This window comes from Vipera ursinii (assembly GCF_947247035.1).
Source record: "Vipera ursinii genome assembly, chromosome: 6".
Taxonomy (NCBI): Eukaryota; Metazoa; Chordata; class Lepidosauria; order Squamata; family Viperidae; genus Vipera; species Vipera ursinii.
This window is the reverse complement of record NC_139515.1, coordinates 13,783,586-13,855,674: the sequence shown is the minus strand read 5'-3', so window position 1 is coordinate 13,855,674 and position 72,089 is coordinate 13,783,586. Positions and strand designations below refer to the sequence as shown.

Genomic DNA, 72,089 nt, shown 5'->3' with positions numbered 1-72,089 from the left:
TAATGTTATGAGAAACTCCATTTGATTGAGGGAAGTGTTAATAAAATCAGAAAATATTGACAAGACAACCTTTAGAGGCCTTTTAAAAGCCGGAGTAACAGGCAAATAGTGGCACAAACTGATTCAAGGATTCTGGTAACTGTAAATTCCTTGTTTCTTACACTTCTGCATTATTCTTGCTGCTAGGGTTATAAGAGACATTTAAAAACTGCCTTATAAAGCAGAAGTGTCATTAACTCTGCTTGTTCCATAACCAGGCTCAAGGTTGACTCAGCCTTCCATCCTTCCGAGGTAGGTAAAATGAGGACCCAGATTGTTGGCGGCAATAAGCTGACTTTGTAATAATGCCATTTCAGGGGGGGCCCTAATAAGCAGGCATATACATGGAATGAAGGCTATTGCTAAGCACATTGGTTTGTGCTTTAGATCAGTGTTTTTCAACCTTTTTTGGGCAAAGGCACACTTGTTTCATGAAAAAAATCACGAGGCACTCCACCATTAGAAAATGTTAAAAAATTTAACTCTGTGCCTATATTGACTATATATAAAGTAATTCTCTTGAATAGGAATCAAATAAACACAAAGAAAGTATTTTATAATTACTTTTCAATTTTTCCCACGGCACACCAGGCAACATCTCGCGGCACACTAGTGTGCCGCGGAACAGTGGTTGAAAAACACTGCTTTAGATTGTAAGCCGCCCTGAGTCTTCGGAGAAGGGCGGGATATAAATGGGATTAAAAAATAATAATAAAAAATAACAGAATTGGAAAGGACTTTGGAGGTCTCCTAGTCCAGCCCCTTGCTCAAGCATTTCATACCATTTCAGACAAATTGTTGTCCAGTCTCTTCTTTAAAACCTCCAGCACTGGAGCACCCACAACTTCTGGAGGCAAGTTGTTCCACTGATGAATTGTTCTAATTGTTAGGAAATTTCTCCTTATTTCTAGGTTGGTTTTTTCCCCTTGATTAGTTTCCATTCTTTGCTTCTTGTCCTGCCTTCTGGTGCTTTGGAGAATAGCTTGACTCTCCCCCCCTTCTTCTTTGTGGCAACCCCTTAGATATTGAAACACGGCTATCACCTGTAGTCCTTCCCTTCATTAAACTGGACATACCCAATTCCGTGATCTTTGGGAGAAAACATCTAGTGATTGAATATGCAGAACCAACTGATGCAAAGCCCAGTGAATTTTAATGAGGAATCTTTCCTTTTTAGACACCTTAATCAAGATTTGCTCCTTGACTTATTGACATATCTTGCAGGGATAATAATAAGACTCTTGTTGCTCACCTGGCTTTCTAAAGAGCATTCTGTGTTCTTCATTCCCAGCACTTTCTCCCAAGATATAAACCCCAGGCATCTAATAATGATCAGTCAAGGCCACTCTAGTCATAGGAATACATGTCCTTGAAAGGAGAAGTGTGGAATACGTTTCTTCAATATTGGTTATTTTATGAAACCAGGGACCTTTGGAAAATCTCCATATTACTGTATCTAAGTGGAGGAGCCATTTCATAGATAGAATGTTTCTAAATTAAGTTAGCTCATCATACCTTTTAACCTAGGTTTACTTTTGTTTTTCTCTATTATTATTGTTTGCAGTAACGTCACCATCCTTTTGCATGTCAGTCCTGGATAAATCAGACTGGAAACTGACTAGGTGAGATAATTCTACTTTATTGTACGGATGTGTTAACAGAAACTTACAAGTATAAACTTCAGATTTTCCACCACCACTTTTAACTGTCTGATCAATAAGAGTAAGTCCTTCCTAAGTTTCTTCCTCTGGCTGGTCGGTCCTTGGGGGCACCCCCTTCTCTTGTCTGAGAGTTTCCTGAGCAGCATCTATTTCCTTTGTCCCTCAGGCTCATCCACACATTCCATTACAACTTGGTACTCAGTGTAGGTCAAATAAAATAGGGGTCTGCAACCTTGACAACTTTAAGACTTGTGGACTTCAGCTCTCAGAATTCCTCAGCCAGCTATGCTATGCTGGCTGAGGAATTCTGGGAGCTGAAGTCCACAAGTCTTAAAGTTGTCAAGGTTGCAGACCCCTGGCCTATACGACCAAAATATGAAAGGAAAGGCAAGCTCCTCCCACTGTTGGGATTCTCTCCTCCAGAGAGAGAGAGCAGAGAAGAAGCCGGGTTTCCGGGCCTTTTGTGAGATCAGCTCCGCCCACAGGCAGCATAGCTGGCTGAGGAATTCTGGGAGCTGAAGTCCACAAGTCTTAAAGTTGTCAACGTTGCAGACCCCTGAAATAAAAGATATATTCAGCAGGAAAGCTGAACATTTTCTCCACATTTTACAGCTTTTGCTGAAGTGTGCTTGTTTTATTTATTTATTTGACTTGATGGCCAAGGATCAAAGCATATGAAAGGAAAGTGAAATGCTCATATAAAAAGAGCCAGTGAATAACAAATAAAAGGTGCAAAAACAGGACAATCAACTTAAAAGGAGTAGCAACATATTGAAGTGCCTACACAGTTGCACATCTAATAGCAACAGCAATTGCAAATCATTTAGTGACCCTTCTGGAGTGGTCTGGTAGTCTGGCAGTAAATCTTCTCCTCTTGATCTAGCATGGCTTATAAGTTAAGAGAGGCATTCTTTCAGTTCACCACGTATCAAAAGAGCTGGTGGAGAACTGTTGCTATTCCCTCCTTAGGGCACGGACTGTTGCACAGGAAAATTAGGAATTCTCCTTCTAATAGGGACATTGCCAGGATATTAAGAGATATATATTTCTTTTGAGAGCAGGCATCAGAATTTCATTTTTTTAAATTTGTGCCAGTGTGTTCACAGAGAAAAGTGACAATAAAGGTTCCCTTATCTCATCTTGTCTCACCTCACCTCACCTCACCTTATATCTTATCTTTTACTGTTAACAATTCCTCCCAGCTTGGTGTTATTGTCATGTTTGCTGTGTTCCTCTTCTATTCCCTCATCTAGAGCATTTATGAAGATGTTGAAGAGTACTGGGCCTAAGCAGAACCTTGAGGTAGCCCACTGCATGCTTCCCTCCATGCAGATGCAGTTCCATTGAGTGCAGTCGCCAGCTGCGAATCCATCTGGTGGTGGTACTCTCTGTCCCCCATTATTCTATTTTACCAGGATATAGGCTTTGGTCCACTTTATCTAATGCCTCGCTGAAGTCCAAATATATTATGTCCCTAGCATTATCTTGATCCTCTCATAGTTACTTTGTCAAAGGCAATAAAGTTTTTCTGGCATCATCTGTTTTTGACAATAGCTTCTAGTCATTGTCTTTCAGTGCTTTTTTTTAAAAGGTGCCAGAACTCACACATGTCATACAACCCACTTTGCCTACCCTACAAGGTTTACCTTTGTAGTTGAAAAAAAAATCCTTCAATTTTTAGTGTATCTAAAAGACTAGGATTTTGTTCAAGGTAAGTTAATATTATTAATGTTACCATGCACTGTGTGGCTTTAAATTACAAGAAGGCATTTTATTAATCTTTTGGGACTTTTACCATTGGCATACCCATTTAGTTTAATGAGTGGAAATGTCAGCTTTCTATATGGAATGAAATTGGCCCAATAAAACAAAATTTGGTTGCTTGTAAAAGATTGAATTATTTTTAAGAAGTTGTCAAACAAGGTGGAAAAAATTATATTTGAAGTTTAATATGGATATTGACTTGAAACAAATTAAAGTTGGAACTTTGTCAGTGAACAGATTACTTTTAATTTACCTTTAAGTTAAACCCAATTTAATAAATAATCTGATTAAACCTCATACTGTAGGTCTACCTTTACATCTGACCAATACATAATTAATATATATTATTATAAATAATACCTCCAAATCACAACATTAGCTTTATTATTCTTCCCCTCTGCAGTTTGAATATAAAGTATAAAAGACTAAAAAGAGTTTTTCATAGACATCCCAGCCTTTGAACTACCCAAGGAACCAAAACAGCAAAGTTTTGCTGTTGGGCAAACTTCCACACCAGCTGCCTTTCTTTCCTCTCGTTTTGCCTCTTTTTAACCTCACACTCCACCTTCTGTAAGGGCAGTGGGAGACACATAAACATGGCGGCCCTCTTTCACTCGCCCTTTCGTGAAAGAGGGCCGCCATGTTTATGTGTCTCCCACTGCCATCATCGGCTTCCACACCACATGGTCTGACCCAGCCAATCAAGCCACGCTTTGGCTGTGGTGCTCTGGTGCCTCATGGCAACTCCTAGAGGGGGCAGACAGAGCCGGAGGCGACCCCACTCGCACTGTACCACCAGCGGGGCATTTTCAAAAACAAATGAGGATAGGAAGGGAAACAATAGGAAAAGAACGCAACTCTGGAAAATCCATTGAAAAAAGGTGCCAGAACTCCATTCCGGTGCATTCTATGACAAAAAAAGCCCTGGTCTTGTTCATTTCTAGGTGTTCACAAATCAGCTGCTTGATTATCTTTTCCAGGATCTTCCCAGGTATTAATGTCAGGCTGATTTGTCTCCAGATTTGTGGATCCACTTTTTCCCCCTTCTTGGAGATTGGAACCACATCAGCTCTTTTCCAGTACTCTGGTAATTCTCCACAATCCAGGAGTTTTGAAAGATTAGGTTCAGTGGTTCCGAGATGACATCTATCAGCTCCTTTAAAACCCTGGGATGTAATCCATCTGGTCCTGGTAGTTTGAACTTGTCTAGAGTGGATAGGTATTGTCTTACTATTGTCTTGGCTATTTTGACTTTCATTCCTATTCCATCTCCTATGGCACTGCTTTTGGTAAGTTGGACTATTTTTTCTTTTGGTGTGAAGACAGATGCAAAGAATGAAAGTCAGAGGAAAGTGAGAGACACTGACAGAAAGCTGTCAGAAACTCTTCATAAAATATTGCACAATGCTTGTTATTAGAACAAATGTTCTAATGGGAAGAGTCTTTTTGAATAGTAATAATGTATTATCACATTTAATTGCATTGTGTATAAAAAAAGGTAAAGGTAAAGGTTCCCCCGCACATGCGTGCTAGTCGTTTCCGACTCTAGGGGCCAGTGCTCATCTCCGTTTCAAAGCCGAAGAGCCAGCGCTTGTCCGAGGACGTCTCCGTGGTCATGTGGCTGGCATGACTAGACGCCAAAGGCGCACAGAACGCTGTTACCTTCCCACCGGAGTGGTCCCTATTTTTCTACTTGCATTTTTACGTACTTTCGAACTGCTAGGTTGGCAGAAGCTGGGACGAGTAACAGGCGCTCACTCTGCTACGCAGCACTCAGGATTCGACCCGCCAAACTGCCGACCTTCTGATCGACAAGCTCAGCGTCCTAACCCACTGAGCCACCGCGTCCCTATTGTGTATAAAAGAATTATTATTATTATTATTATTATTATTATTATTATTATTATTATTATTATTATTAATTATGTATAAAAGAATTGCCAAATATTTCCTCGAAGTGAATATTATTCCAGGTAAATGTTCCATTGTTTACTGCGAAAAGGAATAACAAAACCAGAAACCATGAACAGATGAATTCTGTTCCACCTTCAGAAAAGAGGGCAGGGTTATTTTTTCTATGTGAAAAACACAACTCAAAATAAAAAGCCCCATAGGAGATATTTCGTCCAACTACTTTACATTTGTCCATCTCGTGATCTCTTTAGTACATGAGGATAAGAAAGTGGTTGAAGTGGTCAAAACAACAGTGACACTTGCACTGAGTCATGGGGATTGGTATTGCTGGCTGAGCCATCAAACTAGATTCTAAGCCTGAAATCTGTGAATGCAAATTGTGCAGATAGTATGTGCAGTGGGGGAAAAAATATCTTTTATAAGAAAAATACGCATAATTTGAATTTTCAATCCCATAGCCCACCATTTCAGATTTTCTAAACCTGTCAGATGCAGAAAGCGTTATCAAGGTATGATGGAAAAGAAGTTTTCAAAACGAACATTACATTTCATGTTTGCAGAGTGAGCTGCTAGGCATGGAACATACATAACAGCTATTGTTCAAAAAGGCACTTTCTCATTTAAACTTTATCTACGACTTGTTCCACTTGTATGTCTTCCTTTTCTTTTTGGTACCCCAGTTTTATAAAAGGAAGCAAATAAATCAGTGCAACAGTTCATTCTCTTTCGAACAGAATCAATTATCCTGAGCAATAAATTATTCTTTTCTTTAACATAATTTATTCTGATTTAGTGTCTCTGGCACAGTATATGGACTGTCTTGTTTTGGGAAAAGAGGATACAAACTTTGACAATGAAAATAATTGCCTTGTTCAAGAGCCTTGGTGGAGCAGTGGGCTAATGCCTCCTTAAGTAACACCAGCTGCCTGCAATTAGTGCAGGTTTGAGTCCCACCAGGCTCAAGGTTGACTCAGCCTTCCATCCTTCCGAGGTAGGTAAAATGAGGACCTAGATTGTTGGGGGCAATAAGCTGACTTTGTAATAATGCCGCTTGGGGTGTGTGTGTGAAAGCTCTAATAAGCAGGCATATACATAGAATGAAGGCTACTGCTAAGCTTGTAAGCCGCCCTGAGTCTTCAGAAAAGGGCGGGATATAAATGGAATAAAAATAAAAATAAATAAAATAAATAGAAGATTGTCTGCAAAAGTCCTTTCTTTAAAAAGATCATAGAACACAGCGGGAAGAAGAGACTTAGAGAAGAGAAAAAGCACAGCAAAAATAGCACAAAAAACCCCCCAAAACAAACCAAAAATCTGGTAAAGAACTTCTCAAAGTAATACCTTTAAGCTTTTTAGGTACAGAGTGGAAAATATACTATCTTGCCAAATAAGAGAGAATACTTTTACTGTATTTTATGAGATGTGTGAAAAATAAGCCTAATGGAAACTCGTGCTCTTAACATTTTCTTTTGGTGAAATGGAGATACCAGGTGCTATCCCAATGGGAGAAGTATCCCATCTATTCTCTAGCTCTATTTTAATTTAATGCAAATTTTCATGCAGCACAGATGGTTTTGTTTACAGACCATGTTAAAGCTTCCTTTCCAGCTGTAATCAACAATAAAATCTCTCCTCCAAAGGGACTGATAATCATTCATAATCCTTATGAGCTCGATAACAGAGGAAATTAACAGTTTTGAATTCATGGCTCATTGTAGTAATGCGGAGGTGTGTTCTCACAGCATCTTTTCCTCCTCCTTCACTTAGTTCATGCTCCTCCTATTTCTATTGTCTGAGAAGGACCAGTTCAACTAAAGGAATTTTTCTTTTGAGCAGTAAAATGTCTCCGGCTGAATTTGTGTTTCTTAAGTCCTAAAAAAAAGGGCAAAAATTGGCAAGTGAGAACGAGTAGCATCCTCAACCAATTTTATTGGTTAATTGATGAATTGATCATTATAAGTGTAATTATTTATTCATACAAGGCATTTTCTTTCCCTTGAACCTTGAACCTCAAAATTTAGGATTTAGGTCAAACAAAATGGTGCACTACTGAACTTATTTTACAAACACACACAGTAGAACTATGGAAATGTAGGTTATTCAGAAAAAAAGTAGTCATTTTTTTTTAAAAAAAAACAAACAAACTCAGGTGTTGAATCAGTCACATTGCATATGCTGTGCAAGTATTCTGACTACTGCAGTATTGCAGAATATTGTTAAAGAAATTATATAGAGTTAGACCAACAAAGCAATAAGTAAGAAATCTTTATTTTAAAGCCGGTTGTGATACCGCATGTATTATGCACATTTAAATGTTTAACTTCGTATGTATACATTTAATTTAATTCTGGGTGGATGGGTAGATGAGCAGATGGATAAATGAATGGATAGAGATAGATAGATAAATAGATAGATAGATAGATAGATAGATAGATAGATAGATAGATAGATAGATTAGAAGTGATCCAGTTTCTTAAACTGAGTTAGATTCAAACTGGCATGAGAACAGGTACAGTTTAAGGGTGCAACGCAGTTATGCCCTTAGCGAGCCCTTGAACTGCTGCTCCATTCTGAACAGACCTTCTTAGCAATACTCAATGTGAATTGAGGTTTTATCTTCTCTACAATATGTGAAGCAACAATCCTATTTCATTGATCAAATGCAGGTGAACCAAAATACTTTCTACAGCACACTCCATTTTTCCCCCTTTGTGGTCAAGTGACCAAAGATCAGGCAAGCAAGCCCCCTAAGTGATGAACATAAGATCCTATGCAAAGCACCTGATATCCAGTATACAATCTTGATGCGGACCTGGCTTGCATCACGGAGACTTGGTTGGGCCTAGAGGGTGGGGTCCCTTTGGTTGACCTCTGCCCACCAGGCTTCCGGGTGCTACACCGGCCACGAGCTCAAGGTAGGGGTGGGGGAGTGGCGGTTACCATTAGGGAGACCTTATGTCCGCGGGAGACCACCGTTCCTCAGATAGTCGGGTGTGAGTCTCTCTTTATGAGATTTGGTCCTGGGGCGCAGTTGGGCTTGCTGCTGGTGTACATTTCGCCTAGTCGCACAGCGGCAGCCCTGCCCGAGCTGCTCGATATCCTCTCGGGTTTGGTGGTTGAGTTTCCCAATCTTATAGTTTTGGGAGACTTCAATCTACCATCCCTGGGAGGTTCATCTGAGCTAGCTCGGGAGTTCATGGCTTCCATGGCGGCCATGGACCTGACGCAAGTAATTTCAGAGCCAACTCATGAGGGAGGCCACACCCTTGACCTGATTTTTTTATCTAGACGGTGGTTGGATGATCTAGGTGGGGGCTCTCCATTTATTATGCCCCTGTCATGGACCGATCATCATCTCCTGCGGCTGGTCTTCCGTTTTGCCACCCCCTGCCGTGGGGGTACGGAGCCAATTAGATGGTACCGCCCCAGACGCTTAATGGATCCTGATAGATTCCAAGCGGCGCTGGGGTCCCCACCTGCCTCCACTGCTCACAGCTCGGCTGATGCCTTAGTGGAAGCCTGGGAAAGGGCAGCCGCTGAGGCACTTGACCGGGTTGTACCCTTGCGGCCCCTGACCCGGCGCCGATCCCAGCGAGCTCCATGGTTTTCCGTGGAGCTCTGGGAGATGAAGCGTCGGAAACGGGGCCTAGAGAGCTGCTGGAGGTCTAGCCGATCCGAACCCGACCGGTTGCGGTTAAGAACCTATATTAGGTCTTATCTCGCAGCGATGAGGGTGGCGAGGTGTAATTACTTCTCCACCCTCATCGCGTCCGCAGATAATTGCCCGGCCGCCTTGTTTAGGGTGACTCGCTCACTTCTTAATCAGGAGGTGAGGGAGGATCCCTTGCAAGGTCGTGCCGAGGAATTTAGTCAACATCTGTCGGATAAAATCGCTCGGATTCGGACCGGTTTGGACTCCAGCTGGGCAGAGTCAGGCGATCAGGACACGGGCGGCCTTGTCAATGTTATCTGGGAAGAGTTTGATTCTGTGACCCCTGATGAAGTGGACAGGATTATGGGGAGGCTGAGCTCCTCCACATGTTTGTTGGACCCGTGCCCTTCCTGGCTGGTTTATGCAGCTAGGGAGAGGACACGAGGCTGGCTCCAGGCGGTTATATCTGCTTCTCTGAGTGAGGGTTATTTCCCCACCGTCTTGAAGGAGGCGGTGGTGAGACCTCTCCTCAAGAAGCCTGCCCTGGACCCAGCTGTTTTGAACAACTTTCGTCCAGTCTCCAACCTTCGCTTTCTTGCGAAGGTTGTTGAGAGTGTGGTGGCGCATCAGCTCCCTCTAGTCCTGGATGAAGCGGATTATCTGGACCCCTACCAATCGGGTTTCAGGCCCGGGTACAGCACGGAGACGGCATTGGTCGCTCTGGTGAATGATCTCTGGAGGGCGCGGGATAGGGGACATTCCTCTGTCCTAGTCCTATTAGACCTCTCAGCGGCTTTCGATACCATCGACCATGGTATCTTGCTGCGGCGTCTCAGGGGATTGGGAGTGGGAGGCACAGTTCTTCAGTGGTTCTCCTCCTATCTCCTGGGACGTTCGCAGTCGGTGTTGGCAGGGGGGCAGAGATCGGCCCCTAGGTCTCTCGTTTGTGGAGTTCCTCAGGGGTCGGTTCTCTCGCCTCTCCTGTTCAACATCTATATGAAACCGCTGGGTGAGATCATTCGTGGTTTTGGAGTTGGGTATCATCAGTATGCCGATGATACCCAACTTTTCTTTTCGACCCCAAACCACCCCAGTGATGCCCTCGCCGTGATGTCCCGTTGCCTGGAGGCGGTTCGGGTCTGGATGGGGAGGAACAGACTTCAGCTCAACCCTGACAAGACTGAGTGGCTGTGCATTCCGGCATCCTGGGACATTCAAAATGTCCCATCTCTTTCTATGGGGGGTGAGCTTTTACCCCCCGTGGATAGGGCTCGCAACTTGGGAGTCCTCCTAGATTCACGGCTCACCTTGGAAGATCATATAGTGGCCGTGACTAGGGGGGCTTTCGCCCAGGTTCGCCTGGTGCGCCAGTTGCGGCCCTATCTGAACCGGGATGCCCTGTGTACGGTCACTCATGCGCTCGTGACCTCTCGCCTTGACTACTGTAATGCTCTCTACATGGGGCTTCCCTTGAAGACCACTCGGAGGCTCCAACTGGTACAGAATGCGGCCGCGAGAGTTGTCTTGGGAGTTTCCCGGTACTCCCATGTTACACCTTTGCTCCGCGAGCTGCATTGGTTACCAGTTGTCTTTCGGGTGAGGTTCAAGGTGTTGGTTACGATCTTTAAGTCCCTACATGGCATGGGTCCGGGGTACCTCGGGGACCACCTGCTGCCGGCATCGATTCCCCTCCGCCCTGTGCATTCCCACAGAGAGGGCCTCCTCAGGGTGCCGCCAGTCAGGGAATGCCGACTGGCGGCCCCCAGGGGGAGGGCCTTCTCTGTGGGCGCTCCGGCATTATGGAATCAACTGCCGGTGGAGCTCCGGATGGCACCAGACCTCCGAACTTTCCGTCGGGGCCTGAAGACCCACCTGTTTGAAATAGCTGGTCTGGCCTGATGGGGGATTATGGGTTTTTAATTGTTTTTAAATTTGTATTATCGTTTTAATTGGGCATGGGTTTAATCCTTTTTTAATTTTTGTATTGTCTTTTTTATATATGCCCTGTGAACCGCCCTGAGTCCCTACCAAGGAGAAGGGCGGTATATAAATCAAATAAACTATAACTATAACTATAACTATTGCATTAATTACGATTAATACAGCTTAATGGTAAATTGTACCTCTTGGAGGAAGACAACTATGGTTTCTCCAAGCAACAAATGTTTAACCATAATTACCTTACTATTTTCCAAGGGTCACATTTAATCAGTCTCAGAGACATTTAACTGGCTCTCATAGTTACCTTTTTCCTTTCCATCATAAATCTCAGCAACATTGAGATGTGACGGTGCAGTGGTGAGATGCAGTATTCCAGGCTAACTTTGCCCACTGCCAGGTCTTCCATCCTGACCGGTTCAAAGTTACTCAGTCTTTCATCCTTCCAAGGTCAGTAAAATGAGGACTCAGATTATTAGGGCAATATGCTGACATGGTAAACCGCTCAGAGGTAAAGCAGAGGTCCCCAACCTTTTGGGCACCAGGGACTGGTTCTGTGGAGAGAGGTTTTTCCACAGACCGTAGGGGGCGTGGTTTTGTGTGCTGCCTGCATCTCGCAGATGGGGCTTTGCTTTTTTGTGCGGACCAGTTGCTGGCATGCCGCAGCCTGGTACTGGTCCCCGGACCAGGGGTTGGGGACCCTTGCTGTAAAGCACTGTGGAGTGGGATATAAGTCTAAGTGCTATTGCTATTTGTCTTCTCCAGAGTTTTCCATTGGAATATCTTCTATGCTTACTTTGCACTCTTGCATCCCAAAAGCAGCATTTTCTAAGCTAAACAATGGTTCCTATAGGTTTGTTCATTTTTCCATCACTTTCATGGTGTTAACATCTTCCAATTTTACATCTTTTGTCAAGGTTTTGACCACCACTAACAAGGGCTGCCTTTCTCTTCATCTTGGTCTCTTTCTCTCTCATCATAGGACCCCCTTTCCTGTTTACCTTTTGCCCAAGCTCCCCCTTCATAGTCCCTTCCTTTCTCTAGGAAAGTACCTTCTCATTTGATTGTTTTCTGTAGAAACCAAATCACCTCTTGTTTAGCCATTCCTTCTCACATTTGAAATCAATGTTCTTCATCATCTTCATAAATGATCTAGATGAGTGGAATAGAAGGAGAGCTCATCAAATTTGCTGACAACACCAAGTTGAGAGGAATTGCTAATACTTTGGAAGAGATTCAAAAGGCAGAGGAATTGTGACAGACATGAACCTTGGACCCTATCCAAAACATGCATTTGATGATGAGAAAACTAAAATCCTGCACTTCGGCAAACTCCCCCCCCCCAAATGCCTGGGTATAAAACAGGCAATACCTGACCCAACAGCAGTAACTCTGAGTGAGATCTCGGGGTCCTAGTGGACCACCTCTTAAATATGAGTCAACAGTGTGTTGCAGTTGCCAAAAAAGCCAATGCAGCTCTAGGCTTCATCAACAGAGGGATAGTATCAAGATCAGAAGAAGTGATAGTACCACAATATATTGCACTAGTGAGGTCACACTTGGCATACTGCATCCAGTTCCAATCACTATGAGAGAACAAAGATCCTGAGACCTTAGAAGGAGTGCAGAGTGCCGAAAAGAGCAACAAAGCTGATAAATCGTACAATGAATGGTTAAGGAAGTAGAAATGTCTAGCCTAACAAAGAGAGGGATTAGCGGTGCTATGATAGCTGTCTTCCAGTACTTGAGGGGTTGTTACTGAGGGGATCAACTTCAAAGCACCTGAGGGCAGGACAAGAAGGTATAGGTGGAAGCTCTTTGAAGAGAGATCCAAACTTTCCAGATAGTATTGATAAGGAGAAATTTCCTGACAGAATAATTAATCATTGGAATAGCTTGCCTGCCAGAATTGTGGGTGCTCCATTGCTGAATGGTTCAAGAAAAGATTAGACATCCATTTATCCAAAACAGAATAAGGGGGTTAGCCTGGAACAGACATGTCAAACACAAGGCCTGGGGGCCGGAAGTGATTTCATGCGGCCCGCGAAGCCATCCTGGAAACAGTGAGGGAACGGCCCCCACTGCCTTGGCCCTGGCCCAGAGACCTTCCTTCTGCCAGAGACCCTCAGATCTGTCCCACTCCTGCCCAGGCCCCCATAGTCATCCTTGTTGCAAACGATGTAGAGCTGGCCACGCCCACCCAGTAGGCCATATGCACTCTAGCCATGCCTACCCAGTAGGCCACGCCCACCCTGGCCATACCTACCCAGCCCCCTGAGGGCAACCGCAATGCTGATGCGGCCCTCAATGAAATTGAGTTTGACACCCCTGGCCTAGAAGATTTCCAAAATAGATAAAAGGAAAATAAATGAAACTAAAACAACTGTACTTTGTCATTCACTATATCGCTCCATGCCTTTCTGTCTCGCAAACCATCCTTTACAAAAATCACATTTTTCTCTTCACTGTGGTAGTTTAGGCTACACAAGAGAACAACAGAGACTTTGCAGACCATCTTCCAGAAACAAGCAGCAAAGCTCCCTCATGCTCTCAACACTGCCCTTTTAGCTCCTCAAAAAACTACTTCCAACCTAACTCACATTCAATAATGAGCCACAGCCAGATGCCTCTCCAGCATCTCAACAACTCCATTTGTCTTCCCAAACACTTTCCATTCTTCCTTGAGAGTCTCTAGTTCATACTTTCCTAAGCAATCTTTCAGGCTAACTGCTATACCTGCATAACGTTACAGTCTATCATCTGCATATAACATTGGCCACTCTTGCCAGACCTATAATCATAAAAATTCAGAAAAAAGAAGACACCTTTTTACCCTGCCCTCAAATACACATTCTATCTCTGAAACCCACAGGCCGGATGCGTCATCCGGAAGCTGCGCCCATCCCATTGCCAGCAATGGCAAAAGCGTCCCGATACGTTGCGTGACATCACATGATGTCGCGAGTTTGACATGTCTGCCCTAAGGGAATAAATTCAAGAGAACAGGAATTAGTAATTGTGGAGTAGTATTTGTTTGGCGATATGGTAGCTGTCATTTCTAATCCCTAACAAAGAGATACAGTCAAATAATGTGCAAGAACCAACTATTTCAGCGTTTGCTATTGAATTCAGGTCTGCCAGACAGAGGAATCAAATTTTCAGAGATGACTGGGCCTCCTTGCCTAGAAACATCCATTTAAAAGCAAGAAACATTCTACTCTGCAAAATTCTGGGAAGGCCCAAAAATGTTAAGTGCCCACAAGAAGCCAGATCATACATGTTTGGCCTACTTGCTCAATGTTAGCAATTTGCGTTTTCCCTAGCTTTTCTCATGAAGTAGTGAGGAAAGGGAGCAAGATTTTAGCTGTTTCAACCTGAAACAGCCTCCGGCAAGAGCATATAAAGAGATTCCTTAAGCTCAAAGAAAGTTGTTCACTAATGATCCCTGAGCCTGGCAAATTCTTGCCTGATCTCCCGGAATGCCTGCAGGTGATAAGGAGGTGCGTGGGAGAAGGAAAAGACTCTGCAGCAAGAGACACCTGTCTGGATTCTCATGTGCTGCCAGTCACCAAGAGGGCTTCAGTTGCTGCCTTCACATTAGCTTCTTCTGGCTCATTTTCTCCTACTACAGGAGTCCCCAACCTGTGGGCCATGGCCCACTACTGGTCCGTGGCCTATTTGCAACTGGGACACTTGAATGGCTGGCTGGTGCACATGTACGCACAGTCCTACTCACACAAGCATCGTGGGTGCTGGGCTCCCATTCAGGCAAACCATTGTAGGTACTCTCTGCCCCATTCATGCGAGCAACAGGTGCTTCTGTGTGCGCGCACACATGCCTGGCCCTTCCACAAAACCATCCCCTCTTTCTCCCCTTCCCCCACCAGGCCACCAACCCGGAAAGGCTGTCCTACTGCACAAATTTCACACAGAATGCTAGTAGTGGTAAATATCTGAAATTGCAACTGGTAGTTCCTACTTTGTACTTGAACTGAGATGTGTCAGAAGCTGGGCTATTTTAAAATATTTCAAAAGCCCTGCAAGACCGAAATGTATGGAGTGAAAAGTAGGACATATCAGAGAAAAACAGACATAGTGACTCAATATACAGTGTACATATATTAAACTTTAAAAAATGTTTTATAGGGTTAGCACAATTTCAAAGCCTGAATAAAACAAAGGATTTAGAACATTAAGAAAATCCATGGAATTCAGAGATTTGTGACAAATTCTGCATTGACCCACACAAACAAAAAAAAACCCAACCTCCCAAAAAAGCAGAACAAGTCTTATATGCAAACAAAGCGTACAATGGACTATGTGTGTGAATTTGTGTGTGGCGGCAGATATGGAGGAAGCGAATGCTGACAACACAGGATTTTAACCACAGCAGCATTTTTCATTTTCCTCAAAATATCAGAGCAGCTGTGGTTCAAACAACAGCATTCCCCACCCTCTTTTCATTTAGGAAAGGAAGTGAGCCTCCACTGGAAAAGCATAAAGTCGTTAGAAAGCACTTTGCACCAAATGTACTGTAGCCTTAAAGACGGAGTATTTTCAGCTGCAGTTTCTGCAAGACTACACAATGCAGGCATCTGAATTTTAATGACCCATTAGGGGCAGTGGCTTGGAAATCTGCACCACTACAGATGTCACACTGGGACAATGGTAGTTGTTGTTTGACAAAGAAGCTGATTTTTTTTTATCTCTGTGTCAATGGGTCATCTGAGAAAGAATAATTCCAGTCACAAAAAGAAACTGTGGTCAAAGAAATGGCAAGGAATAAGACTGGAGCTCTTTTTTTTTGGTTAGGCAAAAGGAATGTTGTTAGGCAAATGAATCAGTCACAGCAACAGAGCTTCTAGAGCAGTGGTGGCGAACCTATGGCACAGGTGCCACAGGTGGCATGCAGAGCCCTCTCTGTGGGCACATGCGCCATCGCCCCAATCCTAGGCCTTCAGCTGGGTTTTATAAAACCTTTTCGCCTTAGGTGTCCGCCGCTGTGTGCAAAAAAAAAAAGGTTCAATCAATCAATCAATTTCAACTTCATGCAGGAAAAAAAAAGATCTCTCAAAGTTGGAATTGATTGATTGAACTTTTTAGTCCCATCCTGTCTGCCATTAGCACCGCAGCCATGCCCACCCAATGGGCCACGCCCACCCGGCACCAATGATACATAAGTGGGTTTTGGGTTGCAGTTTGGGCACTCGGTCTCTAAAAGGTTCGCCATCACTGTTCTAGAGTATTTTCAGGGAAATTTGCCAAGCAGGGGAAAATCTGTATCTCCTTAAATTGCTTGGCAAAGCCTTGACAACATACATTTTCAGTCCTATTATTTTCAATTAATTATTTATACTGGTGAGAAACACAGAAAGCCACATGACATAAAAGCATTGTAAAATTTGCAAGATTGGAAGTATCAAAGGAATGCAATGTTTTATCTAGTTCAGGGGTGTCAAACTGCCAGCCCGTGGGCCAGATGCATCATAGCAAAACCGCGCCCACCCCAGCAATGGCAAAAAAGTTGTGATACGTCGCGACACGTTATGTGACGTTGCGAGTCTGACACCCTTGATCTAGTTAGACCAACAAACAAAGCATTTTTCCCCACAAATACAATTGGTTTCCAATAGACATTTGACAAATAGTCTAATTCATATGTTGTTGATAAACTGAATTCTTCTATTTGGAAATTTCTTACAGATATTTTTTCAGCATCAGTGAAATGCCCTTTGGGGGAAAAGATTCTAGCACCAATCTAAAAAAGCAAAAACTCTTTATTATTTATTTATGGACATGGATAAAATGCAACAGATGTAATTGACAATAATGTTCCCTGCTCAAGTCAGTAGTTGTGCGCCTCGTGATTTATGCACACACGGAGTGAAGAAAGCTAGATCCAGCTTTAAGTATCCATCTATTTCATGTTATCTCCTGCAAGGAAAATGAGGTGCTCTATTTCATTGTTGGTTATGTACCAAGACAATCTTTTTTCCTCCAGATATAATTTTTCTTGTAAGGAAAAATAGAAAGAAAGTAGAAAGATTTATTTGTACTTTAATTTGAGTCTGATCTTTCATTTTGTGAAATTTATAGAACATAGAATAATAGAGTTGGAAGGGACCTTGGAGGCCTTTTAATCCACCCCCCCTGCTCAAACAGGAGACCCTATATACTCCAGAAAAATGGCTGTCCAGTCTCTTTTTAAAAACCTAAATTGATGGAGCACCTATGACTTATGAAGGCAAGCCGTTCCATTGATTAATTGTTTGGGATATAATTCTGTATTATGTTACAGGTAGTTCTTATATAATGACTCATTGCTTAGAGACTATTCAAAGCTACAGTGGACCCCCAACTGGTATTTACACTTCCAGAGTTCTGACACTTGTATATGTAAGTATGTATGTATGTATGTATGTATGTATGTATGTATGTATCTATCTATCTATCTATCTATCTATCTATCTATCTATCTATCTATCTATCTATCTATCTATCTATCTATCCATATACACACACACATACACACACACACACACACACACACCATGTTCACTTGACCAAATTTTGAGCACTTGGCAGCTCACCTTTGTGGCCAATTGCAACATTCTGTGGTCATATGATCACAATTTATAACATTTTTGCCAGTTCTCAGCCTTTTCTTTTGCCCATAAGAATACATGGATTCACTTAACAACTGCTTCAAGAAAAGGTTGTAAAATTGGATCCAGTCAGTTGAGTGCCTCGATTTATCACCATCATGACTTACGTATAGCAAAAATTCCAGGCTCTATTACAGTCAAGGACTTCCTGTAAGGTCTTCAACCTTTAATGATTTCTCCATTGATCTATTTATGGACGTTGAGATACTATTCACAAGACCAAATCACAGAAGTCAATAAATCCTCATATTTTTACTCTCTCAGAAAGAAAATTTTATGTCTATTCTTTTAAACATATTCTTTGCTGAATCCAATAACCTTGAAATTCAATTGAAGATGAACATTTTAATTGAGGGCTTTTGCAGATGGTTTAGTAATGTTTCTGTAAATTGTAAATTAATGAAGAAGTTAAAAAATTTTGGAAAACCAGCTGATTTCAGCATTAACAAACAGAAAACCAAGATATTGGTGAAAAACATGAGTATACACCATCAAGACAAATTTAATGGCAAAGACAGGTTTTAAAATGGAAAAGAAATTAAATGCCTAGGAGTAACACATGGCATAATGCTGTTATCCCCTCAGAACAGTTTAGAATCTCTGTTGGTTTCTCCATTGAGTTGTGGGAAGATGACAGGGACAGTTTAAAAATGGGGTGATGTGACTGTGGATGACTGATACAGAGTGAGCACAAAGGGACTGGCACAAAATGTGTTAGGTGGGGAGACTTGCCCGAGCAAGATGTAACCTTCTGTTGCAGCACGAGTACAAAAAGACTGTGGAAGAGCAACAACTTTCCAAAAATTTCATTCCGACGGAAGAACTGAATCCCCATATTCTGTAAGTTAGAGCAGAGCTCCCCAACCTTTTGGGCACCAGGGACCGGTTCTGTGGAGAGAGGTTTTTTCGTGGACCGGAGGGGGTGTGGTTTGTATGCTGCCTGCATCCCACGAATGGGGCTTTGCTTGTTTGTGCTGACCAATTGCTGGCATGCCGCAGCCTGGTACTGGTCCACGGACCGGAGGTTGGGGACCCCGAGTTAGAGTATTTGAGGTATGAGAGTTTTAGTAGTATACTAGACAACCTGTGATCCAGAAATATTTTCTTATCAGATTCCTCAAAGTCTTCAACAATGGGCAGAGCTTCTAATGTACTTTAAAAGTTCTAAAAAAATTCAAAGAGATATTCAGAGACGTATCTGCCTTGAAAGTACATTAGCTGATGTTGAATTGTATAGCACAGTCAAACCTCTGCCCAGGAAAAAAAAATTGTATTACGTCATAAATTGTTTTATGACGATGTTAATGTCACAAAGTGTTTTATAAAAAATAAAATTTGCCTAATTTTAATTCCATGGGAGTCATGGGGTGTCAAGTTTTTGACACATTCTGTAAATTAGTCCATTTGAAATACCTGGGTTCAAAAACTGTTATCCTAAGATGTACCATTTTGCCCTGTTAAAGGTTACAGAAACAAGAGTCAGTGATAGATAAGCAGAGAGATGCATACATATGTTCATATATTTTTCTCAGCTGGAAAAGTAAGCAGCTTTGAGCTTGGTTGGAACTTGGGTGGGAGACCACCAATTACAACTACAATGGGGGGGGGAAACATCTAAGCTATTGTAAAAAAAGATATACAGATGGGACCAACCACCAGAAACTGGGCTAAGCTTAAACTGGGCTAAACTTAAAGGAAACTCTTGTTGTTCAGTTTTTCAGTTCCTTTGGACTCTTCATGACCCAACAGGCTGCAATTGTCTGTCAGAGTCATTACTTTAAAATAATGTACTTTAAAAGTACTTTAACCTATGGGTGACTTAAATGATTCATGCAACACTGTAGTTTAGATGATAACAATAATTCTGCGACAGAGAAGTACCATTTCAGACTGCACATCAGAAGATTAAACAGCTGAATGCTTACCCACGAAAAATATATTGGCAGGCATTAGAAAACACTTTTATTATTTCCCTTGTTTCTATGAACTAAATTAGCTTTGGAAATAAATTGTCCTAGAGATTTGCCACATTCTATTGCTTTGCTTTGATTTCCTTAACATTAGTGGCCTGGTGAGAGAGGGGAAAAACTACATAATGCTCTCTAGAACCATATTTATACTGCTTATTTATTTTCAGCTGTGCTGACCTGCTAGCATTCTCCATAGCAATATCAATAGATTTGGTATTATGAAAATGAATTAAACATATTCACTTGAAAAGATCACATACAGTATAAGCAGTGGTGGGATTCAAATACCTGAACCACCGGTTCTCAGAGTGGATGCAGACCTGTGTGTCCAAGGCCTAGAACAAACTTCCAGAAATGGCATCCATGCACTTCTGAGGGGCCGTTCTAGACCTGGGAGGCGTCCTCCAGGCCTTCGAGGCCTAGAACGGACTTCCGGAAGTGGCATTCACACACTTCCATGGGCTGTTCTAGGCCTGGGTGGCCTCTTCCAGCTGATTCTCTGAACTCAAAAAAGTTTAGCTACCGGTTCTACCAAACTGGTGCGAACTGGCTGAATCCCACCACTGCATATAAGCATCTAAGCACTTAACTTGAGGTCCTGATTAGAAAAATAATCATACATATATTCTGCTCATACAGTTTTCGGTATGAGCAGAATATAAACCTGGTTTGATCGGCTGCCATTCCTTGTAAGAGGAAATAATATTACTGATAAGAAACAAATAGGCCTTTACAAATACAATATGTCGCCAGAAGAGTTCACATCAGGAAAGACAATATGTCCATGTCTCTTGAAGACATTCATTTTTATCTCGCAGAGCCCTAAAAATCTCAAAAAAGAAACAACTCTATGATCATCCTGAAGTCTGTTTAGTTATTAAATGTTTTAAATATACTGTATGAGGAATGAATGAATGAGCAATTTATGCAGCATTTAAGAATTTCCAAAGATTGAAACTGACCCTAGATGAAGTTTGTCAATATTATTCTGTTTTTGTTTGCTCTCTCTCTCTCAAAGTTTTTATTGCTTCTAGCCCTTTAGGGGTTGTCATAAAAATGTAAAATGGTCACTGAAATATTAATTAGCATGTGGAAGAGCAGCTGAGGTGAAGCCCAGAGCTGTCAGGTACAAGAGATTAACTTGGCTGAATACAAGCCACATTATTGCAGGCATAACTGTATTTTAAACACCCAAGCCAAACATCTTTTGAATATTGAATGAATATTGGGGGAGGTGATCAACCAGACGGAGAGCTGCCTGCCTGCACAGACAGGGGCGGGGAGGATCGGCTACTGACCAGCAGTGGTGCTGACAGGCAGCTAATCTCCTCTGATAAGGAACAGCTGCCTACTCCACTGATCCAAGGACAAGGCGAGTGGAAGGTAGGCAAGAAGGGCTGCAAGGCTACTCAGGAGGAGGTCACCCCACCCCTCCTCACAAGAAACAACTAGAAGAGAGTAGCTTAAGGAGAAGCCGTTGGGGAGTTACTCTTTGCCAGGAACAATTGTTTGCTTTGGCTTACACTCCCCCGGCTTTTACTCATGCCTGTTGCTGTTTGCCTTGCCTTTGTATTGGGCCTGAACCCTGCCTGGTGGATTGGACTTGGAACCCTAGGCCTTGCCCTGTGAGTGTGCTCCTACTCTGTGGGGACTGAGGGTGGCTGCCTTCAGAGTAGCATGAGAGTGGAGCCTTACCGGTTGTTGGAGGGCCATTGGCTGTGTTATGTACGGGGATGAATGAACACAAGCAGCGGCTCATTGATACCATCAGGTGGTGCTGTACTGTGACGGGATTGACTGTCTAGCGCTCGGTGGGAAAACCAGATAAAGGGATTGGCCGCAAGCATACCTGGCCAGGTATACAAGGGGCAGAGGTAACCCTATTGTTCCATTCAGTACTTCCACTAATAAAGAGCTGCCATGCTGAACCCTTTGTCCGTCATACTGCCATGCGGTCGAGAACCCACTACACAATAGGCTAGAACTTTGTTTAAGAGAAATAAAGAACTCTTTAGAGGCCTGCCCTGCCTTGACTACCTGAGTCATATCACAGTCATGATCTTACCTAATTGGGTAACGTGTAATGAAACATCTGCAAGAAAACAACCAAGTTCAGAGGTCATTGAGATCTACCTGTATTCCTTTATTTGCTCTATTTTTTTCAATAATAATTCAATAATCCTGCAATCCTATTTTCCTTGTTAAACACAATTGCCTTTGTATTTAAGACCTCTTTTTTTTGGAACCCTATTCTTTATTGCATCATGCAATGTATCTTACACTTGCTGCAAATAATTCTGCTTCTCAGCCAACAACATGGCATTGTTTGCATATAATTTTATAAACATGTTCATGTCTTCAAATAATGTACTTCTGATATCAGTACAAGCATTCCTAATGCTCATAAGTGTATTAAACAAGAGAGCTGGCTTGGCACTTGGGTAGAAACGAAGAGATTACATCATAGTCCCACTTTAAGCATGAAAGCCAGATGGAAGACTTTGGACCAATCACTCTCAGTCCAACTCATCTCACAGGGTTACTTTTATGGAGAAAATAGGAGGAGGAAGGAGTATTAAGCATGTTCATTACCTTGAGTTATTTATAAAATAATAATGAGAGGATTAAAAATCTAAAAAAAAAACCCCAGGGGGATACCATTATCTAACTGAATTCACTGATCCATAGATGTTATTTTCATATTATATTGCTCTTATGACATTTAACAGCCACCTTTCAACTACATATTTGTATAAAATGTTCCATAATTCAAATTATTCACATTATCATACATTTTCTCCAAATGAACACATTTACAATACATGTTTTCATATTCAAATGTTTTTGAATGACATGGGCTGCATTCTTGCTAGCCAGGTTAAAGCAGCATAGCACTTTCCAAATTTTACTCACTGTCTCTATTTATATTTCTTCAATAAGAATTCTAGCAACCTCCTTTTCATCAGGCACATTTACTAAATAATTACATAAATAACTCCCTAGTAGTTTTTTATTCACTGTTGCCTCATCTCCCTTTATGTCCCTTTATGAAAAAGACATTTGTCCAATCATGAGGGACAGATGCAGTCTTCAGCCAGATCATATTAAAAAATGTTATATAGACATTCCAAAGCAAACCACATTGTTACTTTAGTATTTGTCCAGTTACACCATCCATACCTCCAACCTAAATATTTTTCAACATAGTGTATGTCAGATGCAAGGAACCAGATCGAAACTGTGAATTGATCAGAAAAGTTTATTGCTACTTGCCTACTTATAAGAATGTCACTAGACTAACCACACACTCTTGAGAACAACCAGATAAGGACTTCAGGGATTTAGGGATGGGGGTGGGGGTCAGGTCTCTGTTACTTCCTCCCCTGCAGCTACTCCAAACTACTCACTCTCTTAATTCCACCCCCTACTCAGATGCAGATTCCACCACTATTTATGGCTGCCTTGCTATGAGTTTTATCTTGGACACTAACATACATAGTAGTTGTTTAAAATCCACTCTGTGTATATCACTGTCTTCTTTGTACACATATGACTGTGTATCATCCGACCCATCTACTGCGATAATTAAGTTCACAGATGATACTACCGTGGTGGGTCTTATTACAGGTGGGGATGAGACAGCATACAGGGTGGAGGTACAAAAACTATCCACATGGTGTTGTAACAACAACTTCCACCTGAACATCGGCAAGACGAAAGAGATGGTGCTAGGCTTCCGGAGGAAAAAGCAGGAACCTGCCCCACTTTACATCGGGGAGGACTGTGTGGAGAGAGTTTCCTCCTTTAAATTTCTGGGAGTCTACCTCTGGGAAGATCTGACCTGGAAAGTTAATACAACCCAGGTGGCCAGAAAGGCTCAACAGAGACTACACTTTCTCAGGGTCTTGCGGAAGAACAGGGTAGAACAATGGCTTATGACTCTCTTTTACCGGTCTACTATAGAGAGCGTCCTCTCGTATGGTATTGTGGTTTGGTATGCTGGTCTGACAGCCACGGATAGGAAAGTATTACAGAGGGTGGTGAGCACAGCACAGGACATTGTGGGCTGTCCCCTGACACCACTGGATGACATCGCCAGGGCTCGCTGCCTTGGAAAATTTTCAGGGACGACTCACACCCTGGATGGTATGTCTTTACTCTCCTACCATCAGGTAGGAGATATAGGAGTATAGCCAGTTGTACCATCAGGCTGAAGAACAGCTTTTATCCATGGGCTGTTAGGCTTTTGAATGGGACATAATTTTATAAACTTTATGCATAATTGACTTGTGAGGCTGGTGCGTTGTGCAATTAGCTCACATGGTGTAATAAGATGGAGGGTTTGTGTCACTGTAAGTTGGGGGTGGGGGCATGAAGGGAGGCTCAGCCAATCTCAATGTATACATGGTTGTACTTTGACAATAAAGGTTCATTCATTCATTCTAAGTGATACCTATAAATATCTAAAATGCTTCTTTTAGCAAACTCAATTCAGTTTTATCCTAAACATTTTCATCACTTGTATTCATAATTCCATTTACTCTGCTATGCTGTGCTTAGCAATTTCAACTTGTTTACAAAACACTGTTCTCATTAAAAGTGTTCAGCATTTCCTCTGCTGCTTCTAGTTAACTGTTCATTCTCTCTTTGAATATATTCTTTTTACCTATCCTTTCTTTAAATGTGCACTTTATATCTTTTGGTCATCCTAATATTTCACTGCAATTACTTTTATATGCATTTTATCTCATCCACAGCCTCTTTCACTTCATCATTATACCATTAGTATAGCTCTATACACTTCAGTAGCAGATAATGTTGTTATACTTTTTACCCTACTTAAAACAGCTTCCACCTCCTCTTTTCTTACATCATTGGAGGATTGTTTTATCTCCTAATACTTTTTTTACAGGAGTTTACTTTCTTTTCTTCTTTTCTTCTTCTACTTGTTTCTTTACTTCTTTTTTTGTCTGTGTTCATTTCTCTCTGAAAAACTATTCTTAACATTACCAAATAATGGTCTGTTCCACTTTCAAATTTCTCATCAATTTTATATCCTTCCCTAATGTTTTTAATCTTTCATCACAAACAATCAAATCAATCATGCTTTTAAATTCATATTCATTCCCTTTCCATACATGCATATGAATAGATGTATTCGAAGCAGACCATTTTCTAAGCATTTATTTTTCTGTTTCTGAATGGCTCAATCATTTTTTCTATATTTCCTCATCTCATTTCCACCAATCTATTCATGTCACCTGGCAAAACATATATTTTTTTTCCTCCTGGATCACATTCATTCAGAATGTTGCATAGTTTTTTTTTCCTCCACACTCATTTCTGGTTCTTTCATTAACACCATTCAGTGGAGCGTAACATGCAATTATCACCAACCTACGATTTTCTACTTTTATAGGCACCAACAACAATCTAAATGACACCAATTCATGACCTTTTGACATACGTTTAAGCCCTCTTGTTCATAATTAAACCTACACCTTTGCTTCTCTGCATGCATTCATCAACCCCACTCTATAAGATCAAACCATCTTAATTCAGATGTATCACATCCTTCTTTTTTAGTTGCACACTCATACACAAACACACTTTTCCTACTTTTACTTCATTCACTAATTCCTGCTATTTAAAATTTATGCCTCTTACATTCCAAACTACAACCTTCCATATGCCAATAGAAACCGAACATAGAAAGTGAAATAACGCCCCCCCCCAAACACACACACACCCCATCAATACTTTGGTCAATTTCGATTTTGCATGATACTTTTCAGGAAGAAAATAACAGAATGGTGGTTGCAACATTGCCAGTGTTGCCTCTGGCTGATATTGTGTGCAATATTAATACATGTATAAGAAAGGCAGGGCTTTCACCAGAATACTTCCACCATCACTTTGCCTTTCTGGACCCATTCCCTGACAAGGCCACTGAGCAGGTACTATCCACAGGCAGATTTTTTTCTTCTTCTTCCTTCCCCCCCCCCCTTGATTCCTCACATCCCACATACCCTTCACCAAGGCAAACCACCAGAAGGCCAATATTCCCATGCTCCACATTGCTTTAGTTATTATATCTCAGGCACTCTTTTTCTTTTTCCTTTTTTACTTACCTTCCATATCTACTTTCTAGGAGCAAGCATTATTTGAAATCACTGGTCATGTTGAAAGATATCAGGAAGCTCTGGTTTATTTTGACCATGGTTGCAAACAGCCTAAGTGTTCACACATAGGACTAATCCATAAATGGAGGCATTCACACATCACACTAAGCCAAAATCTTCACTTAGCACAAAGTATAAGACCAGCCATTCTGGCTTGTTTAGTAAATATTATTTAAAAGCAACCAAGGTTTTGTGTACTTATGGACCCAAGAATTGCAACTGTTCATTTTTAAGCTAGTGCAGGGGTAGGCAACCTCGGCTCTTTTATGACTCGTGGACTACAACTCCCAGAATTCCTGAGCCAGCCAGGCTCAGCCAGAATTCCTGAGCTAGTGAAATGAAACAAAGCAAAGGTAACTTTGAAAAAATATATTCCAAACTTAGATTTGATTTTGCTTTCCATTTCATTGAGAAAGAGAAAGAAGAAAAAACATTCTTCAGAGACAGATGGAAAGGCTGTTGAGAAAGACTGATTAAATGCTGCCCTCTGGGTCTCAGACATTTTTTTTAGAGGTCCTTGAGTTCAAGGATGGCTCATTTACCTCTTCTTCTTCTCAAAGCCAAATCTATTTTTCTTACCTCTGCCTCATGGGATGGGGAAAATTCACTGTTCTGCAAAGCTCTGAGCTGTTAATCAGAGCTGTTGAACTCTTTAAGTGCACCCAGAAAAGTGGTGGTAAAAAATAATAATAATAGAGATGAAATGGCTGCACATCCAATCTAGTTGATCATAGACATGGAAGGGAAGACAGCGGCCCATTTTCTCCTCAGAAAGTTACTCAACTTGAACAGCGTGTTGTTTTTGAGTTGTGCCTTAATGGACAGTTCTGATGGGGGAGATGATTTCATTGTATGATTATTTCTGAATTTCGAAAGGAAGGCAGGACTTTTTCCAAGTCCAGAACCATTCTGAACTCGAATGGCCATATCACAGACTGTATTCCAAACAAAAGAAGTGAGGGAAAAGTAAAAAAAATACTTTCCACATTTAATTAAAATTGTCATGTCTTAGATTAATACCCACTTCTTCTACTACAGGTGCTCACAAGGTATGGCCAAAAAAGTCAAGACAGCAATCACAAAAAGAAGAGACTTCACTTCAGTTGCATCAAGGTAGCTGCCATCTTAAATTTTTTGAGCAAGCTCTGCAGAACCTTTTTACCACATTAGCAATTGCAATTTCATAAGAACTGTGATAGGGTAAAGTGCCTGGCTGGAAAAAAATGACTGGGTTCTGCCAAGACCATAGGCTGACTCAGAAAAAACTTTACTTTCTCTTTTCTTACATTTCTTACCAGGGAATTTCTCTACGCGGCCTGTAAAGATCAAAAACAGGTTGATCAAACATTTGCAGTTGCCATATTGATTTGTTTTGACCCACCCCTGCAGATGACCCTGTCGCTTACCATGACCTAGAATCATAGGGCTGAAAATGACATTGGAGATCTTCTAGTCCAGCTTCCTGCCCAAGGCAGATGATCTTATTCCATCCTGGATAAATGCTAGTCCAGTCTTTTCTTGAAAACTTCCAGCAGTGGAGGACCCACAACTCCAGGAGGCAAGCTGTTCAATTGTTCTCACTGTTTTGTTCTCTGTTTTGGCAGATCACACCTGCCAGCTTCTTCAGTACACAGGGATGTAAACCACCTGGTACTGGCAATTTCCAATAATCTAAAGTGAATAGGTGTTGTTGTTTTTTTTACCAATTTCTTACCTATTTTGACTTGTATTCCTGTTCTGTCTCCCCTGGTGCTCCTTTTGATAGATTGGGCTGTTTTTTTCTTTTGCCTGAAGACAGATGCAAAGAATGTATTAAGCAGTTATGCTTTCTTTTTGTTTGCCACCATCTTCTTGGTATCTTCCCCCATTAGTGGACCAATCATTTCCTTGACATTTTCCTTGTTCCTTATGTATTGAAAGAAACTTTTTTGGGTTATTTTTGGCATTTCTTGCACTTGTGCGTAGTTCATTCTGAGACTTAGCCTTCCTGATTCTATCCCTGAAGTTTTGAGCTATTTGCTGGTATTCTGTTTTAGTTATGGGCCTCTCTTTCCATTTTTTATACATGTCTTCATCCCCCCCCTCTCAATTTATCAGACAGTTCTGTATGCAGCCATGGTGGTTTTCTCCTTCATAATCTCTTTCTTAATTTGTTGAAATCAGCTCTCTAAAAGTCTAAAACACTTGTCTGACTTTGTTCAATCACCTGTCCCTGCATTATGTTGAATTCTAGTATGACATGATCACTCTACAACTTCTACTTTGTCAACCATTTCATCCTTATGAATTAGGATTGGTGACCCTCTAGTTCAGACATGTCAAACACAAGGCCCGGGGGCCAGATCCGGCCCGCGAAGTGGTTTCATGTGGCCCGCAAAGCCATCCTGGAAACAGTGAGGGAACGGCCCCCACTGTCTTGGCCCTGGCCCAGAGACCCTCCTTCTGCCAGAGACCCTCAGATCTGTCCCACTCCTGCCCAGGCCCCCATAGGCACCCTTGATGCGAAGGATGTAGAGCTGGCCATGCCCACCCAGTAGGCCATATGCACTCTAGCCATGCCCAACCAGTAGGTCACACCCACCCTGGCCATACCCACCCAGCCCCCTGAGGGCAACCGCAATGCTGATGCGGCCTTCAATGAAATTGAATTTGACACCCCTGCTCTAGTTCATTCCTTCACCTTCTGAGTGAAAAAGTTGTCAACTAGGCACATGAAAAACCTGTTCAATCCCCCATTTGCCACAGAGTTTATTTCCCAGTTGATGCCAGGGTAGTTAAAATCTCCCATCATTACAGTGGTGTATTTCCTGTATACCTCAGCTAACTGGTTTGCAAAAAGTTCATCTATTTCCTCTGCTTGGTTGGCCTCTCTGTCCCCATCTTTTACTTTTAGTTACAATTTGCATATTATTGTGATTCTATACATTTGTATATACATTTATGGTTTTATTTTGACGTTGTAAGCCGCCAGGGTCACCTTGCAGCAAGATGGGTACTGGCAGGAGGTTTGCCTCTTGCTCAGTGCTATGTTCTGTTTTCCTGCAATAATACCCTCCATTCCTCCACAATCAAATTATCAGCATTTCTTTGAATATGCTTTGTCCACAGTCCAGCTCAGGTCATAATTATACAGCATTGCACCTATTGGGGAATAAGGAATCTGGAACTGAAATTACAATGTGAGTATGACTGTATTTCTTTGCTTTCTATTAATAGGGTGGAAGGAACGACCGAACTGGCATCGTATAATAACACCATCAGTGACTTCCTTTTCAGAGGTAAATCTTTTATAGTTGAACACAAAAGATGAGAAATAGACTTATTAAAAGAAGGGGGAGGGGAAGGAAGAAAACTAATCAGCGCTTAAATGAAAACCTCAGGAGATTTGAAAGTACAACTTGTTCCACGAGTTGCTCTTGAATGTTCACAGCATTGCGATCAAACCCACACACGCACGCACACACACAAAGGTCAAGTGGGAAAACAAGCTCCAGAAAAGAAAAGCAAAAGGAAGCCAAAATCACTTCAAAGCCAAGTGGAAAGCAAAGTGCCAGAGAAAGGAAAGGAAGGTAGAAGAGAATTAAAACTGTCAGTGATAAAAGTGCTGTTCTACAGAGTATGAATCTTACGTTGCAAAGAGTCTGCCACATTGATAATAGTGTTGTGCAACCACCTATACTCAATATTAGTGTCTGTCTTGCTGGGACAGTGACATTTTATCACTGTTCACTTCAGTTTAGCAAAGCAGTCGTCTTCTTGGATCATCTTCCTCTGCAGAACTCTAAATCGATCAATCAATCCATCCATCCTTGTACATTGGGCATGTTTGACCTAGGTAGCTAGCATTCTCATTTTAAAGTACCCAGCCTCCATGCTTTAACAGTTGCATATCAAGTAGAAATTCAAAAAACTAAGTTTGTTTTTTGGCTTAGAAATATAGCCATGAAGAAAACTGCAAGGCTACTTCCTGCTTTTGAGGAATTATTCAATGTACTGGTTTCCTCCAAGGGAAAAAAAACATGCAGCATTGTCATCTGTCAGATGACAAACTTGGCAGCAAAAAACGAGCAGCAGATGAAGGCTTTCCCATCAAACCGTTTGCTTGACTCATAGCTGGGGAAATTGTTCACATCAGTTATGCAGGAAACGTAGGAGAGGAGGAAATTTCTGTTTCAGCTACTAAATTATGTTGGTGTGCATTGTCCTTCTGACTCAACAGCTGGCTCCACCTGCTTTGTGCAGAAGCAGTCAGATACCCAGTAGGTAAAGACAAGTCTCCTTCAAAGATTGGTGAGCTAATGTAATGTCTGGGAATGACTTTGGGAGACAGGAGGGAGGGCCACAGACTAGACAACCGGCATATAAAAGGTATCTCAATCCACAGAAGGAGAGAAGTGTTATGTATGCAGGCACCTGCATAGCAACAGCCACCAGGGGGCGTTGGCCTAAACGGTTTTGGTGGGAAACCCAGTTTCGGCGGGAAACCTAGGGCCAACCCCATTGGCTGTCCGCTTATCTGGCTAGGTATTTAAGGAGGCCAGGTAACCCTCATTCCCCAGTACGCTACCCCCTTCCAATAAAGAGCTGAACACGTACTCCGGCTGGCGTCTCTTCCTTGCGTCGGACCCACTACATTACAAGAAGGAAATTTCAGAAGGGACTCTTCCTGCTTTTCTAAGGAGTAAAAGGAATAGAGGGAAGAAATAGTTTCAGTCTTGCAAGTGTCTGTTAATATACAATACAATAAAGATAGAGGGAGGACTTGATAGATAGACGGTCCAGAACTGGATATAGTGTTACAATTTTGTCCTGGAATACTGTGCCCAGTTCTGGTCACCATGATACAGAAAAGATGCTGAGACTCTAGCAAGAGTGCAGAGAAGAGCAACTAAAATGATAAGGGGTCTGGAGGCTAAACCATATGACGAATGGTTAAGGGAACTTGTTATGTCTAGTCTAGGGGTAGGCAACCTCGGCTCTTTTATGACTCATGGACTTCAGCTCCCAGGATTCCTGAATCAGCCTCGGCTCTTTTATGACTCATGGACTTCAGCTCCCAGGATTCCTGAATCAGCCTCGGCTCTTTTATGACTCATGGACTTCAGCTCCCAGGATTCCTAAATCAGCCTCGGCTCTTTTAGGACTCATGGACGTCAGCTCCCAGGATTCCTGAATCAGCATAGCTGACTCAGGAATTCTGGGAGTTGAAGTCCATGAGTCATAAAAGCGCTGAGGTTGCCTACCCCTGGCTCTAGTCTAATGAAGAGAAGGACTAGGGGTGACATGATAGGTCTGGTACTTGACGGGCTTTCACAGGGAGGAGGGGGACAACCTACTCTCCAAATCACCTGAGCAGGTAGCACAAGTGGCAAGTGCTCACACTTGTGCATGTACAGCTCCAGTTGCGCGAGCGGTGGGCACTCGAGCTTCTGCAAATGGAGTTGCGTGCATTCATACCTGCACCTGCTGCTTACGCAGAACCATACCCTCTCCCCCCATCCCACCCCCAGTCTGTCAAGCCTCCCTTCCAATCACATCTTCCCTTCCAATCACACTGAAGCTCCATGAAACTAGAATTTCAGGGAAATTATCTTCAGGAAGTCGATTTCCAAATCACGTTGGGTCCTCTGACAGTTGTGACTGCATGCTGTTTGTGAATTTTTGAAATTGTTTTTGTATTGCAATCGGTTGCTACAATTCAAAAGACGGTGCAGAGGTAAAGACCTCACTGATCGTGCACTGACATTAAGAGGAGCTTGCAGAACAAAACCTTGTACGGAATGTCAAGGGAATAGCACTTCACCAGAGGAGGAAGAGAAATCCTACAGAGCTATTCCATGTAAAGTTATAAGTCTCCCCGCCTGCACTGTTAAAAAATGAATATGAATTGGGAACAATCCATCTTTGCTGTCATTGCTGAGAGCCAGTTTGGTGTAGTGGATAAGGCATCATGCTAGAAACCAGGACATTGAGTTCTCATCCTGCCTTAGGCACAAAGGCAACTGGATGACTTGATCCAGTCACTTTATCTAGCCCCAGGAAGGACGCAATGACAAATCACTTCTGAAATCTTGCCAAGAGTCAACACTGACTCAAAGGAACACATGCATAAAACCCCAATCATTGCTGATATTCTAAGTTGTATCTTGCTATGTTTTGTTGTCACCAGCAGGATCCCAGCAAACATTAGATCTTGATTGGTTCCCAGACTGATCCCTTTCTTCTCCTAAGCTTCCTCCTGTTCTCTCTTTCTCCCCCCATTCATCCTTCTCAAGGTGGTGTTTCTGTCTCATCTCTCTGGCCCACCTGCTTGTTTACTGAAAGTCAACATAAGCAGAAGTGTGTGAGGAAGACACTTTCAACGTGCTGTGTTATGCCGTAATCCCTGCTGGGAATGGGGTAGAGGCTCTGAGCAATAACAGCAGGCCTTCCATCTTATCATCTCTTCTCAAACCAAAGGGAATTAAAGCTGAAAAAGGAGAGAGGTGGGTGGGTGGAAAAGTGCAACCAGGTGACTAACACCTATCAACATTATGCAGTAAGCTTTGAAATACGACTGGCATTCTGAAAACTGGATGGTTTTTCCACAGTCAACATCGGAAGGCAACAGGAGGAGAGAGAACTAGTAGCTTTGAGTGAATTAATCTCTCAGCCTAAAAAGAAGCAATTGTAAATTGTAATTATCAATGTAAGCATCAAGAAACTACAGTACTTGAAGTTTCTGATATCAAACCAACCTTGTCCTCAAAGAAATAGATTCTTAATTATTATTATTTTTTAAAAAAAGGAGTGCCGTGAACCACTTGTCAGCATACGTAGCTTTCTTTCAAGTGTCTGAAGAAGAAAATTGATTAATTGAAGTAATGCTCTATGTATGTGCAAGGGAAGGTACCTCAGTGAGAATAAATTCCAGGTAGTGACTGGAAAATTCAGAAGGACTGATATTTTATTAACAAAAGAAGGAAGAAAGAAAAAGTAGAAAATAATGGTGCAAAAGAAACCATTTGGGGAAAACAAAGAACCACCATTGTTTGAAATAAAGATTGGTTGTGACAGGACCCAAAATTTCACCCTAAGTCAAAAAAGTAGAGTAATTCCTAGCAGAGTTTAAGGATGCACAAGCTGTATGACAGGAGCTCCATTTGGGTTTTGATTCATCCAGCAGATTATTGAAAGTTCTGATCTGGACTGAACTTGCAGCTGTTCTCTCCCACTTCTTCATAATACGAAGAATTCATATTGTTTCAGCTAAAAGGAGAAACTAATTTACTCCTTTTACAAAACGTCACTCCTTTGAGTTTCTCATGAGGAATGCTTCTAATTCACTGAAAAACACTTCCCAGGATACAGTATATTGTCATTATTATTCCTGACTTCATAGCCTGAAAAGTTATAGTTTCATCTATTTTAACTTGGCAATTTCTCATAGATACAAGCTCACACAAAGAATTCAGCATTTTTGAAGCAAATTCTTTTTGATTTCTCTCTAAGAAGTTAAAGATATTGCTTAATCTATCTTTCCTAGTCTAGCATATCTACGGTGAATCTGGACTCTTGCTCAGGTTGTACAATACTCTGCTGGAATAAGCTACCGGCAATAGACTGAAGGCCAATCATAAGTTATACAATAGTGCCTTAATAGATGGGTAACTTCCTAAATTTTCCCGGAATACTCGTCTCTCTTTTGATGCATAGGCAGAGTACCAGTGATGTAATGTATTGTTTCAGTGGTACTTGAAGAATTACCCAACCCAAATAAAAATAAATACAGCTGGAATAGTTATAGAATTTTCACTCCTGTTAGAAAGTTTTGGAGGATGGCAGAAGGTTAGGCTACAATTCAACGGAAGACAATAATCTAATGTGAAGCATCATTGGTTCGTTGGTATCTCTAGGAAGAAAGATCATTAATAGCTTGTCAACCATTCAATGCAGACTAGGCTAAGAAATAAGCTTCACAGAAGACTGAAAATTACTTTTATTTAGATAGGCTGTGGTCATGTAATTTTGCAATTCCGATTGTGCCTCCCCTCCTCCCTGTGCTATATTCATGTGAATGTGGGGGAGGGGGTGTCTGTCTAATATGTTTTTGTAATCCTCCCACATTGTTTCAACTTAGGCCATGTTGAATAATTTATCTTCTCTCTGTCCATCCAGGTTGTCCTCTTTACTTCCTACATCAGCCACTGACTGGAAAGATATCTCTTAGCACAGCTTCCAGCAGCATGAGCTGGGTAAATAGCGGGCAGGATTTAAATGGGTGTTTGTTCCTCTTTTAACCAGGGAGTAGCATTTTCCCAAAACAAGGTGCAGAAAGTGAAAAGGGATTTGTTCTGTACCAGCCTGCTACCGGCCCTGCAGAAAAGGCAGGGACAACCCCTTTTACAAGAAGGCAAGAGGCTGGAATTAAGCCTGCCAAATTTATTAATACAAAAACAAATGGAACAAGACACGAACCAAGAAACAGGAGCTTTTCAAGCGGTTGCCTTCAGCAAACCAGCCCTCCCACGCATTCCCCTTTGATACAGTTCAGGGCGTGGCTTCTCTCTGCCTCCTTCCGAGGTGCCCCATTGCCTTCCTCTGTTTACTCCTGATTGACTGCCTCCTGCGTTGGGCGTCCTTGAACAGGGCCAGCTGTGGGTCATCTTTATCCATGCTGTCAGGCTCACACAGCTGGGTCTCTGTCGTGACCAGGTGGGAGGGGCCTGGCTGAGGGCTCTCATCAACAAGATCTTCAACCCCCTCAGCAAGCTCTTTAACACCCCCCTCCTCCTCTGAGTCGTCCGACCCAACTGCCGAACCCACAGGCTGACCATGAATCACAACAGGATTAGAAAGGTAACATGTTCTTAATAGCTGTGGCACTGTAATTCCAGGCTCCAATAACTGTAGTGCTCATTTATTTCAATCCCAAGGCTGTTTGGAACTGAACTAACTGCCTGAGTCAGCTGTGTCTTCCATAGAGCAATGACAGCACTGAGAGACAGTGAACCCTCTGGTTCAGCAGCCAGAACAGAGAGAAAAATGCTAAAGCAGCTCCAGAACATTTGAGGCTGCCATAGGGATTCTGGGGGTTCTGTCTCAGTTCTCTGCTCCTGCTCTGAATATCCTTATGTGAAGTGAAACATTGGGGGGGGGCGGAAATTAAGAAACCCTCCCAGTCTTCCCCGTGTTGACTGGTATGAATGATGTACTATTGGCCCATGTTGCTGTCCCCCTTGACCACAGCATTGAAGTGGGTGCATTGTACTCATGATGGAAAGCCTGTCCAGGGGAAATGACTTGCACTGTTGCATCAAGTGAACATCAAGTGAACAAGAGCAGAGAATCATTTGTTTCCCTAGGCCAGGGGTCTTCAAACCTGGCCGCTTTAAGACTTGTGGACTTCAATTCCCAGAATTCCTCAAAGTCCACAAGTCTTAAAGCAGCCAAGTTTGGAGACCTCTGGCCTAGGTGGCTCAGAGTTTCTTTGTTTTTCTTCATTTTCATCTTCTTTGATGAGCATCTTCTGTGGGCCATCTTCTCTGCTCAAGTCTGCCCTGAAGCTGTCATCTGAAGCACAAAGGATCCAGACACACCCAGAAACAGCCACTGCTCTAAAGAACTGTCACCAACCAGGCTGAGAAAGAAACAATCTGGTGAAGTCAAAGAGTGCCGGAATGACAGCTTCAAAAGCATTTCTTGGAAATCTAAAGGGACATGGTTGGAATAACACAGGAATGAAACTTACGTAGTGTCCTTCTGGATTTAGTTTGTGTCATACAGAAAGCTACCTGGGCAATTTAGCCCTCTTTGAGTCTTTGGACATAGATCCTGCATCGATTGTGCAAAAATGCCCTTAAATAAAATGCCCTGCCTCACAGATATTTCCTGACATATTATAAAATATTTTACAAATCAATATGGACCTTTTTAGAAGTCTGTTGAACATAATTTGAGTGTGGCTTACCTTTAAGCAGATATGTCTAGAACTGAGCCTTTCCCCCTCCTCTGAGTTGAAGGCTAATCCCTACTTTTCCACTAGGGCAGTATTTTCCCAGCAAAACCCCCACACCCATAGGAATTGGTTGCAGTTGTGGTGTTAGTGGGGCTTAAGAACTTTTCATAGGCACTTGGCTTGAAGGTCAGGCTATTATTTCAGCAAGAGCTGAAGAGAAGGGTGAGGGGTGACATGATAGCAGTGTTCCAATATCTCAGGGGCTGCCACAAAGAAGAGGGAGTCAAGCTATTCTCCAAAGCGCCAGAAGGCAGGACAAGAAGCAACAGATGGAAACTAGTCAAGGAGGGAAGCAACCTGGAACTAAGGAGAAACTTCCTGACAGTTAGAACTATTAACCAGTGCAACAATCTGCCTCCAGAAGTGGTGAATGTTCCAACACTGGAAGTTTTTAAGAAGAGACTGGACAGCCATTTGTCTGAAATGGTATAGGGTTTCCTGCCTGAGCAGGGGGTTGGACTAGATGACCTCCAAGGTCACTTCCAACTACTTCTTCTTCTTCTTCTTCTTCTTCTTCTTCTTCTTCTTCTTCTTCTTCTTCTTCTTCTTATTATTATTATTATTATTATTATTATTATTATTATTATTATTATTATTATTATTATTATTATATTTAAGTCCTTAGAATTACTTAAAATTATAGAGCTGAAAAGATCCTTAGAAGTCTTCTAATCTAACTCCCTGCCCGAGGCAGTAGTCCTTATACCAAGGGTGTCAAACTGCCAGCCCACGGGCCGGATGCGTCATCCCAAAACCGCGCCCACCCCATTGCCGGCAATGGAAAAAAAGCTCTGATACGTTGCGCGACGTCACATGACGTCACAAGTTTGACACGTCTGCCTTATACTATCCCAGACGAATGGTAGTCCAATCTTTTCTTGAAAACCTCCAGTGATGGAGGACCCATAACTCTAGTAGACAAGCTGTTCCACTGGTTAATTGCTCCCACTGTCAGAAATCTTCTCCGTAGTCCCAGATAAGATCTCTCTTTGATAATCTTCCACCTGTTGCTTCTTGTCTTCCCTCTGTTGAATTGAAGACTAAGTCAACCTTCTCTTCATTTGGTTTTTCCTGAGTACAGGACCTTACTTGTCTCACCACTGAACTGCATCTTACTGGATAGGCCCTATTGCTCTAGTTTAGATGGTGCCTAGTTTGTTCCAAAAATCTATTTTCTTGTCCAAACTTTGAATTTCTTTCAAACCTGTTATAATACTTTTGTCATGGGAAAGAGATGTTATTTTGGCTGTGTAAAAATAGAGGCTCCCCTCTGAATTTACAAGAGATTAAATAATTTTTCTCACTTTTCCTTCTTCTAATAGCATCAACTTATTTCAAAAAGCAACACAACACAAATGTCGCACTCAGATCAACCTTGCAACAGTTTAGCAAATCTCTTACTTAGTGCTGGGGGCGGGGCTGCTTGATAAGACACGGTATGAGCTCCTTGCTCTGTCTCTTTTTAGCATTAACATTTACTGTATGATTAATGGTGCCTAAATTATGACAGCTCACACTCATTATGTGACAATGACTGATTGCTTCCCAAGTGCCCAATTTATTAAGCAAACCTAGTGGGGAAAAAGCATAATATAGCTATTCTTTCCAATTACTAGAATTGTATAAATGGTGAAATCCCTCACACAGAGTCCCTGTGGAGGACTAAATTAGAAAGGGGAAAATGACACTTAACTTACTCTGTTAGATTCCCCCTTTTTTCCTTTCCTTTATTAAAAAAACCCAAAATGGTTCAGATTAACCCCATCATTTTTCATTTAGCTTAGCCCAGGGGTCAGCAACCTGAAACAGTGAAAGAGCCACTCGGAACCGGTTCCCTCACAAAAGGAAAAACTGGGAGCCGCAAAAAATGTGTGCGCATGTGCGTACATGCGCACATGCGCAGAACAGGGTTTGACTGAAGAGTGGAGCCAAGGCGAGATATGCACCTACCCTGCATATTTGAATTGATTGGTTGAACTTTTTTACTCCCACTTATTTTGGGGGGGACTGCACATGGCAGAGGACTGGGAGCCGCAGGAGACAGCTGAAAGAGCCGCATGAGGCTCCGGAGCCGCGGGTTGCAGACCTGTGGCTTAGCCGTACAGAGCTGATTTCATGACCTTGATCTCTCTTTACTATACAAGCTTCTTCCTTTCCTTTCCTTTCTTTTCCTTTTCCTCCAGACTTCCTGCTTTATGTACAGGTTCATGAGGTCGCTTAAATATGAGCCAGCAGTGTGCGACAGTAGCCAAAAAAGCTAATACACTCCTTGGTTGTATAAACAGAGGCATAGAATCAAAATCATGTGAAGTATTAGTACCACTTTATGAAACCTTAGGAAAGCCACACCTGGAATACTGCGTCCAATTTTGGTCACCGCATTAAAAAAAATGTTGAGACTTTGGAAAAAGTGTAAAGAAAAGCAACTAGGATGATTTAAAGGCCTGGAGACAAAAACATAGGAAGAACGGTTGCAGGAATTGGGGATGGCTAGTTAGTGGGTTAGGACACTGAGCTTGTCGATCAGAAGGTCGGCAGTTTGGCGGGTCGAATCCCGAGTGACATGTAGCAGAGTGAGCACCTGTTACTCGTCCCAGCTTCTGCCAACCTAGCAGTTCAAAAGCACGTAAAAATGCAAGTAGAAAAATAGGGACCACTATGGTGGGAAGGTAACAGCATTCTGTGTGCCTTTGGCATCTGGTCATGCTGGCCACATGACCACGGAGACGTCCTTGGACAAGCGTTGGCTCTTCGGCTTTGAAACGGAGATGAGCACCGGTCCCTAGAGTCGGAAACGACTAGCACACATGTGCGGGGGAACCTTTACCTTTACCTTTAGTCTAGACAAAAGAAGGACTAGGGGTGACACGATAGCAGTATTCCAGTATTTGAGGGGCCACCACAAAGAAGAGGGGGGTCAACTTATTTTTCAAAGCACCAGAAGGCAAGGCAAGAAACAATGGATGAAAACTAATCAAGGAGAGAAGCAACCTGGAATTAAGGAGAAACTTCCTAACAGTGAGAACAATTAACTAGTGGAACAGCTTGCCTTCAGAAGTTGTATGTGCTTCATCACTGGAGGTTTCTGTTAAAAGACTGGACAGCTATCTGTGTGAAATGGTATATTTAGGGTCAATCTCTGCTACAATTCCTGCTCTATCTGCTTAAATGTGCATCTCGATTCATGGTGTCTGTATCCTGATTTAGCCCACCTCAATAGGCTGACAATTTCAAGCTACTTTGGAACACATTGATTCCCCTCCAGTTAATACAAACAGCTTTCCTGTTGAGTAATATGTAGAAAACAACTAATAGCCATAACATTTTTTAAAATTAACAAAATGGGATGACATTTTCAGGCATAACCCTATGAAGATAATGTCTGTCAAACTTCCAGAAGATGCACTGGTAAATGCAGAAGCAACTTTAAAACAAAAAAGGAACAGTCACATTTTTGTTTGATTGTTTGCTTGGAAGAAATAGGAAGACGTGTTTTGAAAGATCAACTTATTATTAGCTTTGCTCAGTCTCTCTTTGTTCAGCAAACTGAACAGAACTGACAAGATAGGCTTAAAGCTTCTAGATGCCTCAGTGAGAAAGGAAATGATTGTGGTCAACTCAAAGGAGGGAGATGTGATTATATTCCTTGAAAAGACCCAAACAAACCTTCTCTGGATTCACAAATATCTCCTCTGGGGGAAAGATGTAGTTCTGGTTTGGGGCCTTTGAATCAAAAGTTGGTCTGTACCTTCCATCCAGATTTTGTCTAGGGTATGGCATTGAAAGGGACGTGGTGGCTCAGTGGGTTAGGACACTGAGCTTGTCGATCAGAAGGTCGGCAGTTTGGCCAGTCGAATCCTGAGTGCCGCGTAACAGAGTGAGTGCCTGTTACTCGTCCCAGCTTCTGCCAACCTAGCAGTTCGAAAGCACGTAAAAATGCAAGTAGAAAAATAGGGACCACTACGGTGGGAAGGTAACAGCATTCCGTGCACCTTTGACCACGGAGACGTCCTCGGACAAGCGCTGGCTCTTCGGCTTTGAAATGGAGATGAGCACTGGCCCCTAGAGTTGGAAATGACTAGCACGCATGTGCGGGGGAACCTTTACCTTTACCTTTTTATGGCATTGAAACAGTGTTAGTCATCCTAATGTATGGCCCCTTTTGAGAATAAAAAGTGAAAGTGGTGTTGGCAGCATCAGATATTATTGATGTTTTTTTATTATTGTTCCTCTACCAAAGAAGTCCTTTTTTAACAGTCTCAATGATTATAGACCAGTGGCACTCACCCCTATTACCATGAAGTGTTTTGAAAAACTGGTCCGCAGGCACATTGTGTTCTGCTTCCCATACACATTTGACGGTCACAAGTTTGTATACAGAACAAAAAGATCTACAGAGGACGCCATAACCAGCACTCTCCATACTGCTTTGACCTATGGAAGGATGCTCTTTGTGGATTTTAGCTCTGCATTTAGCACAATTCTTCCATATACACTAGTGTCTAAACTTGTCAATCTCGGACTTTCACATTCAATCTGGCTTTGAATTATCAACTTTCTGACCGACTGCTCTCAGAGGGTTAGATTAGGCAACTGTATCTCTTCAGCCCTTATTCTTAATACAGGCTCCGCACAGGGCTGTGTGTTGAGCCCCCTACTTTACACCCTCTACACCTATGACTGCATCCCCACTCATCCCAGCCATATTATTGTTAAATTTGCAGATGATACAACAGTGGTGGAGCTTATCTCCAAGGGGGAATGAGTCTGCCTACTGGGATGAGGTGGAGCGGTGGCTCTTATGGTGCAGAGACAATAATTTGGTTCTCAACACAACTAAGACCAAGGAGCTTATAGTAGATAACAGGAGGAATAGATCAGACATTCAGCCCCTGACCATCAGCGGAGACCGTGTGGAGCGGGTGGCAAACTTTAGGTTTCTGGGTGTTATCATAAAAGGAGGACCTGACCTGGAGTGCTCATGTTATAGCATTCGTTAAGAAGGCCCAGCAGAGATTATATTTCTTGAGACTTCTCAGGAAACAACAACTGAATGAAAAAGTGCTGGTGACCTTCTACCGTTGCTCCATAGAGAGCATTCTGAACTATTGCATTTGCGTGTGGTTTGCTTACTGCACAGTAGCAGATAGGAAAGTGCTCCAGAGGGTCGTTAACATTGCCCAGAGGATTATTGGCTGCCCTCTCCTCCTCCCTGCCCCCCTCCCTCCGATGAGCTGTACAGTTCCTACTGTCTTAGGAAAGCTCAAAATATTCTTAAAGACTCATCTCATCCCAGACATTCTTTTTTTGAACTATTACCATCTGGCAGATGGTACAGGATCATAAAAACAAAGACAAATAGGCTGAAAATTATTATTTTTTTATCCCAGAGCTGTAACCATATTAAATACCACTGTATAGTGCAACATTGAAGTGCAATATTAGGGACAGCGCAATGGTGAATAGAATGCGAAGGATGTGTGTACATAAGGTATGTTCTTATTTGCGGTTTTTACTTGTGTGTAGTGTGCACTGTGGACAGCACTTAATTTTGTTGTGAGTTACACAACGACAATGAAGATGTTCTATTCTATCATGCTATCTTGCTTCATTGGGTATGAGAGATGCAACTGGAAAGTACACGGCGGGAAACTTGAGGAGATAATAAAACTGGCCCTAAACTATAAAACCTGAATGATGGCTTTCTGAAAGATTCCACCTTCTTATTTTATTGTCTTTGTCAATGCTATGTGTGCCATCCTTCCGAAATAAATGATAGCTTAAACATTTTAGGAACAGACTCACTGGAATAAGAATTGATTGGAAGAGCAAAGATTAGGGGTTAGGATAATTCATCAGGAGGTTCTCAATACACAAACACAAATAAATCCTCTTTCATTTCACCAAAGCTCTTCAAATATGTCTACTCAGATGAGACAAAATGAACAAAGATGGGAGAACCACCTATGCTACAGATTTCATCTCCCTTCCCCCTCTCCATGTCTGTGCTTGGAAATACCAGGTAAATTGCTTTGTGTGATTCAAAGGTGATTATATCAGTCACTCAGTTTTCCTTTCTCTGTTTTGCCTGTCTGGTACTGCACTGTATTTTCCTAAAATTGAAAAGCTTTGGAAGAACTGTGACAATGTTTTCCAGATCCTGTTCTTTCAGCAGCCTTCCAAATTGCCAATTGATAGCCAAAACTTTAGGGACAGAAGTTGTGGACGTTCCGACACTGCAGGTTTTTAAGTTCTTGTTATCCTGTTATTCTGACATCTAAATGCCACACCATTTAGTTCAATGGGATTCCCATTTACCAACTTAATTTTCTTGTGAGTTACACAATGACAGTAAAGATATTCTATTCTATACATCTGGGGAGACTTGATGTGATTCTAGAATCAGTCAAAACCAACTGACTTATCTCTCTTTAAATACTTGGGTTTCAGATCTCACAAACAATTATTGCCCTAAAAATGCCACATTTCCTTTATACAGAAATAACACAGCAGGGAGACCTACCTTTTCATCCTGTTTTCTTGACAACACAATTCAGTCATATTGAAACCCCATATGGAGTCCTGCCAGAAAACAGCTCCACATTCATTTAGTTCTTTTCACAATTTTCTCAATTCTTGCAAGTTGCTCTTATTCATGCCATGCCCGGTTTGATAAAGCAAACAAAAGGTTAACAGTTCTTTACATTTTAAATAATTTTATCACTGAACTGGAATCATTGTTCAGATTGCTTTGGGTTGAATCCATTCAGTTTATGAATAACATTTTGGATATCTGACTTTCTGATGGCCTTCTTCCATTATTCAGCAATGATTTATGCAACTGTCTCAGTTGGGGGAAAAACTTTAATGTCATTAATCTAAGTTGCTTACTTCCAATCTGCATTTTAGCTTTAAGTTATTTATTTTATATGACTGCGCACAATAGCTCTCAGTTATGGGAGAAATCAGATAGTTACTTTCCAGTTTTCATTTAAAAATTCTGAGGACATTCCATCATCACCTATTCTAATCAACTACTTTATTAATAAAAAGCAAAAAAAATCCAATATCAAGAAGAGCAGAGAAATGGTCCTCAAGGGCAATTAAAAATATACATCTTTCAAATGTTTTTAATTACTTTGGAATGAGCGTATTTAGCCTCTACTTTATCACAACGTAATTTCTTGTGGGGGAAAACAATATCTTAGACCAATTTTATATTAATTCATTTGATTTCTGTTTTTTAGATTGCAACTCGATTAGCCAAGCCATCTGAACTGTGAAGCTGTGATAAGCAAAATAAAGAATTTGCATCTGAGGGGTCTGTCTACAAAACAGAATGATGTTCAGGTAAGTATGGGTTTAATCTTTCCATAGCTGTTTTTTTCTGGACTTGTTCTCTACTCTGATTTTTCTAGAACAGTATTTCCCAAATTTGGCAGCATCTAGATATGTGGACTGGCTAATGGGGAATTCTGGGAGTTAAAGTCCAAACATCTTCAAACTGCCAAAGTTGAGAAACTCTGCTCTAGGGCATAGACTGTACGCTAATTCAGATGTAACAAGAAGCCATGGATTACTTCTTAAATGTACCAGAATGCTCCAGGAATGAAGCATCCATTTTTATTGTAAAATAACCAATTTGTCATGACACCCTTGCACAACGAACAATGACTTATCGAAGTTAAAAGTGGTATGATCAAGTTACAGATAGGTTGTGGTTTCAAAGTATGATCATCTTGAGGAAAGATATTTTTCCATTTTGGGGTAGAATTCAGGAGGCTCTAAGCGTGAATCTGGCACTTTGTCTTCTCATCCAGAAAATGAAGCAAAAGAATGGCTATTGCTAATTAGAATTGCTACTGTAGATCCAACTCACGTCCTTCAGATGTTTGGGACTAATTCCCTTCAAGCTAAGCCAGAATAGTCAAGGAATGTAGAATTTTAGTTCAAAAGTTTTGGAGGACATCACACTGCCTGTCTTGAGTCTCTTTAATTTGAAATATATATTTGTGCTTAGTCCTATCAACTATTTTCAACCTGGACCTTACAGAACCTTGATAGTACTGCAGATGGAAATGGAACAGCCTAGAACTGGGTTTTTTTTTCCTTCTCAAATAGTGTACTTAAATTTAGCCTATTTGTTCTTTTTAAACCTTGAAATATTAAGTGGCTGCAAGCCACTAACTTCTGGAATCATTACATGCATTGGAAATGCTGCATGTTTCCGTTTGAAAAGACCAAAATATAACCTTTTACGTATAACCCAACTATTGTTCATTCTTTCCTGCTTGCTTTCCGTACCTCTCTTTGATGTAACTTAATATTGTGCTGATCAAAGAGAAAAAAGTTTAGCTGTAATTTTAAATGTACTGCTCAAAGAAAGAAAAGCTTCCATGTAACTTTAAGTGCACTGCTCAAGGAGAACCGTTCCTGGCTGCATGCCAGCAATTGTGTATTTGGAGTGTAGAGCGCTGTAACAAGCTGTGCTTAAACTTGATAGATAAGGAAATGTGTATACGGACAAAAAGAAATCTTTAGCTGGCAGGAACTGTTAGCGTGAGAAAGCACATTAGCTATAAAAGGGAAAAACTTTTTTTTTTTATTAATGTGTGCCTTTTCTCCTCTGTCTTGCTGTATCTGGGACAGGAGATTGGAAATGCTCGGCTTATCCTTGATCACGAATAAAGCTGTATTGTTTCTTCCTGTTCAGAGTCTCATTGAGATCTTATTAGGATTCTGAACTAAAAACCTTACACTTATAGGAATTAATTCATTGTGACAGCAACATTGGTAGAGATACCAACAAGTAACTGTGAACTGTGAAGGGAGGAAAAATTATTATATTTATTTGGTTAGTAAAGGGACTCCATGAGTTATTTCCAAAATTACAAAGGCTTGCAGCTTAAAAGGGCATGCTGCTGAGATATGAAATGAAAGTGTTTAACATTTCAAATATTCTAGCAATTTGTTTTGGAAACTGAACACATTGTTTTATTCCATTATTCAGTTCTGATATTTAAGGGATCAACACTATCATGGGGATTGTAAACGTTTCCTTTATATTATAACATCTTTGCATGCAGTGTTGAGTTGGGTTGAATGAACACCCAACATACAGACAGACATATATGATCAAAATTTTAGATCCCTTCTGCTGACATTAACCAGACCATTAATTCATTCCACAGATTTCAGTAGATTTTTACTTTCCTTTATTTTATTCTAGTTTAGGAAAAATATTGCTAAATCTTATGGATAACATAAGATTTGAACTGAACTCTTTAGTCCTTCAACCAAAAAGCAATTTGATACATCTATCTGATTTCAAATTCCTTTAAAGTTTGTTTTTAAAAATACATTTGGAGAGAAATTCCCATGGAAACTCATATCTGAAGATTGTTTCAAGCAATTTCTGGATTTAGAGTTTTTATCGGTATAAGCTATAAAGTTACACTAGATATATTTTTAATATAGGAATCAACACCATGTTTTTACACTCTCTTTAATGAATAGCATTTAACATTAATTTCAATAAAGAGCTGTTATCATTGTAATTGTTATCACTGTAATTGTTCCCATGATACCTCCGGACCACATGGTCTTTTAAATACAATTTTCAAAACTATTTCCAAAATGGCTTAACAACATAAGAGAGTGAAGAGCATCAGAAATTTTAAGATTTGTTGATGACATACAAACATAAATATCTCCTTTCACAGACTATTCTTTCATGATGACCCATAGGAAAATAATTTTGCTCTTATATTAGAGGTAATTTGAAGAGTGGGCAACAGAATTTTATCTTCATTATTGCTTAAAAGATACAACCTCTAATATTTCAGCAATAGATTTTGCTCTAAAGCTGTACAAAATTTTCAAGTGTCATATCGACAGCCTCATGGACTGAATTCAATAGACAACAGTTCCTCAAAAAATTATAGATAGGAAGTAGTGACTGAAAAGGGATTGTTGTCTAGAAAATCAATCAGAATAGAGCTGGAGGGGACCTTGGAGATCTTCTAGTGCAGACATGTCAAACACAAGGCCCGGGGCCCGGATCCGGCCCACGAAGTGGTCTCATGCAGCCCGCAAAGCCATCCTGGAAACAGTGAGGGAACGCCCCCCACTGCCTTGTCCCTGGCCCAGAGACCCTCCTTCTGCCAGAGACCCTCAGATCTGTCCCACTCCTGCCCAGGCCCCCATATGCACCCTTGATGCCAACGATGTAGAGCTGGCCACGCCCACCCAGTAGGCCATACGCACTCTAGCCACGCCCACCCAGTAGGCCACACCCACCCCGGCCACACCCACCCGGCCCCCTGAGGGCAACCGCAATGCTGTTGCGGCCCTCAATGAAATTGAGTTTGACACCTCTGTTCTAGTGCATCCCCCTGCTCAAGCAGGAGACCCTATACCATTTCAGACAAGTCACTGTCCAGTCCCTTCTTAAAAACCTCCAGTGATGAAGCACCCACAAATTCTGAAGGCAAGCTGTTCCACTAATTAATTGTTCTCACTGTTAGGAAGTTTCTCCTTAGTTCTATGTTGCATCTCTCCTTGATCAGTTTCCACTCGTTGTTTCTTGTCTTGCCTGTTGGTGTTTTGGAAAATAATTTTTTTTTTAAATTCCATTTATATCCCGCCCTTCTCCGAAGACTCAGGGCAGCTTACAAGCTTAGCAGTAGCCTTCATTCTATGTATATGCCTGCTTATTAGGGCTTTTACACACACACACACACAAGCGGCATTATTACAAAGTCAGCTTAATTGCCCCCAACAATCTGGGTCCTCATTTTACCTACCTCAGAAGAATGGAAGGCTGAGTCAACCTTGAGCCTGGTGGGACTTGAACCTGCACTAATTGCAGGCAGCTGGTGTTACTTAAGGAGGCATTAGCCCACTGCTCCACCAAGGCAAGTTGACCCCCTCTTCTTTGTGACGGCTCCTCAAATACAGAAATACTGCTATCATGTCATCCCCCAGTCCTTCTTTTCTCTAGACTGGTCATACCCAGTTCCTGCAACCGTTCTTCATATGTTTTAGTCTCCAGGCCTTTAATCATCCTAGTTACTCTTCTCTGCACTTTTTCCAAAGTCTCAAAATCTCTTACTCAGGTTTTATAAAGCGGTACTAATACTTCACATAATTTTGATTCTATGCCTCTGTTTATACAATCAAGGATTATATCAGCTTTTTTGGCTACTGCCACACATTGCCTGCTCATATTTAAGTGACCATCTACTAGCCCTCCAAGGTCCCTCTCACAGTGCCTGTTTTTGAGCCAGATTTCGCCTAATCTGTACTTTTACCTTTGTTTTTTTCTGCCTAAGTGTAAAACCTTGCTTTTCTCCACATTAAATTTTATTTTGTTGGATAGGGTCTGTGCTGGACCAGTATGTAACCATCTGGCCAGAACATATACTTAAGAACTGTTTTAGAGTATTTAGCATTTACAGGGTTAAAGTTGTATCTTTAGCAGAATTGTATGTAAGAACATGTAGCATTTACAGGGTTAAACGCTATTTCCTTAAGACATGGCTTCTGGGAAATGTAATCTAGTTGTTAGTAAATCCTAAAGCTCAGACATGTCAAACACAAGGCCCGGGGGCCGGATCCGGCCCGCGAAGTGGTTTCATGCGGCCTGCGAAGCCATCCTGGAAACAATGAGGGAACAGCCCCCACTGCCTTGGCCGTGGCCCAGAGACCCTCCTTCTGCCAGAGACCCTCAGATCTGTCCCACTCCTGCCCAGGCCCCCATAGGCACCCTTGATGCGAACGATGTAGAGCTGGCCATGCCCACCCAGTAGGCCATATGCACTCAAGCCACGCCCACCAAGTAGGCCACGCCCACCCAGGCCCCACCCACCTGGCCCTCTGAGGGCAACTGCAATGCTGATGCGGCCCTCAATGAAATTGAGTTTGACACCCCTGCTATAGCTTATCTAGAACAGTGGGAGGAGTTTCAAAGTTTATTGGAGGATATCCTGGCTTTATGCCTTTGTATTATCTCTATACGAATCCAAGCATTGAGGCTTCTTTGCTCCGTACGAACATGGGGTGAATCTACCTTTATTTTTTTTACACTGCTAGAATGGACAGATATGCTCATGAACAGATGAACCTAACAGCAAACGTAAGTCTGCCTAGGATTCTTGATCAATAAATTTCTCTTTAAAACCGTTCTACAGAGTTTATGCTATTTGGATCAGAATCATAAAGCATCTCTAATTCATGGTTCCATCATAAGGTCCATTGTTCAAGTCTGTCAAGATCTTTTTGGATCTGGAGCTTATTTTCTGGGGTGTTGGTTCTTCCTGCCAGCTTAGTGTCCTCTGCAAATTTTATGAGTTCCCCTTCTCTACCCTCATTTAAGTCATTTATGAAGATATTGAAGAGTACTGGGCCTAAGACAGAAACTTGTGGTATCCCACTGCTTACTTCCCTCCATGTAGATGTAGCACCATTAAGAACTACTCATTGAGTATGGCTTGTCAGCCAGTTACAAATCATCTGGTAAGAGATTGCCGGCGGGTAACACCCAGGGATAGGGCCTTCTCAGTGGGGGCGCCTGCCCTTTGGAACCAGCTGCCAGTAGAGCTGAGGACTGCCCCCGACCTCTGTTCATTCTGCCGGGGCCTGAAGACCTGGCTCTTCGAGCTCTCTGGCCCAGGCTGCGGATTAATCTTATTTTAACTGGGGTTTTATTTAGGCAGGGACACATATAATTTCTTTTTTAAATTTGTTTTTAACTTTTGTATTTTGCTTTTTAATAACCCTGTAAACCGCCCTGAGTCCTCCGGGAAAGGGCGGTATATAAATGTAATAAAATAAATAAATAAATAAATCTGGTGATCATGCTGTCTACTCCACATTTTTCTAGCTTACCAAGAAGCAAGTTGTGCTCTACTTTTTTGAATGCCTTACTGAAATGTAAGTATACTATATCCAGGGCTTTTTTTGTCATAGAATGCTCAGAACGGAGTTCCGGCACCTTTTTGGGATGGAACCTTGTAGGGTAGGCAAGGCGGGTTGTATGACATGTGTGAGTTCCGGCACCTTTTTCTTTTACAAAAAAAAGCACTGACTATATCCATGGCATATCTCTGGTCTACTAATTTAGTCACTTTGTCAAAGAATGAAATAAGATTGGCTTGGCATGATCTGTTTTTAACAAACCCATGCTGGCTTCTTGTTTTAATTTTATTTGTTTCTAGATTTGTTTCTATCCTTTCCAATATTTTCCCATGTATTGATGTTAGGCTGATTAGTCTGCAGTTTCCTGAGTCTGTTTTTTTTTCTTTTTTGAAGATGGGGAACCACATCAGCTCTTTCCCAATCCTCAGGTATTTCCCTGTTGCTCCAGAATTTTGGAAAGATATGGTGCAATGGTTCTGAGATAACAACTGCCAGCTCCTTCAGAACTCTGAGATATAAACTGTTGGGTCCCGGTGATTTATATTCATCAATATCAGATAGGTATTCTCTTACCTTTTTCTTTCTTACGGTATTTTAATTTTTATTTCTAGTCTGATGTTTACAGTTACGTTTTTGGTAGATTGGGCTATAGTTTCTTTTTGTGTGAAGACTGATGCAAAGAATGAGTTAAGCAGTCCTCCTTTCTCTCTACTGCCTGTTACTTCTTTGCCATCTTCTCTTTTTCTCTTTCTCTCTTCTATGCTTTATCATTCTCTTTCTTCTATGCTTTTTAAAAAAATGTTTGCACAAAAGGCTGAATCTATTGGGTAGATTCTAGCCAGGACATCAGCAGTAGAAGCCCGGGGCCACTTGGTAAGATAGAAAATTGCTTTCTTTTTTGTAGTATTTTTTTAAAAAATTCAACATTTTAAAAGATTAGACCAGTGAAAAAGAAAAATATAACATAAAGATGACAACAAATGAACAAAGAAATAACAGTTGAACAGTTAGCATGGTGCTAACCATAAAGACCAGAATAATCTGATATACAAGGATATCACTTTCAAAAGATCAAGCCGATTCCAATGTAGAATGGTAATCTTTTCACAAGATCCTTCAAGAACTGCCTCTTAGCATGATTCCTGCTAAGAGACCCCTAGAATTGTTTTCTTCAACTACAGGAGGAAAGGCAGCAGAGAAACCTTAATTACAGGACTTAATCACAAGACTTAACTTGGGAACGGTGTAATCCAGATTGCACGCAGTTTTCGGATTCATGTAGCACAGCAGTACCACAACAACACATTTGGAAGGAAAGAGTTGTAGAAAACACACAATTCTGAATATATATATTTCATTCGTCTCACTAATGCTTGCTTGCAACTAGATCTTATGTATCTTGGCTCCATGTATATGTGTGTGGCTTAGATGTTAAAATCCTGAAATCTCACTTCTGTAACATAGTGTTGTGATCCAAATGTTGCAATAGAAAAAATCCTCATTTTTTCCAAAATAACAGCAATACGAATAGGTTTATAATTTCAGTGATTGCTGGGTGACGATCTGACATTTTTATAAATCACTAAGAAGGCTTAGACGACAAACAAAATGACATAATTATAAATTATGTTTATATTTATTTACTTTATTTATGACTTGCTGTAATCCAGTCGAGGATTTTCACAGATAAAGACAAGTGCTACTAAAAATTTCATAGTAAAAAATAAAAAAACAAAACAAAATAGAACTGCCAATAAACAAGAATATTTGTAGCTCAGAGTTGAAATGAGGGGTCCTTGGTGCTCTCTGAGCTTGGTTGTTTTTATGCCGACATTTCATTACCCAAACTCCCACGCCTTGCTAGCACTGATGATATAACTTCGTTTGGGAAATGAAATGTCTGCATAAAAACAACCAGGTTCCGGGAGTACCAAGGATCCCTCAAAATAATAATAATAAAACCCCAGCTACAAAATAAAAATAAATTGAGTTGGTTCCCAAATAGTCTATGAAAGGTGTAAAGTCGCGTGCTTCACATAGAGACGGACACAGAGCTGGGGTAGAGATGAATTTATTCTGAACAGAACGAACTGGGGAAACAGGGAAGCCTGGCGTCTATTTGTACCTACCCAGGTGGATGGCATCCAATCAGTTCAAACCTGGGCTTCCTGCCAGTGCAGGTGACAATGGGTGTAGATCCTGGCTTCCCACCAGGCTGACCATGCCTGGGGCTGTCAACAGCTTAACTCATAGGCTTATCCTTAGTGAGCAGTTATCGCCCGGAGCTGTCCAGCCCCTCTGCTGATTTGCACCATCAGCCTCCTGCTGTGCTGTCCTTTGTGTATGCTGGGAGGCATACACTGCAAAAGGACTCTGTTTTAAGCTGTTTGTAGAAGACAGGAAGCAAACCATTCTAATTTTAACTGGGAGAATGTTTCACATCATGAAGCAGCCCTCCTGCTCTCACTCCTCCTTATGTGGTCTATGACACCTTGCCATGCCCAACTCACCATAGCCAACTCATCATGGCCAATTCACCACAGCCAACATGTTACAGTCAACTCGCCACAACCGACTCGCCATGGGATAATTCAGCATGACCAACTCGCCAGGGACAACTTGCTGGGGATAAGAGTTACACAAGAGTTACACTAATATCAAAGAAATACAGTGTTCCCCTGAAAATAAGACCCAACCGGAAAATAAGCTCTAGCGCAGGGGTGTCAAACTCAATTTCATTGAGGGCCACATCAGCATTGCAGTTGCCCTCAGGGGGCCGGGTGGGTATGGCCTGGGTGGGCGTGGCCTACTGGGTGGGCGTGGCTAGAGTGCATATGGCCTACTGGGTGGGCGTGGCCAGCTCTACATCGTTCGCATCAAGGGTGCCTATGGGGGCCTGGGCAGGAGTGGGACAGATCTGAGGGTCTCTGGGCTACGGCCAAGGCAGTGGGGGGCCGTTCCCTCACTGTTTACAGCAGACATGTCAAACACAAGGCTCGGGGGCCAGATCTGGCCCGCGAAGTGGTTTCATGCGGCCCCCGAAGCCATCCTGGAAATAGGGAGGGAACGGCCCCCACTGCCTTGGCCCCGGCCCAGAGACCCTCCTTCTGCCAGAGACCCTCAGATCTGTCCCACTCCTGCCCAAGGCCCCCATAGGCACCCTTGATGCAAACGATGTAGAGCTGGCCACGCCCACCCAGTAGGCCATATGCACTCTAGCCACGCCCACCCAGTAGGCCACGCCCACCCAGGCCACACCCACCCGGCCCCTTGAGGGCAACCACAATGCTGATGCGGCCCTCAATGAAATTGAGTTTGACACCCCTGGTTTACAGGATGGCTTCACGGGCCGCATGAAACCACTTCGCGGGCCGGATCTGGCCCCCGGGCCTTGTGTTTGACATGTCTGCTCTAGCGTGATTTTTCAGGGTGCTTATAATATAAGCCCCATCCCCCAAATGGCAGCCAGATGGATGCATTTAGTACCGTATTTCCCCAAATATAAGCCCTAATCGGAAAATAAACCCTAATGCGTCTTTTGGAGCAAAAATTAATATAAGACCCAGTCTTATTTTCAGGGAAACACGGCTAGTAGAATAGAATTGTTAAAGAAAGGATGCGAAAAGAGGGACCAAATGAAATGTAAAGGACAAAAAATAAATTATTTTTTTTAGCTATTTTAAATAATTATATTGAACTGTTGATGTCATGGTTCCGACAGACAGAGACAAATAAAGCAGACGTCCGAGGCTTGCAAGTTCCTCAAAGAACATGTTTATTGTTACAAAGTATCGGCGTGTCTAAAGTGAAACCAAGTCTGGATAGACACGGAACAATTCCCCAGTACAAAGTTAAGAAATCCCATCCCTAAAGCATTTCCCTTGCCCTCCCACTTATATGACAATCTTTAGTTTCTTTCTCATGCTTCCTTGTTTTCCTGGTTTATGGTCATATTTTACTAATGGTCATCGCATAACTTCTCCAAGGTCATCTCTATACAGGACCATAGTCCAGAAGGTAACCTGATGCCAAGCCATAGAAGGATTTACACCTTAAAACTAGCTCTGGAATTGCATCCAGAAGCTTATTGTTAGCAAGTGAAGGCATATAAGCACATGAGCTGCCTCTTCTGAGGAATCAACCACGCTCCTAACAAGCTGTGTATAAAATAAGAGTTTGCATTTGGCAGTTGGTATGGTAGAGGATGCCAATGAAAACAAAGACAGGCCCTGAATGCAAAGCTTTTCTAAACATGAACCTCTGCAATTACCACTAGATGCTCTTGGACTTGGATTGGAAACCCAGATCTGTATTTTGAGGGTAGTTTGTATTTGTTTCAAAAGAAAGGGCCAAGTCATGTTCAGCCAAATTACTATAACAAAAGAGAAACCGGCAAAATAATACGTGGGAGAAAAACATTGGAACACACTCTCATTCATTAACAACAAATCTTCAACTTTCTTTCTGATTGTCTTGCTTTTCGAGCTCTTTTTTCCCCCCTCCCTGCTCCAATCCTGAAGAGTGAAATCTTCATTTTGCACACATGCATTATATGGGAATTAGTAAGTTATGATGTTTCAAGTGCAACTTTCCTCATCTGGGCATTCTGGATTTTAATTTCCAGACTCCTCTACCCAGTATTGCAATTGCTGAGAATGCTGGGTGTATATAATTCATTGCATTAATTAACAAAATAAAAAAATACATGTATGCTATGCTATTAATCACATAATGTAACCTGAATGTTAACCTTGATAGTGAAAAAAGGTCTGGAAAAGAGACCCCCCTCCCCCAATGTTTGAACATATTGTTTGACAGTCTTCTTTCTTGTCCCCAGGGTGTATTGGACAACTTCACATACCAACAATCCATTGTTGCAGATCAGCTATCAAATTCACCTTCTCATATTGCATAATTGCATAATTCTTTGACCAATCGATAGTTCTTGGTATCTTGACAAGTTCCAAATACTAGCTAGGAAGAATAAAGGTAAAGGTAAAGGTTCCCCCGCACATCCGTGCTAGTCATTTCCAACTCTAGGGGCCGGTGCTCATCTCCGTTTCAAAGCCGAAGAGCCAGCGCTTGCCCGAGGACATCTCCATGGTCATGTGGCTGGCATGACTAGACGCCAAAGGCGCACGGAACGCTGTTACCTTCTCACCGTAGTGGTCCCTATTTTTCTACTTGCATTTTTACGTGCTTTCGAACTGCTAGGTTGGCAGAAGCTGGGACGAGTATTTATTTATTTATTTATTTATTTATTTATTTATTTATTTATTTATTTATTTTATTGGATTTGTATACCGCCCTATTCCCGTAGGACTCAGGGCGGTTTGCAGGGCAGTTAAAACCATAAATACAAAAAATTAAAAACAAATAAAACAAATTAAATTCAAGCCCCAAGAGTAAATCTAAAACCCAGTTAAATTAACAACCCCACAGTCTGGACCGAACAGATCGAAGAGCCAAGTTTTCAGGTCCCAGCGAAATGAGGGAAGGTCGGGGGCAGTCCTAAGTTCCGTGGGTAGTTGGTTCCATAGTGCAGGTGCACCCACAGAGAACGCCCTTCCCCTGGGAATAACCCACCAGCATTCATTAACCGGCAGTACCCTGAGAAGGCCCTCCCTGTGGGGGCGCACAGGACGATGGGAAGATGATGCCGGCAGCAGGTGTTCCCTTAGATAGTCCGGACCCAAGCCATTTATGGCTTTATAGGTCATTACCAGCACCTTGAATCTCACCTGGAGGGCAACCGGAAGCCAATGCAGCTCACGGAGAAGAGGTGTTACACGGGAGTATCGGGAAGCTCCCATCAAAACTTGTGCGGCTGAATTCTGCACCAGTTGAAGCCTTCGGGTGGTCCTCAAGGGCAGCCCCATGTAGAGGGCATTGCAGTAGTCTAACCGGGAGGTCACGAGCGCATGAGTGACTGTACGTAGAGCATCTCGGTCCAGATAGGGACGCAACTGGTGCACCAGGCGAATCTGGGCAAAAGCCCCCCTGGTCACGGCTCCTATATGATCTTCCAAACTGAGCCATGAATCCAGGAGGACTCCCAAGTTGCGAGCCCTATCAATGGGGGGTAATAACAGGCGCTCACTCTGTTACACGGCACTCGGGATTCGACCCGCCAAACTGCTGATCTTCTGATCGACAAGCTCAGCGTCCTAACCCACTGAGCTTTTATGCACAAACCTCAATTCAGAGTAAAAATCCAGGCATTTGAATGGAGCCAGGCTAGGGAAGGCTGTTCTAATGGATAGCCCCATTCTGATACCTTTCAGAAGTGTGTTAACTTAATTCTCTTGAAAGAAAATGGTCAGATCACAGTGCTTTGCTGGTTGAATTTTGGCCAAGTTTGCCCAAAATTTGTTTCTAAATTTTACATTCTGTATGATGAAAATTCAAGTTTGAATGCATTTTTCCAGTTACATTATGCAGCTAGTCAGCTGAGAGATGCTTTGCTGGATTGGAAGTAAGGAGATAATATGCCTTGTCACGTATTCTCCTTTTTAAAAGCTGGGAACTTTGTGATTAGGAGGTAGTAATGGGTCAGGAAAAAATAGGGTGGTTGCTAAGTGTTCAAATGGAGACCTGAGTCCTTCGGGAGAAGGGCAGTATACAAATTTAATAAATACTAATACTAAATACTAAAGGGCCTAAGGCAGGGGTCTTCAAACATGGCCTTTTTATGACTTATGGACTTCAACTCCCAGAATTCCTCAGCCAGGCACACTGGCTGAGGAATTCTGGGGGTTGAAGTCCACAAGTCCACAAGTCCTAAAAGGGCCAAGTTTGAAGGCCCCTGCCCTAAGGCTAGAACTGACCAGAGGACTGGTGAGATGTTAGACATTTTCTTAGCCAGATTTGTCTTCTCTTCCCCTTGAGTCCAGCTGGAGAAAAATGGGACTTTAAGTATTATCTTCAGCCAGCTGACTTCATTATGTCAGATGAGGGAAAGAAATACCTCCAGTCAATAGCTTAGCAAAAACAAGAAGACCCCTGCTCTTTGCATATGGTCCACCTTCTCTAACATAATTCCCTCTGGCTGTTACTCTTCAAATCTGTCTAAAATCAAGGGCTGGCTTCTTGTTAGCGTTGTGAGATAGTCCAGACAAGAGGAACAACAATCATTTAATCTGATATTCAATGTGGAGAAAAGCAAGGTTGTCCACTTGTACACCAAATGTACAAAAGCACCAGAAGGCAAGACAACAAACAATGGATAGAAACTAATCAAGGAGAGAAGCAACCTGGAACTAAAGAGAAATTTCCTGACACTGAGAACAATTAATCAGTGGAATGGCTTGCCTTCAGAAGTTGTGGGTGCTTCATCATTGGATGCTCTTAAGAAGAGACTGGACAGCCACTTGTCTGGAATTGTATAGGGTCTCCTGCTTGAGGAGGAGGTTTGACTAGAAGACCTCCAAGGTCCCTTTCAACTCTGTTATTCTGTTAATCAGACCAGGCTGGGGCTCTTCATCCTATCTCCCACAGACATTGACACTTCTGCATCTGACTCTCCTCTAATAAATCCATACTGGCTGCCAGCCATGTGATGCTAAACCAGAGAGGGCAGTAGAATGTAGCCACAGATGTCCCCCACTTCTGTTTCTCTAAGGCTCCTCTGAGCCTTAAGCACACCATCATTGTGCCTTAGTGTAGCATATGAAACCAGCACCTGTTACCGATACACTCATCCTTTCTAGTGTGCGGCGCTTTCTCACAGAGTTTTTCCAGGGTCTTTAGCTTCTCCACCATGGTCTTCCACCAGAGATATCTCAAGTGAGCCCTCTCAGAGACAGAAGCCAGCTGATACCATTTGCAAATAACTGTCTTTCCACCAAGGATACTATTCTCACATCAAGGATGTGTGTTACAGATGTCTGTCTCTGCTTGGCGACTTTATTTCTGTATGCTATATTTTGCGATATTTTTCAGATGAAGCTCAAAGCAATTGCTATTGTTGTTACCATCACCATTACTACTATTGGAGAGGGTCAGTGGGTTCCTTAATGTTAAGAGAGTTAGGCCTGCCAGTTGTTTACTTCCTTCCCCAGACTCAAGAGGAGCAGCTTCTAATACCAGTAATATTTGAAGGAGGGGAAAAAAATTCCTTTGCTTTTATTATGGCTGTAAGGATAATCGTTACATTGAAAAACTACTGGAATAATTGCAGCTCTTTTCCTCTTTCATCTAGTTCAGTGCCAATTATTAAAGGATCAGATTTAGACAAAGGAGAACCTTTTATTGTTACAGTAATATGTATATGTATATGTATGTATGTGTGTGTATACACACACACACACACACACACTTGCCCAAGTAATCAGTAACATTATACAGTAAGCGATTAATTGAGTACTCTATTTTTTTAATTCACATTTTTGAAGTTCTTTTCCTTTGCGCAATGCCCGGGGCTGGATGCCCAGTCACCCATAGAAACAATTTATTCTTAAGAATAGCTTACTGAGCTGTTCACATCATGATCAAAGAGCCAGCAGATTCCAGTCAAGCCCCATCAGCATCTTTTAGAAGCCTCTACTCCAAATGGAGATGAGGTAGCAAGAATGGGGGTGGCTCTCGGAAAGCTGCTTTCAATATGTGCCCAACCTTAAAAGACAGAGCACTTGGCCCATTTTTAAATATAGTAATTAAGCAAAAAGCATTGACATCACCCTGCCAACAAAAGTGCATATAGTCAAGGCCATGGTTTTCCCAGTTGCAATGTATGGCTGTGAAAGTTGGACCATAGGAAAGGCTGAGCGCCAAAGAATTGAGGCCTTTGAACTATGGTGCTGGAGAAGACTCCTGCAAGTCCCTTGGACTGCAAGGCGATCAAACAGTCAGTCCTAGAGGAGATCAACCCTGACTGCTTTTTAGAAGGCCAGATCCTAAAGCTAAAACTCAAATACTTTGGCCACCTAATGAGAAGGAAGGACTCACTGGAGAAGAGCCTAATGCTGGGAAAGGTTGAGGGCAAGAGAAGAAGGGGACGACAAAGAATGAGGTGGCTGGATGGAGTCACTGAAGCAGTAGGCGTGAGCTTAAATGGACTCCAGAAGATGGTAGAGGACAGGAAGACCTGGAGGAACGTTGTCCATGGGGTCACAATGGATTGGACATGACTTTGCAGCTAACAACAACAATTAAGCAAAAAGAAGCCGCTGCTACAAGATGTTTCTGATATTTTGTCCATTATATGGGGCTATCAATTTCTCCCCTACTTTTTGATTTATACATGTAGTCCTCGTTTAACAGTAGTAGTTGAGATCAGTAACTCCATCGCTAGGTGATGTTGTTGTAAAGCATAATGTCACATGACTGTGCTGACTTCCAACAGCAGTTCTGGCTGCTGTCATTAAGTGAATCCCGCATGGTCCTTAAGCATAGTGCCATATGGTCACCATTTTTGACTCCCTGCTGGCTTCCCTACTGACTTTTCCCGTTGGAAGTCAGCAACGAAAGTCACCATAGGATGCTGCAACATTGTGACTGTAAGTCAGTTGCCAAGCATTCAAATTGCAATCACATGGCTATAGGGACATTGCAACAACTGTAGCTAGGAGATTGGGCTATAAGCAGGGCTTTTTTCCTCATAGAACGCTCAGAACGGAGTTCCGGCACCTTTTTTGGATGGAACCTTGTAGGGTAGGCAAGGTGGCTTGTATGACATGTGTGAGTTCCGGCACCTTTTCCTTTTACAAAAAAAGCACTGGCTATAAGTCTCCTTGTTCAGTACTGTTGCAATTTTGAATGGATGCTGAATGAGTGGTTGTTAAGTGAGGACTATTTGTATCTTTAAAAATACCTGCTTAGAAGCAGCCGTACTTTAGGTAGCTTAACAATATAAACTCAGATGGATTTATTCAGTATGAGCTCTGCAAGAAAGAAATAACAAGGTAACCCCTTCATCTCAAGCTGGTTATTTTATATATAAAAACTAGAGAGTCAAAGAGGTGTTTTCAGACATTTTCCAGTTGCCATTTTGTAAATGTGAACTGAGTTGCGTTACAAACTGCTAAGTTTGTAAGCCGCCCTGAGTCTTCGGAGAAGGGCGGGATATAAATGGAATTAAAATAAAAATAAATAAATAAATAGTCCTGATCCAGATAGCATAAGCTCCACGAAAATGGTTTTAAACAAATATTTATTGTCCAGGAATTCTAAGCAGAGACTTACTTTGCAGTAGATACATCTGGTCATATTCATATCTGTCCATTCTCATAGGTAAAAAGGTATAATTCCCCATCTCATCTAGGCATGGTTACGGATGCCAATTGATGCATGTACGGTGCTTGATTAAACTAAGACTTTTACAACCTGGACACGTAGCCAGGACATCCTGTAATAAACTTAGAAGCCCCTCCCACTGACTAGATAAGTTATAGGACTGACCAATGACTAGACTACATTTCCCAGAGGCCATCTCTTAAGAAGACAGTGTTTAACCCTCTAAATGCTAAATGTTTCAACATACAGTTCTTTTAAAGATACAGGTTTTAATCCTTTAAATGCTAAATGCTCTAACACAGTTCTTAATTCCTAAGCTAGCTATATAATGGACCAGATGGCTATATACTGGTCCAGCACAGTTGCTATTCCTTTGTTCGAAGCTATGATTTTGAAGACTTTGCTGCCTTTTCAAATACTCTTTATTGTACTTAAGAACTCATGGATCCTAAAAGCTACTTACCCAGTTATTTGATTTTGGTTGGTTAATATTATAAAGAAATTGCTTCTGTAGCAGCTTTCATTACCGGCCAGCCTTATTCATCTCTTTGTGTAAACCAAATAGATCTGGACTTGTATTTGTGTAGATGGCACATGAAATTATAAGTTCAAAGTACATTTGAAAGAAGAAACCTTAAATCACATGTCTGTGGATACCATCTTGCCTCTCTCCAACCCCCTCCCCCACAGTATCCCTGCTGTTTTTCACTTGGGGGGTGGAAGAGCACCTGATATGATCTGCAGTTGAGGTAGTTCACTGAGCATTCTCTTTCTCCTAACAGCTTTTGAAGGAGGGGAAAAATATATTTTCAAGGAGTTTTCATCAGAAAATGTAATTAAATCTGAATAGCCAGAAGCTCTCAGGATATCTTGGAACACCAACTTTGCCACAATTTAGAAAAGCACTGGATTACGGACAATCTCAAGATGGTAAGCGTTTATAAACTGTTTTCTCCAACTTCCCAACCCCAGTCTTCATGGCACTTAATCTGAAGGGTGGAATAAAATTAATCCTTTCTTTGGGAATGCTGCACCTCTTTAAAACCTCTGTATGATTTGTCTTCTTGTTAAGTGAGAGGTCTTATTTATCTCATCTTTTGACATCTCACCTTCAGCTATGTGCTACTATTTCACAGGCCTTTCAAGGAGGAAAGGGGCTTAACACAGTGACCCCAACCTTTTGGGCATCTGGGATTATTTTTTCTGCGGACTGGAAGGGGCATGGCTTCACATGCTGCTTGTATCCCACGAATGGGGCTGTGCTTGTTTGCGTGGTCTGGTTTCTGACAAGCCATGGCCCAGTGCTGGTCCACAGACATGGGGTTGGGGACCTCTGGCTTAACAGTTTTATAGTTCCTCACATAACCATTTCATTTGTTAGCTTGTGTACAACCAGACACATACATACAACCTAAACTAAGAACTCTGTGTCTGCGCGCGCACACACACACACACAGTGCTCAAACTGATGCCTTCACTACCGTAATTCACAACAAGTGCAACCGGTCAGGAAATAGAGGGCACCAGGATGGAGGAGGAGTCTGGAGAAGGGGAAGCGGTCTTTTAAAAGTAACGCTAGTTGCAATATTATTTTTAATCATGCAAGGCGGCTGTACCGTTTCTGTGGGTGGCATTTTCGTGTAAATCTCGAGCAGCAGACATACAATTAACTTCTGTGTGATTCCACTGGTGTAAGAGAGAGGCTAATAACTGCACTCTTATCTTCTTGAAGAGCTGTTGGGGGAGGGGAAAAAGCCCTAAAGCAGCATTGAAAGTGAACACGCAGAGAAGAAAATGTCCTTGTGCTACAGAATTGTAACCATTTCCCTTTTCACGGGCATTTGTCTGTGTTTCTGTTCCTCCATGGTGTCCATCCAAATATCTAATCCAAATGGAGCCTTGTTTTAATGTTCCACTGAGTTCTGTTCCTGAAAGAAACACCTTTATTTTATCCAGCAGCCATAAGCTGTCAAGCGAATTGAAAAGGAAATCAGTATGAGTAGTCTTCTAAAATAAGTCTGCCCAAATTTCTACATGATAGTTTTTCAGGTACATGATGACAGCTATCATGTTTCTGTGTAGTCCTCTCCAGATGAAATATACCCAATTCCTCCAAATGTTCCTCATACATTTTTAAAAAACATTTCCTGGCCCCTTATCATCTACAATTGCTTTTCTGTGACTCTGCCTCAGTTTATCAACATCCTTTCTGTCGTGCAGTGGTCAGAACTGGCGCAGTGGCTAGAATGCAGTATTGCAGGCTAAAACTCTGCCCACTGCCTGGAATTCGATCCTGACCTGCTCAAGGTTGACTCAGCCTTCCATCCTTCCGAAGTTGGTACAATGAGGACCCAGATTGTTGGGGAAAATATGCTGACACTGTAAACTGCTCAGCGAGTGCTGTAAAGCACTGTGGAGCTTTGTATAATTATAAGCGCTATTGCTATTGCTATTGAGGAGTCTGGTCAGGAAATATCTCTGAAACGATGACTTAACGGCTCATGGGTTGCATAGTTCCTTTATGTCTTTCTTAAAGCAAAATAGAGAGTTGTTTGTAGTTTATAAGGCCTTAAAGACCTCCTTTTCCCCTGACCATTGAATCAGAAACATTTACTGTATGATCCCATCCTATAGGTAAAGGTAAAGGTTCCCCCGCACATGTGTGCTAGTCGTTTCCGACTCTAGGGGCCGGTGCTCATCTCCATTTCAGATCCGAAGAGCCAGCGCTTGTCCGAGGATGTCTCTGTGGTCATGTGGCTGGCATGACTAGACGCCAAAGGCGCACAGAACGCTGTTACCTTCCCACCGTAGTGGTCCCTATTGTTCTACTTGCATTTTTACGTGCTTTCGAACTGCTAGATTGGCAGAAGCTGGGACGAGTAATAGGCGCTCACTCTGTTACGCAGCATTCGGGATTCGGCCCGTCAAGCTGCCGACCTTCTGATCAACTAGCTCAGCGTCCTAACCCACTGAGCCTCCGCGTCCCTCCTATATGATGGTCTTCTTTTTGGTTTTCCTTCAGTGGATATACTTTCAGTGTGTTTTAGTTCTTTAACTGTATGTCATCCTGAGACATTTTTGAAAGAGCAGTTATGTAAACTGATCAAATAAAATTAATGGCTGAGTAGACTGAAATGGATTTAAGTACACATCTGTTTTACAACATTGGCAACTTGATAAAATGGATAAATTCCATGGAATTATCTCTAAACAATGTGCACATATATATGACTAATCTATATTAATAAAATATATATCTATACTAGAGATGCATAACATGACCATTTAGGAACAACTCTCATAATTATAACTAGGATGTAAAATCTTAAATGTAGATGACTAAAATGCTTAATTACTGTGGGTGATGGGTTGGATAGGAGCTAGCAGTGTTAGGAAGAATTTATTCTGGATTTATAATTGTGCTTTAAAAACTGTGCTCACTTTTCATTTATGATCTGGTACACTACCAAATAATAAAAAGGCTGATGAATATTATTTTCTATGGCCAAAGGGTAATTATTTTATTAAAAATAAGGCAGAATTAAATATTTTGAATGTGATGGCTAGGGGTTATGTACTTTTCTTTTTTCCTTCTTTGCATAATCATATTAAACATGATAGCCATAAAGATAAGATATTATGGGGATCTGCATGAATTTTAAACATCCAACTACAGCAAGATGCCAATTTCTTTTAATAAAAGAAATAAAATCAAGGCTTTTCTAACATAAATAAAAAACAACACAATGCTAAATTGCTTGGTCGCTTTTACTAATCGGATTAAGATGTTATTTCTTTGACACTAAAAATATTTTTATTTATTTATTTTTATTTATGTTTATGTCACAAAATGTTGTATAAAATTTCCTAAATTTCAATTCCACATGAGTCATGGATTTGGGACACTTTCTGTAAGTTAGTCCATTTGAGGTACTTTTGTTCAAAATGTTTCACCCTACGGTGCACTGTTCAACCAGTTGAAGGTACAGAAACCAGAGATTTAATATCTGTATACTGTGATAGTAACCATCTCTATGCCTTTTTGGTTGTCTTAACTTTCCAAACATCATTAGAAAACTGATGATCTAGGGTACTTAAAGGACTTGATGTTGATGTTATTAAAGAAATGCTTAACTGCCAACATTTCACTATCTGACAAACATCAAAACCATTTGTCTTGAAAATTTTCCTACTCTCTATGAAAGGACATAATCTATTGCTTGCAAGGATTGATGCATTTCAGAAGCAACCTTGGTATTTGATCAAACTGGATCACTTACAATGAAGGAAGAATTTTTTTTCTTAAAATGGCAACAAGAAACTTGTTTCTAGCACAGAATGTTCTTTCTTGGTTTTTAGGTTGGTTAGTTGGGGGAATCTGTCTACTCCCTTCTTAGAGGCTCCACAACCACAGCTGCCAACATCAACATCAATATCATGAGAAGGTAGTAGAGGTGAGCCTCAAGTTAGTCAACTCAGTGATTACCTGAGACTCTCTTCCATTAGGGCAGTGGTGGTGAACCTATGGCACATGTGCCAGAGGCGGCACTCAGAGCCCTCTCTATGGGCATGCACGCCGTCGCCCCGCCTCCCCCTGCGCCCCCCTTACCAGCAGCTCCCCGGAGAGTCACCCCCGGGTGCGGCCTGTGCAGAGCAGCGCAGTCAAGGACATGGCAGCCAGGCTGCAGAGACAAGACTCCACCTTCATGTCACATCATGCGCAGATGATGCTGGGTGTGGCTGCCATGGGACTGCAGGGCTGCCTGGGCGATCTGTGGCGGGCTATGGAGGCAGTGGGTGGCCCTGCTGGGGGGTGGCAGGAATGGAGCGGGGGCAGGCCAGGCGGGTTTTGGGCACTCGGTGTCTAAAAGGTTCACCATCATTGCATTAGGGTATATGATTCTGAACTCATCTATGGTCAAGGCATCATATTTTGTATGGCGGCAAACTCCAAACTTTCTAAAGGAATTGGAAAGTCTTGAAAAGTCCCATCCTTTTTGCAGTCTTTCTGTTAAGCAGTATAGATAGAGATCTCAGAGTTCATCAGTGGATGATCCTGGAGAAGATTCTGAGTAGTGATTTGTGCAATCAGACCAATCTAATCAGAGTCTTTTGTGGGGTGCAGAACATTTCAAGTGCTAGGCATTGTGCCGCCTAGAAGGTGGAGACCCTTGAATCATTTGAACTCTTTCACTCAAACTTTAGAGGTATTTGAATAGGGGGTGGGTGGGTGCTGAGATGAAACCAGAGATGAAGTGTGGCTCAAAATCAAGAAAGGAAGTAAAGGGGCAGTTGAGTGATAGTGTCTCAGGCCCATGATGAGACATGGAGATATATGGCAATATAGCTTCAGCTTCAGCCTTCTCACTGCTTTACACAACGTAATATAACACAAAACAACATGCCGTCATACAATGCTGACAAGATACATGTTTTTAGGCTTCAATCAATTCAGTCTCTGCGAAAAATAAAATATTTTTCAGCCATTTCTAATCCTGTAGTACGGAGGCCAATCTTATAAAGAAAATTATATTTTTATGTTCACTGATAGCAACTTTCTTCTGAGCTCTTTGAAACAGTTAGGATGATATTCCCCAGTCCCAATTATATGTAGTTTCAAAGAAGTTTAGAAAAGACAAAAATGTGTGGGCCCCACGTTTAATAATTCTGAAGCATTCCGTCATGAAGATCGTGAATTTTAGATTTGCTGATTGAGAGCCTGTGAGACAGATTGAAAGCTCTCAAGCATGACCATTGTCACATTTTTATCACCACCTGGAAAATTTTAAAGATGGGGGCCGGAGCCAGCATTTGAAAAGTTCCCCATTGTTCTTCTCTCTTTGCATATCAAATCTTTTGACCCTGACTCCATTTTGCCATAGTACTGCTGATCAACCCTATGCTGGCTAATAAACAAAAGATATGACAACATTGTCATTTGTGGTTTACAAATCACAAGGAAATGATGTTAAAAAACAATCATGTTAAAAACAATAATGAAATTATGATAGAAATTTGAAAAATATGAATGAAAAGAACACTAGGCCAGATCCAGCTGCCGAGCTACTAGTCTACTAGCTTTTTGTCTGCAAAAGCTTTGAAAAAATTAAATCTGAAAAATCAAATAGAAGAGGAATCCTTTGCTTTCTTCTGTCACTCAGTGGCCTGAACTTTGGCCTTCCATTTGAATTAGCCACTCTTTATCCATTATCATGAGCTCTTCTTTGAACCTGATTGCAAATATAATTGAGCTATGATATTTATATGTCTGGAGTACATTAGATTTTCTCTCTCTTGTCTAGGCACTGACCTTTTCTTCATGGAAAGAGCTTCATTTTCATCATGTTAATTTCTATGTCACTATGATGGTTTACAATAGGAAACGAGGTAGAAGTAAATAAATTCAAGGGAAAGGTAGCCAAAAAAAAAATCAAAGGAGCAATTTTCAAAAATTAACATCTTCTCTGAGTTGAGCTCAATTTCTGGTAATTTGATAGGAAGGCCTGGTTGTTTTTTTTTCCTGGAAAAAATATAGAGGTGGTTTGCCACTATAACCTGAGATTTCCTGGAGAACTCCGGAGAAATTAACACCTCCTTCACAGAGAATTTTCATTACAGGATAATACTTAATTATTGCTTAATTGTTAATCATGATTATTTAGCCAATCTATTTTAAATCAGGGTTTCAACCAGAAAGCAGTTGTACTTGATTTGTGTTATTCTGAAATTGCATTTAATTAAGGGAGTGGTGGGTGGGGTTTTTTGTTCATCACTTTTGTTCATCACATCATTTTGTTCATTAATTTAGGTTAATTTGAGACACGGGTGTCAAACTAGCCACATCACGTGACGTGTTGCAACGTATTGTGACTTTTTTTGCATTGCTGGAGCTGGGGTGGGCGTGGCCTCCACATGATGCAACCGACCTGCGGGCCAGCAGTTTGACACCCCTGATTTAAGACAACAGAATCAAATCCTTATTGTTTCCCTCTTTTGTCAAAAAGAGGGAAACAGTAAGTATCTGCTTCTGTTGTCTTAAATTAACCTAAATTAGATTAATATGCCTATTCCAATGAAGAGAGAGCCTAGTTTAGTCAATGGTTAAGGCATTGGACTAGAAATTAGGAGACTGTGAATTCTAGTCCTACCTAAACTACAAAGCCATCTAGGTGACATTGGGCCAGTTGTGCTCTCTTACTCCTAAGAAGAAGGCAATAGCAAACCACTTCCGAAATTTTACCAAGAAAACTGCAGGGGCTTGTTTAGGAAACCGACAGGAGTTAACATTGAGTTGAAGGCTCACACACGATCCAAGAATGGAAGAGAATTTCGTATTGATATTTGTGCTGTGGAGCATGGAAGATCTATGGCCCTCCAGATTATGCCTTTCTTCTTCCTCATAATACTTTCCAACATTAGGAATAATAGGGGATGCTTGAAAGGCCACAGGCTCTGACTCTCCATTAGTATTACAAATGCCTGAGAGAAAAGCTATAAATCAGAAGGGCAACTACTTGGCATTGCTGTGTTCGGGACATGGCAACCTTTCCAGAGGCATAATACCGATCTCAAGCATCCCTTAAATTAAGCTTTCCTTGGTAAGATATTATATCTCTTTCTCAACAGCTCAGCGGGACTGAGGGTATACCTAGCTGTAGTGAGCTTCCATAACTGATAGTAAACCCAAATTGGGTCTTCCTAGTGTCAGTCCAATAGTTTAGTCACTATCTCATTTTTTTCTCTGTGGATTGGAGGAAGTTGCTTGAAGATGTTTGAAATTTGACACTATGCCATATCTCACTCCTGATCAGAACTGTCATAATCACCAATGGCACAAATAGGACTTCTATCACAAGTTAAGTTTCTGATTAACCTGAATGGTATCATATTTGTATTAAGCACATGCAAACCAGGCTTTCATTACTTCAGCAAAATATTCAGTATGTGACCAAATCCCCAAAGAAGGAGATCACAGGAAGAGGAATAACCTAAATGTTTGGCTACCTGAGGCAGTAGACCAAATGCCTGGCCCTGGAAGTCAACTGGAGTCTAGGTGCAAAAAAAAACCCAACAACAAACAAACCAATAACATATAATAACAATAAGAAGAATTTGCAACCAAACATTTATTGTGCTTTCCTTATATCAGACTTAGCTGCCTGAGGCATTTGACTTATTGTGCTTAACGGTAGAGCCAATCACGTTGGTTTGTCTCCTTGCTGTGAATTCCCAGTTTGTCTTCTTAGCCACTGTTGGAAACAGACTTTTGAAGGAAATGGACCTTTGATCAAATTATCCATGCAAGGCACTTTGCAAATTTTCTAGGTGAGTCTTGAGCAAAAGCCACAGCTGAAGAAAACAATTAATCAGGGAACAAACAGTCCAGGGCATTCTGCTGCAGCTGGACTGTTTTCTATGTTCTTGACATGTTGGTTATCCAGGCTGGTTTATTTATGAGTAAAACAGCAAGAAACCAAGTCATCTTGATTTGCTGGTGGGGTTTTCTGAAGAGTGGTAGAGGTAAATCTGGGCTAAATCTGTAGGCTTCCATTTCACCTAGTTATTTTCTTCTGCACCAGGTGGAAATAACAGGGAAAATACCATTGTATACATTCTACACTATAGATTTCAACAGCAGCTTCTTCATTATCCTGCTGGGGCTGCCTTTAAGAACTGTCGTTTGTACTAAAGTTGCGGTTTTTTTAAGAGCAAGTGGTGTTTTATGTATGTGTTCATGTGTGCAGGTAGGATAGAGGAGTCTTCCCCCCAACCTTCCCCCCCCCGTATTTCTTAGAAGAGATTGCCCATAGGGTGAATAGGTTCTTTGCATAATGATTTGAGAACTGGGGTGGGGGAGTAGAAGGCTAAGACCGAAAGAAAATATGCACCAATGCCTTTGTTTGGCATTCACAGCCCACACAGACAGTTCATGACATAAAGCCTTGCCAGATTTCTTTTTCAGAGGGATGACTAAAGGCCTTTGAGGCTGACCCAACCTCCAGAGCAGCAGGGGGTGCCCAGATCACAATGATGGAAGCAGCAACTCTGTCACTATAATAAGAGTGCAGTGCAGCAAAAGAAATGGCAAGAAGGAACATTTCCTTATTCGGGTCTTCTATGAGAGATTGTGGAGGAGAAGCCATATACAGTAGTATGACTCACCTTGCTTGATCTTTTTCCTCCACATTCAAAATGGCCACTTCTTATTCCAAGAAAACAGCACAGAGAGAAAATCAAATTAACTTGATGGGGAAAAAAGTGGATTTTATCTTGTAAGAAAGTGCAGGGTCTCGAGCAAAAGGGATGGAAAGTTTGAAGCTCTTCAGATGATCATTTACTTATTTATATATCACACTTCTAAAACACCCGTCTCCCTCAAAGACTTGAAGGACCACTGCTAGCATCTCTCATTACTGATCGTGCTTGATTAGGATTGCTGGGACATGTAGTTCAGAAACCACTGAGGTCAAAAGGTTCCACAGCCCTCCTTGGGCTCCAATCTTTAGGACTGTTTTTTTTAAAAAAAAATAGCTGCCTGACAGACAGAATCTGTTTATTGATCTTTGAGGTCTGGAAAATTGCTATAGGTTGTTCTGGGAAAGGAAAGGAAAGCAAAGCACAGTCTTGAGATTCTCTAAGTACATACTTATCAAGTGCTAACGTATTCTAGGGTGGTGGGATCCATAACCACATAGAAAGCACCTGAACATTTGTAATACTTTACTAAATGGTGACATGGAGCAGTAGTTGGTTAGAAATCTGGAGAAGGAAAATGCTACTTCCTACATTAGCGAAAATGGCTAAAAATAAGAGCTCATTACGTCTTTACATGCTTATGTAGCTAAATATTGTAGTTTTCGTCTTCCTTTCCAATGGACGCATCCCCGTTACTTATGTTGAAACCGCTGTTTTCAGAGGTGGATGTGTAACATTTTTCTTGTTTCTTTTAGGTTCCGAATTGTGCAAAAAGGTTTATTTTCTTTAGCAATCAAAGCAGAATCTACTGTCAAATAGCTAACTGTGCATCACTTTATCCGCCAAGCCATATGTAAGAGTTTGGATATAATAACTGAAGCAGTATTTGGCCATTGGAGCTGAAATCCTCTGTTCATCCTTCACTTGTCATTCGGTCCACAAAATCTTCCCAGGTGAATCTGAGGTCGGATTTCTTGAGATTGCTCATGCAATCTTGCCAAGAGGACAGAAGAAAAGATATTATCATCTCTCTGTGCATCATATGTTTCTGTCAGCACAATCCTCATTTAAATTGACTAGCAAGACAGAAGATATTTGAGGGTTTCATGGCTATCATAAACTAGGGTTCAGGGAATTAGCAACTTTAGTTCTTCTCTAAATATTGCTTTTCTTCTTTGGTCTTTACCAGCTTTCCCCAATGTACTGCCTTCTGGACCACAACAGGATTAGGGAACCTGGCTGCACTATGACTTCTGAAAACCAGTATTGTTGATTCCCAGCATTTTGAGATGGCAAATATATTGTATTGTAATCTACAAAATATATTCAATGCTCTTTGAAAAACAAAGACAGATCAAATCCAATCCCCAAATATAACGAAGACACTGGAAATCCCTGCTGTTGCAGTTGGGTGTGACACAACCACATTCATTGTTCATCACCAAACGTCTGAACCTTTAGCCACACCCAAAAGATATAGCACCAAAAAATTGCCCAAGCGTGGACTACAACTTCTGTTGAGCTCAAAATGTCATCATTTCTGGCCATCATAGCAAATACAAAATTGTACTCCAGGACATCTAGGGGTGGGGCTTAAGGACAACTCAGCATGCTCAACTTATCTCAGCCAACCCACCCCAGTCGACTCGCTGTGGTCAACTCACCAAAGAACAACTTGCAGTGGGACAACTCAATGTGGGATAACTCAAGATAGAGAAAAGAACAAATGAATTGCAGTGGCCCTTATCTTGCTTTAGGTTTGAATCTTCTCAAGTTGGAAGTCCATGAGGCTGGGATGAGCTGCAAGTCCACTTGTCCCTCTCTTGAGTTTTATTCTGTGTTGAATTGTCCCATGGTGAGTTGGCCGTGGCGAGTTGTCCCATGGTGAATTGACTGCATTGAGATGGCCATGGCAAGTCAGCCGAGACAAGTTGGCTGCAGCCAGTGTATCCCATACTGATCTAGAGGGTATGACATTGGGGAAAGTTACTATAGTTTTCCTGATGTACTTTTTAAATTTCCACCTCTGAAGGAGTTTCATGAGGACCCATCAGGAATGATGGATTTAGATTTCCCATCTCCAAAGAGAGAACACATGCTGTCAGACCTCTGCACAGGAGTACATTCAGTGCAGACTCTATCTCAGAAAGAGAAGCAAGACTGGAATTTTCTTCTGGATGAATTTTGCCTTTGCTGGGGCAGAGAATGTATTTTTCAATTCCTGTGATTCCAAGATACATGCATGTGAATTTGTATTTATAGTCATGTGCATTTTAAAAATAGCTGATACCTGTTTTCTCCAGTATCTTAGTTATTTGTGCTTTGAATCCATTAATGTTGCAGGTAAAATCAAGGGGGAAAAAATAAACACACTCATACACCACACACAAATATAAAAATAAAAACTAAAGTCACACAAAAATGCCTGAACTCAGAACCTGTCAAGATAGCAGAATTGATGCAAGTGAAACTTCCTTGAGGAAGACATTTCCCAGATGGGGTGCTGAAGCTCATCAAATGTTGGGTTAAAAAAAAATCTGTTGATAGCTGAATCAGAAACTCTTTCACGATGAGAAAAGGGAGAATAGGAATGTTTAGCTTATAGAAGAGAAGTCCAAGGAGGGAATTGAGAAAAAATGCCACATACTGTAGTAGAAAAAAAACTCAATTCTTATCATTCCAGGAGACAGGACACAGAATATGAAATAGAAAAAAGAAGGCAGTCTCTAGCTGAACGTCAGGAAACCTTCTCTGACAATCAGAGTAGTGGAATCAATTACCCAGGTTGTGGCCTCTCCAGCACTTGGATATATTTAAAGAGGGTAGCTCACCAAATTTGCAGAAGACATCAAGCTGTGGGGAACAGCTATTGCTTTGGAAGATAGACCCGACAGTCAGAAGGATTTTGACAGACTTGAGCATTAGGCCTTATCCAACAAGATGCAGTTCAGTAGTGAGAAGAGTAAGGTCCTGCACCTAGGCAAGAAAAAAATGCACAGGAGTAGAATAGGTGGTACCTGGCCCAACAATAATTAATATGAGAGGGATCTAGGTATTATAGTGGACACCCACTTATGAGCCTGCAGTGTCCTAGGCATCAACACAGGGATAGTATCAAGATCACAAGAAGTGATATTACCATTTTATATTGCACTAGTTTGGCCACACTTGGAATACTGGGCCCAGTTCTGGTCACCATAATACAACAAAATGCTGCTGAGACCTAAAGAGTGTAGAGAAGAGCAACTAAAATGATAAGGGGTCTGGAGGCTGCATTGTATGATAAATGGGTATTACCAACAGGCCAATATGTGAGAGTTGGAACAAATACCTCTAATATCATTTTCTCGAGCACAGGTTCTCCTCATGGCTGCGTCCTAAGTCCACTGCTGTTCACCCTGTCGACCCATGACTGTTGTGCTAGGTTTGCCACCAACTGTATTGTGAAGTTTGCAGATGATACAACAGTAGTGGGCCTTATTCATGATGACAAGGTGGAAGCTTACTGCAAGGAGGTTGAGGGGTTGGTGAACTGGTGTAGGGAAAGCAGCCTCGTTTTAAATACTGGAAAAACCAAAGAGATCATTGTCGATTTCAGAAAAGGCAGGCACAGCCACACTTCTCTGTGCATTAATGATTCACCTGTGGAGATGGTTACTAGCATCAAATTCCTGGGTGTGCAGGTAACAAGTAGGCTGGCTTGGTCGCTCAACAGTGAGAAACTGGTGAAGTGGGCACAGCAGCGCCTGCATTTTCTGCATCGCATGAGAAAAGCTCATCTTCCTTCCCCTGTCCTGACCACTTTCTACAGGGGAACGATTGAGAGCAACCTGCCATACAGCATCACACTCTGGTTTGGAAGCATCACTGCTTCAGACAGGAAGGCAGTGCAGAGAGTGGTGAGGATGGCAGAAAAGATCATTGGTAGTTCCCTCTCTCCCATCCAGGACATAGCACAGAA

General features: G+C 41.7%; 1 long non-coding RNA gene across 1 annotated transcript; it reads left to right on the top strand.

Moving 5' to 3' along the window:
- Positions 1–48,849: 48,849 nt before the first annotated feature.
- Positions 48,850–51,163, top strand: LOC310642470. The gene is made up of 3 exons (XR_014492913.1): positions 48,850–49,227; positions 49,712–50,715; positions 51,070–51,163. It is a non-coding gene; the product is annotated as an uncharacterized lncRNA (long non-coding RNA).
- The last annotated feature ends 20,926 nt before the right edge of the window (positions 51,164–72,089 follow it).